Genomic DNA, 72,089 nt, shown 5'->3' on the forward strand with positions numbered 1-72,089 from the left:
AGTCGACCTTTCCAAGCTATGATGCACCTACGTATCCGCAACCTTGCAGTCGCTTTTTTGCGACGCCGATGACCACTGCGGGAGCAGTGCCTCCATCGCCGGCCATGAAAAGGAAAGAGATGGGAAAAGAAGGTTAGACAGAAGAGAAAGATAGAGAGAGAGGAGGGGGAGGTTCGTACAGTAGCTATGTTGGTGTTGCAATAGATGAGTTAGGGTTTCAAAGCTTAACTTTCACTAGTTGGTTCGGCGACGACTCTGTTTGGCGTAAAAGTTTTGGTAAAGTGATAATGAGTTGTCCAAATATTATTGATTGTTCACAATTTGTTTGACACATCAGCAATAGAAGCCCAACAAACGCCCAACAAACACTAAAACGACATCCTTTTATAAAAAGGTAATTTTGTAATTAAACATCTCCGGTGACCTTTTGTGCCGGAGACTATTAAATTGTACATTTTTAATAAATCAGGGGGTATTTTTTAGTTTAGGGGGGTTTTGTATTTTTTTGCTGAAAGTTCAAGGGGGTTAAATACACTTTACCCAGAAAAATATATAGTTCAGTCTCATTTCTCTTTCTTTCCTCTTATATATATATATATATATATATATATATGTACACACACACATATACAGTTATACACATAGTAGGGACGCAATCATACACATATATAACTCGCCACTGTTAAGACACTCTCTTAAACCACCTTTTGATTTGATACAAATATTTGTGGATATATATAGATCTGAAAATGCATATATATATCTATACACACACACACATATATATACACCCCTATATATATGTATATACAAAGACACTTATTTGCCATATTTGATTTTTGGGTATATGTTATTTGCCACTTTTGGTGATATAGGTTTTCAATTTTGGGTCAATCTCACCCTCTACTTCATTTAAAAAAGAAACTCATAATTTTTTTTGAAATAAAACAGCTAATCAGAAAATTAGTAATCACAACCAAATGTAATCTCAAATGCCACCTTCAATAGCCTAACATGACTTTGTTTTGCATCGCTTCCGTTCACGAGCTTGTAAGCCTTCAATGGTAGATACATAAATGTGATCCAGTAACATGCCTTTCTCCTTGATGAATAAATTAGAGAGAAGTTTTTTAAGTAGAGATAGAAATAGCAACTTTCGGTAATGATAATAGGTGGGTCATGTGATCCAAATGGAAGAAGGGTAATTTTGTCTGGGTGAAGACATAATTTCAGTTGAAATTAATGAATAATTTAGTCTTCTCACAATAAGAAGGTTAGTATTGTCCAATTTTTTTTTTTTTACCCCAAGTTGATGATTTTAGGTTCAACTCACAAATGGATGTTATGTGTAAGCCAATGAAATCACAAGGATAGTTGACCAATATATTATATCACATTATATTATATATATATATATATATGCATTCAATAGATGAAAACTTGAGGGGTGGTTTGTGTAATTTTCCTAAAAGGTTATTCTTATATGGTTAGGCTTGAATCTTTCTATGGCTGGGAGAGTGGTGATAATTAGAGCTGTTGTTGTCTCTATGGTGCATTACGGGGCTTCTGTATATTCTATTCCTATTGTTGTCACTAATATCATTGAGAGGAGGATGAAAATTTTCATTTGGAGTTATGTAATGACCCATATCCGGTGCATTCGAGTCATTATCTGTTACAGTTACAAATTCGGTTTCTATCCAAGTCCTCAAACTAAGCCAAAGGTAAAAGTTCTTTTTATTATTATTATTTTAATTAAGGGCAAACATGATGATTGCTCTTTGACTTCCAAGACCTCTCTATTTGATACTGAAAATGGAAGGTCAACTCCAAGTTCAATTTTATTTTCTCCATCCCAACCAAATGCTTCTGGATTTTACATCACAAACCGAAACGTCTTGGAAGACAATGTAGTCGTTTATGATCCAGTCCAATGCATATGTCAGTTCCCCAGCAAAAGTTTTCACTTTAGTTGCTGCATTGGCACTTGAATGATTCGCACCAATTCTAATATCCTCCAGAAGTTCATCAAGGCTTCTTTTCGAGACACTGTCATGGTCCAAGATGATCTTCAAGAAAAGTTGAAACCAATTAGAGGATTCTTCAGTTGTTCCATCTCATTTGGTTTTCCGGTTCCAAGTCTACGGAATCAACTTGTACTGGAACTACCATACCCGCGGATATATCCAAATCATCCTACTTGATGCACGACTTGTTGCTGAAGGAACACGCTAGCTTTCTCCATCTCAACAAAATCATCTATTAGGCTCATGTCCGAAACCCTAGTTTTGTTTTCAGGTATATTCTTGGCTTCCTCATGGCAGAAATGCTCCAATTCTCAAATTAAGGCAAAACTCTATGACCCAGAGCCAATAGTCTCAGCATCATTGCCCAAATCATAACCGGACGTAAGAGGGAGTTCATTTGAAATAGGACTACACCTAGCCAACTCCATAGATTGGTGATCCTTTGAAAGCTTCCTAAGTTGAGCCTCAAACCTGTGATAATTTGGAAGCTGTTCGAGCACATTTGATTATTGAAGAATGAAGTTTAGTTTCTTACCTTCCTAAAATTTCTTTGAGAATTTTGTTTTCTTCTTCCACGTCACACAGTCACTGTATCAAGAAACTGATCTTCTTCACTTCTTGTTGGGAATTTCAGGAGAGTTGTCTCGTGGCATCTCTAACAACCAAAACTCCAGTTATAGGATTCAACTTACTTCTCATCTCCATTTGATTTCTTCCCAGCATTTCACCTTCAATTTTATTTTCAACAAAGAAGTAGGACCTGGAAACCGTTTTCCTACAAGGAGACGTAATCTCTGACATTCTGACTCTAACTTGGTGTTTCCCGTGTGATGCATTGGCAGATTGACGATGAAATTCTACATCCTCATTTCCAATCTCCAGCTCCTTCTCAAGCATGTAAAACTTGTACATTAGAAAAGCATTTTGCTTTTCAACAGAATCTAGTCTGGTCATTAATGTATTGAACTTTGTAAGCCTTTTAGAGGTTTCTATATATTGTTCCTCTAATTTTCTCTGTGATTTCCAAATTCTCATGATGTCTTCATAACAACATCATGCACTCTTTGTTCCTGTTCTTCACGAACAGAACTTAACTGCTACATATATTCCTTCAATGCTGCATTTAAATGAGTTAACCTTTCATATTTGCAGCAGGTCTCTGCTGTGATGCTTCATCTAGTTCTTGTTATAGAGACACTATCTCCGACTCTGCCTTGTCCCGGCCTAAAAGAAGATTATTCATTGATGATACAGTCAAATGCTAAAAATCTTCGATATAAAAGTTTTTTTTTAAAAAATGAACTAAAAATAATTTGTTAGAAAAAAAAAAAAAAAAAAACCATAAACCAAGAAACAATCATGAAACACGCAAAAACAAGCACCATACACAAGACAAAAGATTTACGTGGTTTGGCTTTAAAGCAAGCCTATGTCTACGATGAAGATCCGGTAAAAGAATTCGTCATGCAAAAATAGGAGATTACAAGTTTCAGCCCCCCAAACCCTAGCTCTCTTTCTCACTCTATTTCCTGCGATTTTTAGTGTTCTCTCATCTTACACCCCAAACCCTAAGCGCCCTTGCATATAGGGCTACAATAGGGTCTAAACAGGATCCATGACCCGCAATAGAAAAAATGGGTCAATTAGGTCTCAACGCAGACCGGGACAAAACAAAATTTGGGCCACAACATCACAAAATTGATCACCAAAAAGATGAGATACAGAAACCAAGCACTTTGAGCATTATATAGCAAAAGAAAGATAACAGAAGATCACCTGCAATGGCTTATTTTGCCTTGTTTGACCGCCAGCTTAAACAAGAAGTGAATGAAAATTTTTGCTTAGTGTTATCCCGGCTAAATCATTCAATTGCAATTTTTTTTTCTGACATAAGAATCCAATGTTTTGTTACATATGAAATGTCGAACCTTTCCCGGACTTAGTACACTATTAGACCAAGAAAGACACGAGTAATAATGAACCTTCCATCATCTTTACCTCTGACATTGATTTTGGCCTTACAATTGGTGTTGGTTGAAGGCCTTGGATGAAAAGAGTCTTTTGCCTTTGATGTTGCCTTATCATATTGACCAGAGGCAAGTGAAAAGTAAGTTGACTTTCCATCACTTCTATTTTTTGTACTTATTTTTACTACATCAAAACCCAAATGCTTCGCATAGTTCATATAGCAATTACGAACTTCTTCCTCAGAATAAAAAATCATCCCTACCATATCCACTTCATCATCAACTAATGAAAATTTTGCAAATCTTGTTCATTCACTTCATCATTATTACCACTTTCCTCATTGCAAGGCATCTCGTATATGTCAAATGACAATTTAAGTTAAGAGTGAACACAATAAAGAGTAAGTGAAAATCTTAATATATGAAACACATCCAAACCAATATAAAGTAAAAGGTTAGCAAGGCCTCTAAAGAACCAATGTAGCAATACAACAAAGACAAGAGAGAGAATCCAATTCTTAACACTCTAAGAGAAAGCAGAGAGAGATTAGAATGGACAGATTATGGAGAGATTGCAGGTGACATGGTAGTGACCACTACCTTGGCAGAATAGCTTGACCGCCTTGACAAAAAATGAAGTTGGAGGAAATGTTAGACTATTTGAAAAAGACGGAGATGTTTCCAGTGCAACCATATAGTCAAAGACTCAAAGGCTAATATAGAAGTCAAAGACGCAAACGATTGTTGTAGAGATTCCATTGTCACAAATGCATGATCTTTCTTTCATGCTCGAGAACAATCTCTCAGTCCCCTCAAAGTTAGATGGTTTGTCTTTCATTTTTGCAAGAATCAGACCAATTCTAGTGTTACTGAGCTTCTATTACATAATGTTCATTACCATTCCGATTTCTAGTTCAAGTAGTTACACAATCTATTCTTTGATATCCTACACGTAGAGTATGATACCACTTAGCTGGATCATGAAGGAAATGTTGTGAAATTGGTGAGGAATGAGTGCTGGTGCATCGGAAACTTTTCTGATATACTATTAAAAATTCTCATTTTTTCTTGCTTAGCATGCGAAATTGGAATTAACATGTACTCCATGAATTAACGGTCTCTAGCAAGGAGACAATTGAACAATAGTGTAAAAGTTTATTGCAGTATTTGAAAGTCCAAAGACTATAAAATGGGAACTTAAAAAATCTTCTTAAAAACAAAGAATAGCATACTAAACATTGGAAGTTTAAATTATTTGTTTGAGAATTGTTGTATAGAAGTTGTAATATATGTAGAACATGACAAAATAATGGTGGAGAGCATAAAATCATGCCTGTGATTTAGAAAATAAGATCATGGCCTTTATAAATTAATATATATATACACACACACACATACATACTGACCGTTTCATAACAAACAGAAACTAAACTCAATACCTAACCCCATACTAAAGGTGCCAAAGCTTCTTCTAGTCATCAAGTAGATATACAATCAATATGACTATGATTTAATCCCACGCAAGAAAGAATCAATCAAACAAAAATCTCATTAAAACATCCCCGAGTCATACACCTTATTTGATTTCTTATCAACATATAAGAAAAGTCGCCAAAATGAATACAATATACAAAAACTAAAAAAATATATTGGAAAAAGATTGAATTCATACCTTCAATCAAATAGAGAACTTTGTTTATATTTTTTTCCCCTTTGATTTTTTACAAACCAGCACAAGACAAATACCCTGCTTTCACTTTTGATGATTTTGCAAAATCGAAGAGAGAGCCAGAAACGGAGAGAGGGGGAATCGTGCAACGAGAAGTGAGAAAAGGAAGAGGAAGAGGAATAAGAAGAAGAAGAAGAATAAGAAGAAGAGGGAGAGATGGGAAATCGAAGAGAGAGAGAGAGAGACAACTTAGAAACTCTCTTAACTTTAGGGTCCATTTGGCAACCACAGTTTGCTTTGTGTTTTTGTTTTTACCGAAACAGAAGTAATATTTATGTTTTAAAGTGTATTTAATACTATATAAAAGTTTATTTGGTAACATAAATTTGTTACAAGATTTTTAGAAGCAAAAATATGAAAGTATGTTTGGTAAAAGTGTTCAAGTTTGAAAATTTGAATGGTTAGTAAAAAATGTTATTTTAGAAGAAAAAAAAATTGAACAGTGCTTTGCTAGAGTGCAAAAGCAAACAAAAGCATTATTTTTAGCCTCAATTTTGGAAGCACTTTGCTACTATTCAAAAGCACAACAAATATTACCAAGCATGCTTCGTGCTTTTGCTTCGCTGCAGTACACTAGCAAAAGCAAAAAACACGAAGTAAAAATACTAAACAAACAGGCCCTTAAGTTTTCTAGTTTTTGCCTTGTGCTTGCAAATTTTTTTTTATTTATCAATTTAGGTTCGAGGATGTATCATTTGTTGAAAAAATTATGTATAATTTCCATCACTTCGTCCCAGTCAATTAAGTTGATATGCAATTAAATAAATATATGTATATATTTTTAATTACATATCAACTTGTGGTTGATTGGGAGCATATAAAAATTATCAATTTAAATGTCTAAAATATACACACATATTTTATATATATATATATATATATATATATTGTTTATGGCTACATTTGGTTTGCTGAAAAATAATAGTAGAAAGTGAAAAGTAAAAGAAAGTAAGGAAGGAAAGAATAATAATAATTTTATCATCTATTTGGTTAGCATAGTATGAAACTTATCATACAAGGCTAAGTTCATAAAACTCAAAATTTTCCTGTATTGTTTTGAGGAAATTTTTATGGAAAAATTATATGGTTATGAAAAGTATTTTTTTCTCAAAACTATTCCTTTATGCTAATTAAACTTGTAAAATGTTTAAAAAGTTTTAATTTCCTTTATTTTCTTGTTATTTCCATTTAAACTAAACTAGTTTTTATTGGACTCAAATTTATGTCATTGGAAGCTCTATTATTGCATGTCTAGATATATATGTATGTTTTAGATGCTAGAGAGTATTGCAATTGCGAGTGAGCCCGCTACTTACAAATTGTACTACAAGAGCATTCATCGATCAAAAAGCATTCCATAATTTTTTCCTAAAAATATTAAACATTTTTTTTAAAATAATAAATTAATAAAATAATAAATTATAATAAGTTTGCGATAGCGAAAAACTGTAGCTAGCCACATTAGCACAATTGCTGACTTAGTTAGCTATCCACGTATACATTGCCTTAACTTGCCCCAACCGTGTCCAATTAGAAAATAGAATATTCAATTTTCATGATACTTATAACCATATCTCACACGTGTCTGTCACAACACCCTAAGAAAAAAAATTGTGCTTCGACTGTATCACCTTAGTAAATAGCACCCATTTGGGATTAAAGGGGCTCCTAAAGATGATGAAATCTTTCAAACAATTGAAGATATTTTTTTAAAACAACGAAATGATTTAAAGCTCTAAATAATAAGGGCTTCTGGTACGGTGGTATCTCATATATCTCTTTCAAAGTGGAAGTGATGATTCGAGTCTCTAAAGAGGCAATTGGGTGTGTGAGTGATGTGTATTTCTTGCCAACAAAAAAAAAAAAAAAAAAAAAAAAAAAAAAACAAAAAAGAATTATATGGTTATGAAAAGCAATTTTTTCTCAAAACTATTCCTTTTTGCCAATTAAACTTGTAAAATGTTTAAAAAGTTTTAATCTTAATTTTCTTGTTACTTCCATTTAAACTAAACAAGTTTTAATTGGACTCAAATTTATGTCATTAGAAGCTCTATTATTGCATGTCTAGATATATATATATATATGTATGTATGTATGTATATATATATATATATATGTATGTATGTATGTTTTAGACGCTAGAGAGTATTGCAATTGCGAGTGAGCCTGCTACTTGCAAATTGTACTACAAAAAGCATTCATCCAGTCAAAAAACATTCCATATTTTTTTGCTAAAAATATTAAATATTTTTTTAAAATAATAAATTAATAAAATAATAAATAGTGATTGACTCATATAATAAGTTTGGGATAGCAAAAAACTGTAGCAAGCCACGTCAGCACAATTGCATACTTGGCTAGCAATCCACATATACATTGCCTTACCGTGCCCTAGTTGTGTTCAATTAAAAAATAGAATATTCAATTTTCAATATACTTCTAACGTGTCTGATATTGTCACAACACTCAAAGAAAAAAATTTGTGCTTCGATTGTATCACCTTAGTAAATAGCACCCATTTGGGATTAGAGGGCTCCTAAAGATGATGAAATCTTTCAAACAATTGAAGATATTTTTTTCAAACAACGAAATGATTTAAAGCTCTAAATAATAAGGGCTTTTGGTATAGTGGTATATTATCTATCTTTTCAAAGTGGATGTGATGATTTGACTTTCTAAAGAGGCAAATGGGTGTGTGAGTGACGTGTATTTCTTGTCAAAAAATAAAAATAAAAATTCAACCCTGAGTTGGAATTCTTCGAGCCCACCTCTAGAGAATTTTTCGAGTAATTGCCCAGAGTTGGAATTTCTTTGGGATCACCCTAGAAATTTTTTTAATAAATACTCAATGTGCCAATGAAAGTGGGACGAAAGTGTATGTGCTCTGAGGTGGATTATGCGGCGTTCTAAATTTCCCCGTACCACCGTTGTGGATGGGGAAAAAAATAAATTCCTAATTATATTTATTTATTTATTTATTTATTTTTGTAGTATAATTTAGCCAATAACAATTGTCTTTTTGAAATAAACGGGGTGGACTTGTGTATACAACAAAGTGCAACACAAATTTGTACTGAAAAGTAACCTCTTCCGCCAAAAGGTAAAAAGCCCACTCAATTCATGCCCTAATAATTCCAATGAAATGCAAATCCGTGACGTATTTTAGTTGACTGAAACCAATGCTCACAACTAGTCACAAGTCGAAAATCTACGAACTCCGACTGTGATCCGTCTCACTCTAACCCCTTTCGAAGAAGGCCAAATCGAAGCAAATCCGAGACAAAGTTCTGACCTCTCCAGCCCTCAATATCCACCATTAGATTCAAACCATCGCCGGCGATCCCCATGCTGCCCATCATCCAATCCTTCTCTTTCTTCGCCCTCGCCGTCCTCCTCATCGTCTTGCCGGCGTTCGCTTCTGATTCCGATCATAAGGTACAGTTCACTTGCTCTCCAAACCCTAATTTTAACTAGCTTTGTTGTTGCTATATAACATTTCAATTCGTAGATCGAGTTGTTCATTTCATAGTATTTACATTTTATATAGATCTATATATATGTGTAGATCTTGAATAAAGATACAGAAAATGATATTCAGATTATGAGGTTTTGGTATGTGTATTGTTTGAATTACATTGCTATCCCTTCAATTGCTATCCCATGGCCTGACTGTTGGTGGTCAAGTACTTTAAATATCGTTTCTTTGGGTTTATTTATGTGCAGTATGGTGTGCAATTTAAATTTCAAGTAGTTTTTGTTTATGTTGTCTCTCTCTCTGATTCTCTCTACCTACCTGTATATGTATGCATGTATGTAGATCCAATGCGTAATGCACATTAGGCATTTGAAATTGTAGTGAGGTCATGCAAATTGACTGTGTGGCACCGATGCTGTTAGTGCTAGCTCGAGGTGGGGTAGGCATGTATGACAAGATATTGTGATCTTCTGGGTAATGTCGTGACCTTAGTGGTTGAGTGGCAGCTGCATGGGCTTTTCTTGTTGAAACAAATTCTTGCTCATGGACGCACTACAATTACTTTAATAGAGATGCTGGGTAGATTCAGAGAATTTGAAAATAGTCCATTTGACTCTTCACTATAACTTCAACAGCACCAAGTTGACTTTTCTCTTATGAATTATCAATTTAAATTTTCTTCAATTGATTCACGCAGTGGTCAGGGGTTCTGTTTGGTTTGGGCTCCATGTTGGTTCTTTTTCTTGGGAGATCCTAACTGGCAGTCCATGCATGAGTATATTGTTTCATGTTCTGAATGCGACTTGGCAGATTGTAAGTGGACTTGCCCCCGTTTGTAAACTTGGAATTCCCAATCTGTACTCTCCAGCTTTCAATCCTTGGAATCTTTTATTCTTCATTGAATTTTCACTTTTCATGATTTATTAAGTGTTGAACTATCAATAGTCACAAATCGTGGGAGCCCATGCTCATGAATGCTGGTGGGTTGTTCCCTTTTGTGTTTCGTGGTGCATTTGGAAGGAGTGGAATAGAAGATCTTTCGATGGGAAGGAATCTTCCATTGGGACTTTGAAATTTGTTATCATTAGTTCTCTTTTTAGTTGGGTTATGGGGAGAAATTGTAAATCTATAGAGGAGATTATAGATTTTTTGGGTTCTATGGGTTCGTAGGACCATTTCTTTGGCTTCGGCCTTATACAGTGTTTGGGATGTGTTCCTCTTTTGAACGCTTTCTAATATAATCTTATTTATCAAAAAAAAAAAAAAAAAAAAAAAGATCTAATGTTCACTCTAGGACACATGAGAGATAGAGAGAGAAGAAGAGAGTTAAAAACAGAAGATAGAGAAGAAAAGAGTCATGCTATTAATAACCTAAGTGCTATTTGAATCTCACATAGTTAGGATTTGAGTTAGATATGCACATGACATGATTGTTGTGTGATTTAGTTGTTTGAGTAGCTGACCATGTATCCAGTACTCTTCAACCACACAATCTCATCTTATTGAAGATTGTTTCAACTTGAGGTTTAGCTTATTAGAATGAAAATTAGTTTGTGCCTTTTAATAAGGCTCTTATGAGGAAGTGGTTGTGCTATGTTCATTGGACTTGGGTACGTGTGTCGTGTATGGGTATGCATCCACATGTTGGACATTGAAAATCCCTGAAGAGGACACATGGACACTACTAAATATTCATCTTTATATTTTTATTTTATTTTCAAAAGTAAAATAATGTATTTAAGTAACATAGGGTTTAGTATAGGTATTTCACTTATTTTGAAGTAATAACATAATAAAATTGAATTATTGGATATGTTTTCTGGGTACATGTCCAACATAAAGTCCGACCATACCCATGACTGAGTAATGTGTGTTCAACACGGGTACTTCTTTCTATGGCTCCGATTTTCCCTGGAAGATGGTTTGGCGCTTAAAAGCTCCTCTTAGAGTTCATATCGGGATGCATTCCCCTGTCTATATTATTCTTACTTATAAATATATATATATTATCTCAAATAAATAAAAATTAATAAAACATAAACTCCCTCTGTCTCAAATTAAAAGTGCACTGGGAATATTACGAGTAATAAATAATTTTCTTATTTTTTTACTATTATATAATATACTATATTTTAAAACAATTTTAATTATTAATTATTAATTAGGTCATATGAGTGGGCTTGGGTGGCGGATCCTCATGGTAGATTCGGGGTTTTATCCTTTTACATGAGGTTGATGTGTGTGCAGGAGCCTCAGTTCCCTCGGAAGGCCATTTGGAAGTCCAAAGCCCCCCTTAAAGGAGGTTTTTTGGGTGGATAGTTGTTTCAGAGAGGATATTGACTATTGATAAATGTATTAAAAAAAAAAAAATTGACTATTGATAACCTTAGAAGGAGGCGTCATGTTATGGTTAATTGGTGTTGCATGTGGAAGAGAGATGAGGAGCTGGTGGACCATCTTCTCTTGCATTGTCCTAGTGGCTCGGCATGAATGGGGATTGATTTTTGCCTTGTTTGGTGTGTTGTTGGTTGCACTGCTTTCCACGAGGAGCTTGCCTAAAGTTTGGGATGAGTGGATAGTGGGAATGCTTGGAGGGCTGCCCCTCTATTATCTTTGGTGGGGTCTTTGGAGGTCACAGGTTCGAAACATGAAATAACATCTCCGCATGTGGAGGTATGGTTGCGTGCATCAAACCCTCTTGGCGGGGTCCTCATTTATTGGGCTAGCCATTACATATGGTCAATAGTGTATATTTGTGGAGGAGCTTATGTCTTTTGTTGATAGTATGAGGATATATCAGTTCTTTTGTTCTTTTCTTTGTAAGCGGGATGAGCTCCTCTTTTGAATGCTTTCTTTGTATATGTTGGGAATTATACCCTTGGCACAGCGGAAGCAAATCACAAGAAACACACACAATAGCACAATATTTTAAGTGTTTCGGCCGAACTTGACCTACGTCCATGGAGAGAAGAAATTTCACTATAATGAATGAAGAAGAGAATATACAACTGTAAAGAATGCCCACCCATTTATAGTCCCTCTACCCTCTTACACTCTCTTTTCTCCTCACTCGATCCTCTTCTTTTTCTCCTCTACCTTCTCCACACAACTCCCTCTCTATTTATAGAGAGTTCCTATCCCTAGCTTGGTGAACAAGTAATACAAATCCTTGTTAGGCAAGGAAAACAACTACTTGGGGCTCAAGTAGAATTACTTTGGGCCCAAGTTTAAGAACACATCCCTAAACCAATACAACTCAAGACCCAACCCATTCATAATATGAGACATACGTAACAATACATCCTTTACTTATATAAAAAAATACGTAACATAAGTCTATGTTATATATACTAATACAATTTATGTTATATATATTTAATATAAATTTATCCTAAATTACTTGTTAGATATTATATATTAATACAATTTACATTATATATTTTAAATATAAATTTTATCTTAAACAATAAGTAAAAATGTATTAGAAAGCATTCAAAAGAGGAATGCATCCCGAAGGCTACACAAAGGGCAAAAGCCAAGAGGGACCCTAAGGACCCAAAGAACCCAAAAAATCAACTAATTCCTCTATAGATTTACAATTTCTACCCATAACCCAGCAAAAAAGAGAGCTAACAATAAGAGATTTTAAAGCCCCAATAGAAGATTTCTCTCCATCAAAGGATCTTCCATTCCGTTCCTTCCATAGTCACCACCAAATGCATAAGGGTGCCACCCTCCAATAATTGCAAGCGTGGGATCCACAAGGCACCCTCTCCAAGCATCAATCAAGCATGTTGAAGACCGAGGCATGACCCACTGAACTATAATATATGTAATATGATAGATATATAATATGGTTTATATAATATCTTATACAATATATGTAATAAACACATTACGTTAAATATGTCATTAATATATAGAAAATAATATATAAAATATATAATAATTTATAATATGTAGTATGAGTAATATATTATGATTATATAAATATATATATTTCTTAATTATATAGCGCACATATATATCCTTTGATGGAGAGGAATCTTCACTTTGATGTAATTGATCATGAAATCTTTGCAAAATGGATTAACACACTTGTTCTTGAATTTCTTGATTAGTGATAACATGTTTTCGATACAAAATACCTCTCTATTAGGAAAAATGTTCCCAAGAACATTCCGGTAGAAATCAATAGATATCTCAATGGATGGACAAAGAATAGAGATGTGATTCATTGTCTTTAAGTGAAGAGGATTTTCTTGTGCTGTACTTCATTTTCTGGTAATCAAACTTCGAAGAATTGAAGACCCTGAAACTAAAAGCTTATGAAGGATGAGGGAGAAAATCAAATGGAAAGAAGCTAGAAATTGATTCATGAGGATATAAAAGAAGCATGTGGATACTCAATTGATGAAGTTTTTTTTAAAAGTTAGTTGGGTATATATCATGTTTGTGTGTGAATATACACACACATTTAATTATTTATATATGTTATAGAATTTTGAAAGGAAGAAGAAGAGAAAAAGAGCGAAATAAAATTGAGGGTATTTATGTTGTTTCACAGAATATACCAAGGATAATGATGTCCTTACATGCTTTACAAGTGGACAATTGTCATTTTAGAATTTTAAGTTAATGACATCAGTAAATACTGTTGTGACCATCATTGACCGTCAGGAGAAGAGGGAATCTATTACAAAATTACATCTGATAGGAGAGGTCAGTGTTATTTTTCACACTAGAAGGGAGGTCTCTGTAATTATGGCAAACCTCAGGGAAGGTAGGTGTTTATTTTTCCTTTAATTTTTTTTTATCAATTTTGTTCTTATGACACTAATTGCAAGTACAGCTCTTTCTTTCATTCCAGTGCATTGGATCTTATGTATTGGTCCTCATTCACATATTCTGGTAGCTACCTATACCTTTCTTTGACATCTGATATGTTTATCTTGCAGTATCAACCGGAAGACCCTGTTACCCTTTGGGTAAATAAGGTTGGGCCTTACAATAATCCACAAGAAACATACAATTATCATATCCTTCCGTTTTGTCATCCATCTGGTAATGCTGCTCACAAATGGGGAGGTCTTGGTGAGGTCCTGGGTGGAAATGAACTTATTGATAGCCAAATTGACATGAAGTTTGGAAGTATGTAATTTTTTTCTTGTCATTTCGTTTTTATGATTATTCTTGGTATGGTTATATGATAACAATCGCATATTGACTTCATTTGGCAGAAAATGTGGACAAAAGTACCATTTGTGACCTTGAACTTGATGAAGCAAAGGTGAAACAGTTCAAGGATGCTATTGAGAATAATTATTGGTTTGAGTTCTTCATTGGTATGTTGTTTGATTGAGCGCACTTTTATGATACTTGTAAAAAAAAAAAAAAGTTTTCCATTGGTATGTTGTGCTTCTCTTATATGCGCTAGTACCATGATGGTGGATGAATGAGCTACCATTCTTGATGAATGAATGGATTGCTATTGAAAAGTCAAAATTACACTACTTATTGATGTACATTGTATGCTGTAGAAAACCAGACATGCTTAAATTTCATGGGGACTTGAATTCTGTTTTTTTTCTGAAAGTTGATGTAGAATATGTTACAAGATAAAAGCATTATTCTGATTGAAAAGATTGAGAGAGATGCAACTATTTACATATATGCATACTGCACAAATTTGCTACTGACATCTATATTACTGCTGGAAAGTATGGTTGCATCTTTTAATAGCAAAAAGTAAATCGAGGATATATTCAATAAGATTACCACGCCATTATGTACCAAAAAAAAGAATATTCCCTCGTCAATTCATGTTTGTGCGTTGTAAATTATGCATAACTAAAAGACCATCATAGAGTTCTCCAAAATTAAGCATACCGAGTTGGTTATGGAAAGCTCTTAATCCAAGAACTGGTTAGCCTTGCATTACCATCTACCATATGATTATCTAACGCAAAATAGTAGCTTATATAAATAATTAAATATGTGCATACATAATTAAATAATTAATTATTACTACCCCCATAATGGCTGTCATACGATAGTATTCTCTCTCCCTCTCTCTCTCTACGTCTTTAGAGCCTAAAGATTATTTAGAGAATTTAGAATATAAATTAAATGATGATCTATGTGTAAGTACTTACTGGCATGACTTGCCTAATCATTTTATGTCTGAATAGAAGTTATAATTCTGGACACATTTGCATTAACTACAAATTTTATCGGTGTACTGAACTTAATATGCGTAGATGCTAGAAAAAAATGAAACAATGCAAGCATAATCAAGAGTATTAGGGTATTATATTGCATCGGTATTCCATCAAGTTTTGAACATGATTGAACTTGCAAGGGTTTAGTTTATTGTATGTTGACCTTTGGGAAATGGAGCTCTTTAACATGAAATAGAGGCTTTACATCTATATGCTGTATTCCTGTCAGCACGTTATTGGCCAATGAACACCAATAAGTTCCACTGTTATAGGCTTGGGTAATTTAATATTGTGGCCGTAATGGGTCTATTCTACATATAAATTGGGAAATATCAGTATGGAGCTGCTCTTTTGGTTGTATGCTTCTTTGTTGTCTTTAATGTTTTGTTTTGTTTATATAATTTTTTGGTGCTCTATTCTCCACCTTATTCTCCTTTCTGATCTGATCTTCCTTGGTTTCTGCTTTGCTGCACACAAATTCAGACGATCTGCCTTTATGGGGTATGCACACATTTATCTCTATCTTAATAATTTCAGTTTGTTCTTGTATATGATTTGGTAAATAATTTTTTAATGTATCAATGTTTATATCAATGTTTTAGGTTTTGTTGGTGAGCTGCATCCTGATAAAAACAGTGATAATAAGAAGCATGTGCTTTACACACATAAGAATATTATTGTTAAATACAACAAAGATCAAGTTAGTGGGCTCCAAACTCCTGTATGATTTTTCGATGAAACCCAACATGTTGATATATTTTAAATATTTTTTTCCTTTCAGATCATTCACGTTAATCTCACTCAAGAGAGCCCAAAACCATTGGAAGTGGGGAAAACATTGGACTTGACATATTCTGTCAAATGGATCTCAACCAATGTCACTTTTGCACGCCGTTTTGATGTTTACTTGGACTACCCTTTTTTTGAGCATCAGGTGAATATCGGTATATGTGGCATTTTCTCCTCAACGTGTACTCTTGATCCTGCCAATAATGGAAGAGTGGGCAGTGCATTTACGTGTTCATTTTTCTTTTTGTTTCTTTTTTCTTCATAGAACCTCTGCTGATTTGCAACATCACTATCTACACGGCTTTTATACTGTTGTCTTCATTGCAGCCAATGGCTTGTATACTGTTGTCTTCATTGCAGCCAAAATTTTTAGAGGATGCCTAATACTAGATGCTGCTTAAAGATACATTTGAATCCTCTATAAGAAATCCACTTTCTGAGTTGCATTTCTATTTTGCAGATCCATTGGTTCTCCATATTTAATTCGTTCATGATGGTTATCTTCCTCACTGGTCTGGTTTCAATGATATTGATGCGGACTCTTAGAAATGACTATGCAAAATATGCCCGGGAAGATGATGATCTGGAGACTCTGGTAATGCTCCCTAAAATTTAATGGATTATTTAAATGTATGTCAATTTTTTCATAATTCATATTGTAATTAGAAGTTATTAGATAGAGCTGCTTCAGGTTTTACATAGAAAATATTACTATTACTCTATTCAAAATCGCATGAGCAACCATTAGTCTTTACTAAGAGACATCCTGCTATCTGTATTTAGTCATTCGAAGGTCTCTTTTAATAGTTTATTGGTAATTAGTTTTATAATGAAAGCTGGCTGCCTTATTGATTGCCGCTCTACCACTGGACTTTTTGTCTTCCTTCCTTTGAAACTCTCTTATTTCCTGGAAGAGCAAAAAGCAGGACTGCAACAATTACTTATTTGTTGAGAAAATATCCATGGGAAGGGCTGATTTGAGGATGAGCCGATGAGGAATTAGCATACCGACTTGCTTCTGTCCGACCCATTATTAGTCCAAGGGAAACCTTATTTTAGGTTAGGTAGTGTTGTAATGAACGAGGTAATTCACAATTTCTAAATTGAAACTTTATTTAGAAATAGGAAAATATATAAAAAAATTATAAGTAGCAAAAAGAACTTTGTTCGGTTTTTTAGTCTTGAAAAATCACCTGGCATTCCTCTAGTTAACCTGTTGCTGGGTAGGGAGGTCCCTCTACTTCAGAACCTTTCTCCCAAAGCGCTCCCTGATTCGACTTTGTGCAGGCCATGGTGCGAATAAAAGCCCAAACCATTTTGGTATCTTTTTGAACAAAAATGGTGGTGTTCTTTGTCCATTGATCCAGACTTTCGATTTTTGGGGCCATTCCTGCTTCTCACATCTCTCTTGATCAGCTACTTAGACCGTGCCTATCAAGGTGACAAACCCATTCTCTGTACTATCAATAGGATCAATTATAACAAGTCACACACTTGTATTCTAGAAAAACAGAAACAAAGAAATTCGGTAATCGAACTACCAAAGTAAAATGGACTAGAAATCCGAGCTCTAAATGATTTATTTTGTATTTGAAACCTAGGACTTCAGAGTTCTTGTGGATCTAATTACAATAAAATTTGTTTGTTCTTGCATATCCCTTACCCCTTTTCCGAATTAATCCCGCAGATATATATAATTTAGAAGAATATGTGAGTGATTCATACACAACATCTCTTTCTTTTATGAATGGTTCTACCAATTGATACTTTACACAAATAATTGAAATTCAATTTCTTGATCTGTACCTTCAATTTTTGGAAACTTATAAAATTCTTCCATCAAGCCCTGATCAATGAACTTACAAAATCTTTCAAATTGTATCCGCTTAAACTCATCCATTTTTTGATTGCAGAATCATAAGAACTTTTAGCAATCCAAAATTTTACTACTATTTCTAGAAGTAAAATGTTGGTGACTATTTGATGATCTCTTTTACAGGAAAGAGATGTGAATGAAGAGTCGGGTTGGAAACTTGTTCATGGGGATGTTTTTCGGCCTTCTCGCAATTTAGTTATTCTCTCAGCTGTTGTTGGCACAGGTGCTCAGCTGGCATTGCTAGTTCTCCTCGTCATCTTGTTTGCAATTGTTGGAATGCTGTACATTGGGTATGTTGAGAACTAATTATAAAATATTTGGAACATTGCTGTTCTTTAGGCTGTTTATATTTATGCCTGGCTGTCTCGTTATAGTTGTGAACTGTTCTGTATGGATCGGGAAAATATAGTTTACCATTTTAAATGACTCTCTCTCTCTCTCTCTCTCTCTCTCTCCACAAGCATACACACTCACACACACTTCTATATTTGTTTTACTGGAGTATAGCTTCATAAATGCCATCTTTCCATCTTTCCTTGCCTTCTGTTCTGTAGTATTAACTATGTGTATATATATCATATTTCTCCATCTATACTATGGTCTATAATCTGTGTGTTGTCAGAAGCTAGTACATTGTATGTCATATCTTTCAATCCAAGTGTGTTTCGATCTGTTTTTGAGTTGTGTTTGCAGAACCCAACCTTTGATTGTCACTTGTAAATATATTTTCAAAGTATTTCCCATATATAAATTCCTCCTAGTTTCTGGCTTTAAATTATCGACTCTGATGCTGTTTATATGCTTCAGGAGAGGAGCAATTGTCACAACATTTATATTATGTTATGCTTTCACATCGTTCATTTCGGGTTATGTGAGTGGTGGGATGTACTCACGCCATGGGGGTATGTGCTATATTTATCAATTGGCTTATTTTCTTGATATTCTAAGGTTATTTTGGTTAGTGCATTTTGTGCTTGATTTTGATGTCTTAAAACATACTTTTTTTTTTTTCCTCCTCTCTATAAAACATACCGACTGTCATCAGATAAATTTTCTGAAATATTATTTGTCTGGCCACTTGTCAGGTAAATCCTGGATAAAATCGATGATCCTCACTGCCTCACTTTTTCCATTTATGTGCTTTGGGATTGGTTTCGTTTTGAACACAATTGCTATATTCTATGGGTCTCTAGCAGCCATTCCTTTTGGCACAATGGTGGTTGTATTTGTCATTTGGGGTTTCATCTCATTCCCTCTGGCACTTCTTGGTACTGTTTTTGGAAGAAACTGGAGTGGTGCGCCAAACAATCCATGCCGTGTGAAGACCATTCCTCGTCCAATCCCAGAGAAGAAATGGTATCTCACACCATCTGTAGTCTCAATGATGGGGGGATTGCTACCCTTTGGTAGCATATTCATAGAGATGTATTTTGTCTTCACATCCTTCTGGAATTACAAGGTAAATTTTGGAATCCTCACTTGTAAGTTCTTATTAGGGAACATAGAAAATATACTCATGGTGTCATTTTTGACAGTGAGATTAAAAGTTCTGAATATTGCAACATTTGGTCTTATTTTGGGTACTGAAATGAAAACGTCACATTGTCGTGGAGGATCTTAGGTCCTTTTTAGTAGTTTTAGGGAGCAATGAAGACTTGCCGTTGAATTTAATTATTTGATTCTGTTCTTTAAAGCGTTTGAAGGTGTAAGAAATCCTCTAGAAGTCAGTATAAAGCCAGAGTTGTCATAATACTTGATTGTACAATATAAACAATATTCTCTTAAAATCCTTACAATTTTCATGCGACTAGGACATAGATATGGGTTAGGCTGAGCCGCGGAGGACAACCACAGCAATCTGGTGGTTAATAGAAATGCCTGCAGCTGCGTCAAATTGTCTTTGGGTTGGGGTTGCCCAGTCCTTGCCTTTCTAATAGCTTTGATTCAACATTCTTGTAAACGAACATTTATATAGGAATTGTAGTTATGTATTAAAAATGTTCTAAATGGGAAGTTCACGAAGTTCACAAACCAGCTTTAAATTTTTGGTGACAAAAAGTCCATGGGAATATGTTTTGTTCATGGATCATGGTACTTTTATGAACCATCAGAAGCTAAATCTTTTTTTTTTTTTGGGTGACTTATAGGTGTACTATGTCTATGGCTTTATGCTCCTGGTTTTTCTGATTCTCATAATTGTTACGGTTTGCGTGACAATTGTTGGGACATATTTCTTGCTAAATGCCGAGAACTATCATTGGCAATGGACTTCATTCTTCTCTGCTGCCTCAACAGCTTTCTATGTGTACTTGTATTCAATATATTACTTCTCCGTGAAGACTAAGATGTCAGGCTTCTTCCAGACGAGCTTCTATTTTGGATACACTCTGATGTTTTGTCTTGGTTTAGGAATCCTCTGTGGTGAGTTTTTCTGCATTTATAAAGTTTTGTTTTTATTAGTGCGCTTCTGTCTCGCTGCTTTATCGAGTATGAAAGGTACCTATTTTTCTGCTGTTCTGAAACTTATCCCTTTGTCAAGTTTTTTGATGGAACACTGATCCCTCCTATGGATTTGGTATACGATTTTGTTATCACCTATATTACATGGACTTGAGTGCCCATGTTCTAGTATTGTGTGTCCAACATGGGTACATCACCTTACCTCTGAAGAGTTCATGTAACAAATTGTAAATCAGCAGTTGAACATGGTCAAAATTTTGAATTGGTCTGAAATCGGAGTAAGCTTGAAGTTTTGTGAATCTGTTGAAACTTGCTTCAATTAGGTTCTATATATGAAATTGGAACTTGCTTCAATTAGGTTCTATATATGAAAAAATATTTTCACGTTCTACTCTGTTTTGTGGTTGACCTCTACCTCAAATGCTCGTTGGCGTTTCTTCTCTTGAAGATTTGAGGGGCCCAATTCTCATAAATCCGGGATCTGGGAACTGCCTGCAAAGGCTTGTATTGGTGGAGTTTGCTGCCAGTACATGACCTGTGGTAATGTCTTTCTGGGTTGCCTATTTAACCTGAGACAGTTTTGTACCTGGAGTGCCTCAGTTTTTGACAAAAACAATAAGAAAATGTCATGCATTTAATTTTATTGACAGTATATTAACTTCAGTTGAATGTCTTTTTAAATGTGCAGGAGCTGTTGGATATTTGGGCTCTAATCTATTTGTGCGGAGGATCTACAGAAACATCAAGTGTGACTAGGGTCTTCCCGAGAAAGGCCATGATGGTGCTTTCTCAAGCTTTTGATGGTAGGAAATGAAAACTGGGAGGGGACCAAATGTTATTTACAGATGAAATGATATAATTTTGGTGATGGTATTCAACTGTTCTGTTTAGGACGAAGCCCCGAGATAATTTCTTTCTCCACCCCCGGGCTGCAATTGACAGCCTTCTTAATTTAGAACACACAGCATGAAATCAGACTCACTTTAGATGTAGTTATATTCCCCTTCTTTCCCCCTACACTGGATGTCCCATGTAATGGCTGCTGCTTAACTCTCTCTCTCTCTCTCTCTCTCTTATGTTTTTCTTTTCTTTTTTATTTATTTATTTTTCTCGACTCGATTATGGTATTTGTATTTGGTAGGAGAAGGTACTTCTTAAAGGGAGATTGAAGGAATGAATTTGTTGGGATTTAACATTTGCAAGCAACAATTGTTTCTATAACTCCCGAAAAACAAACAATTGTTTTTATCTTTACCTTGGCCATAAGCAAGTTGTGAATCTTCAAAGCACTAAAATTCCTCTCTCTCTCTCTATCTATATATATATATATATATCTATGTTTATATACACTAGTATAATTCACTTGCATCGATGCAAGTGATTGAATTAGCATTATTAAATAATGATTTTTGAAAATATTATGAACTTATATAAATGAGCATGCATTGTATAAATTTATAATTATAAATAATAGGGTTAAGTGCCCTCCTGAACTTTCTTCTCTTTGTCAAAAAAAAAAAAAAAAAAAAAAAAAACCCCGAATTATTAAAAAGACTTAATCCCCTAAACTTTTCTGTTTGTTGAAAAAAATTTCCAAAACCGTTAGTTTGCCTTTTGAAATCTTATAAGTTACAAGAAGGCACATGACACATGTGACCATGTAAAAAACAAAAATAACCTTATGACTATTAAATAAAAGAAAATAATTTTTTTTTTTTGATGGCTCAGGAACTCCACGCAGGGACCTACCGTGGGTACAAACCTGGAGGGTGGAGCCCTGCTCAATGACACCTCCGGTTGAGTCCAGAAACGCAGAGGTTAAGAGTCGAACCCGAGCGTGAAAGCCCAAGCTCCAGAAACGCGTAAGTTAAGAGTCGAACCCGAGCGTGAAAGCCCAAGCTCTAACCACCATTACTACGCCGGGGCAAAAGAAAATAATATTTGTGCGAATTATTTAGACAGATTTGTTAGGAGAAACACGTGGCTGTCCAGTTGTCAACTTTCCTTAATTTCTCTTTCCTCTCTCTTCTCTTTCTCTTTCTAACAAACCCATTTTTTCCGTATGGGTTGGGTCTGTGAGATCGGCGGCACAAGGACGTTGCTGCAGAGTCCGTCGAGCAACACGGTGAAGAGAACTTGGAGGACGGCAACCTCGGTGATGTGGTGATGGCAGTGAGCAGACAGTCGGCAGCGGGGCTGGAATGACCATGAGCAAAAGAAGACCCCACTGGCGACGATGGAGGAACGGCCTAACGGCGGCGACAGAGCGACTAGAGAAGTCGCTATTCCGGCGAAGGGAGGGATGACGGTGAGAAGGACGGCGAGGATGAAGACGGGCTCAGATGGAGCCAGTCGGTGGAGACAGTCTAGCGCAGATGGAGACGGTCGGTGGAGAGCTAGGAACTGCGGCCGGCGAGCAAGGTCTGATCCTCGGACTAGAGAGGATTCCGGTGGTAACAGGGACAGCGACGAGTGAAGTCACGATTCCGGCGATGGCTGTTAACTGCGGCTTCGGATGATGGCGACCAAAGAAGATTCCGGCGACTGTTCACTGTAGTTTGATGGTTTTGTTTTTGTTTTTGTTCAGAACTCCTGCATCAATACTGTACTTATATATATATATATATATATATATATAGTGATGGGTTAAAAAAAAAAAAAAAGCTGGAAACAAAAAATCGGTGGTGATGGATTTGCAATTCTTCGGATCAAGTTTTGGGTTTTGTTTGGTTGGTTGTGGTTTGTATGACGAAAATTGGTTTGATTCAGAAGGTGATTTTGGTGTGGTGATGGAAGGTTGTGGGTTGCCCTTGGTGATGATGAAGGTTTGGGTTTGCAGTCTTGCAGGTCACGCCGGACTCCTCAAGAAGGTGAAATCGACGTCGACTGAGGAGGGAAGAAGCAAAACAGATTTTTTTTTTTTTTTTGGTAAGTTGGATGCCAGGTGGACTACGATTCTGTCAAAGAAATCGGCCAAAATGATCGATCCCTCCATCTAAATTATATATACATATACGTCTCTCTTCCCTAAATCATCTTCCACAATCCCTCTTTCTCTAAGCAACTCCACCAATCGTCCATGGCCGCAACGATCTCTCTCCCCCCAAAAGATTCTTCTTTGCTCACAACACCCCCATCGTCCACGATCGCCACCACCCCCTCTCTCTCTAGGCCACCTCCCTTTTTTCTTTTCTTTTTTCACTCTGCGACGACAAGAACGACGAAGAGGTGGAAAATCATTAAAGAGAGATTTGCTTTTGTTGATGAGATCCGCAGACCTACGTCGCCGAAGATGTGGCAACGAGTGTTGAAGCCTTAGGGTTTTGCAAATTTCTGTGTTAGAAGGGGAATTGATTGCAAAAATAGCATGTAAGAAATTGCAAAGATTGTGGTCAGAGATCGCCATTGTGGATTGCTAAAATACGAGATTGATAAATTAGGGTCTTAATTGGCCTTAATGACAAATTGGGGGTGGAAATTACTCACTCTAACTCAAAATTTTTCAATTTGCGGGGCGAGTGTGAAAACCATTTCAATTTGTAGAGGTGAGTGTTGAAACCATTTTAATTTGTATTTCTACGGTGGTGCTTCATACTATGCTTTGATTGTAGTTTTGAATTTTATTTATAGGTTAAAAGTATAATTATAAAAAAATTATTGGATAAAAGTATAATTATAAAAAATTTCTTGTATAAAAGTATAATTATAAAAAAATTGTAGGTCAAAAGTAGATTTAAAAAAAATTATAGGTAAAAGTATAATTATTCAAAATTATTAGATTAAAAGTAGAATTATAAAAATTTATAGGCTAAAAGTATAATTATTAAAAATTTATAGGTTAAAAGTTGAATTATTCAAAATAAATTGACGAAAACTATAATTATTCAAAATTTATAGGTTAAAAGTATAATTATTCAAATTTTATAGGACAAAAGTATAATTATTCAAATTTTATAGGATAAAAGTATAATTATTCAAAATTTAATAATTATAATTTTACCTATAAATTTTTTTATAATTATACTTTTACCTATATAATTTTTTATGATTCTATTTTTACCTATAAAATTATGAGTAATTATACTTTTACAAATAAAATTTTTATAACTATACTTTTAGCTATAAAATTTTGAAAAATTATACTTTTAGCTATAAAATTTTGAATAATTCTATTTTTAACTATAATTTTTTATAATTATACTTTTACCTATAAATTTTTTTATAATTCTACTTTTACCTATAAAATTTTGGTTAATTATACTTTTAAATATAAAATTTTGAATAATTATACCATTATAAATAAAATTTATAATAATTCTACTTTTAAAATTTTAATAACTATAATTTTACCTAATTTTTTTTTTATAATTATACTTTTAAATATAAAATTTTGAATAATTATACCATTATAAATAAAATTTATAATAATTCTACTTTTAAAATTTTAATAACTATAATTTTACCTAATTTTTTTTTTATAATTATACTTTTTACCTATAATTTTTCAAAAAAAAAATTCTATTTTTACATATAAATTATGAGTAATTATAATTTTACATTTAAATTTTTTATAATTATAATTATACCTATAAAACTTTTTATAATTATACTTTTACCTCTAATATTTTTGATAATTCTATTTTACCTATTAAATTATGAGTAATTATACTTTTTACCGATAAAATTTTGAGTAATTATACTTTTAACAATAAAATTTTGAATAATTATACTTTTACCCATAAAATTTTGAATAATACTTTTACCTATAAATTTTTTTATAATTATACTTTTACCTACAGATTTTTTTATAATTATACTTTTACCTACAAATTTTTTTATAATTCTACTTTTACCTACAAAATTTTGAGTAATTATACTTTTAAACATAAAATTTTGAGTAATTTTACTTTTACCAACAAAATTTTGAATAATTGTGCTTTTACCTACAAAATAATGAGTAATTGTACTTTTTACCTTGTGTTATTATACTTTTATCTATAAAAGTTTAAATACTTGTACTTTTACCTATAAAATTTTGAATAATTATACTTTTACTTATAAAATTTTGAATAATTATACTTTTACCTATAAATTTTGAATAATTCAACTTTTACCTATAAATTTTTTATAATTCTTCTTTTACATACATAATTTTTTATAATTCTACTTTTACGTAGAAAATTTTGAGTAACTATACTTTTCCCTATAAAATTTTGAATAATTATACTTTTACCTTTAAATTTGTTTATAATTCTACTTTTACCTATAAAATTTTGAGTAACTATACTTTTACCTATAAAATTTTGAATAATTATACTTTTACCTATAAAAGTTTGAATAATTTTAATTTTACCTTTAAATTTTTTTATAATTCTACTTTTACCTATAAAATTTTGAATAATTATACTTTTTTTACCTATAAATTTTTTTATAATTCTACTTTTACGTATTATTTTTTTAATAAAATTATTCTTTTACCTATAAAATTTTGAGTAATTATATTTTTACCTATAAAATTTTGAATAATTATACTTTTACCTATAAGACTTTGGAGGATATTTTGGATCTTATCAATAATTCTTGATGCATTTGTAATTATTTAATTTAATTCAATTAAAATAAAAAATCTTCTTTTAAAATAAAGTAATTTGTGATTTAAGACTCATAACTCTCTACCTATATATAGTTTTTCCAAATTTCAAATCATATAATTAAAAAAGAATTCTTTTTTATTTTATTTTCTCTTTATATGAATTACTAATTTTCTCACTTTAGACTCCTAATTCCTCTCTCTATCAACTAAGAACTAAATAACTAATTCTTTGTTTTTTTTTTCCTCCAAAGAAAATAATTAATTCACAATCTCTTAAACAACATCAAGTCTATTTTTTCTCTCTCATCGTCACTCCTTCACCTTCACCCCCCTGACCATATGACAAAGTTTCAAACCATTTAATTTTATAAGAATTCTTTTATATATATGTCATTTTCTCACTCTATAAACTACTAATTTTCTCATTTTAGACTCCTAATTCCTCCACGGACTAAATAACTAATTCACAAACTCTTATACAACATCAACTCTATTTCTTTTTACTATTCATCACTCTTTTACAATTCATGCCTACACAAGTTCTCATTATCCTCTAATTTTATTTATTTATTAAAGAAAAACTCTTCTATTTTATTTATTTATGTCTATAACAATTTTTTCCCTTTTTTGAATTATTTATTTTATCAAAAAATGTATAAAAGAGTTTTCATTAAACACAAAATCTTCTATTTTATATATCAATCTATATCCATAAATATATTATTTTATTATAATAACATTATATTAAAATAATATAATATGAATTAAATATCTTTTTGAATTAAAAAACTATTGGTTTTGTTTTTTTTAACTATATCTATTAAAATTTCATTTTAAGTTTAATAATTTGGCTATTAAATTATATTATACCATAATAGGATTATAACATTAATTTGTTAAATATTGTTAAAAAAGCAAATTTATTAATTTATATAAGAATTTTAATTAAAATTATAAATTCACCTCTCACAAGTGCATTACACATGCACGTACAAAAATATATGCAAAGATGGATTAGAATTGTGACCATGTTACAGGTTATTGAGACCCTAAATTGAAACCCTAGAATTAAAATAAGCATCGACACTACAAATTAGAGCACTGATCTCAAATTTATATCACATATGCATCACCCTATTATTTTTTTATTAATGTGGGATATGCATATTTGATTGTCAATAGAAATCGAAGCATAGTCCGATTCAGTTCATACTGATTACTAATTTAACTGTTTTTTTGTGCACCCCTAATACCATCTACTAATTTTCTCACTTTTACCTACCTAATTTCTGAGTCTACTAACTATTAGTATGAACTAAATCACAAACTCTTTAACATAAACTCTATTTGTTTTCTCTCATTGTCACTCTTTTAAACTTCATGACTAAAACAAAATTATCTTATCCTCTAATTTTTTTATTTTTTTTAAAAAACTTTTCTATTTTTATTTATCTATGTCAGTAACAATTTTTTTCCATTTTTTGAATTAATATATTTTATCCAAAAAGGTGTAAAAGAGTTTTAATTAAACACACAATCTTGTATTTTATACCTATATTTATATCTACTAGGAAAAGGCACATGCGTGTTGAATATTTTTGTAGATAATGTGATAAAAATTTATAGAAAATAAAACAGCCAATTTGTGGTAGATTTTATAAAAATTATTTTATTTTTTTTAATTATATTTTCTTTTATTAAAAAAACTCATAATAAATAGATAAATAGGTAATATGTATTAGAATTTTATAAAAACTCTTTTAAAAACTCTTTTTATGTCAATTAATAAATATTTTTTATATTAATAATTCTTGTCTAATTAGATTTCAATAAATAAATAAATAGTTAATTTGTGTTAGAGTTTTATAGAAACTCTTTTAAAATATCTTTTTATATCAATTAATAAATAATTTTTTATATTAACAATAGTTGCCTAATTAGATTTCCTTTTATTAAAAAACTCAAAATAAATAGATAAATAAGTAATTTGTGGTAGAGTTTTTCTAGTCTAATTAGATTTTCTTTTATTAAAAAACTTATAATAAATAAATAAATAGGTAATTTGTGTTAGAGTTTAATAGAAACTCCTTTAAAAACTGTTTTTATATCAATTAATAAATATTTTTATATTAATAATTCTTCTCTAATTAGATTTCTTTTTATTAAAAAAACTCATAATAAATAGGTAAAGAGGTAATTTGTGTTAGAGTTTTAAAGAAACTCTTTTAAAACCTTTTTTTAGATCAATTAATAAATAATTTTTTATATTAATAATACTTGTCTAATTAGATTTCATTTTATTAAAAACTCTTAATAAATATATAAATAGGTAATTTTTGTTAGAATTTTATAGAAACTCTTTAAATATTATATCTTTGTCTAGTGTGATAGACTTTAATTGAAAATAAAATATGTAATTTGTGATAGAGTTTTATAAAAATTATTTTATTTTCTTTAAATATATCATTGTCTAATTAGATTTAATTTTATTAAGAAACTCATAATAAAAGTTAATTTGTGCTAGAGTTTTAGAAAAATTATTTTATTTTATATAATAATTAATAAATATTTTTTATATTAATAATTATTTTCTAATTAGATTTTCTATTATTAAAAAATTCACAATAATAAATAGATAAATAGGTTAATTTAAATTTTATTAGATAGATTTTAGAGTTTGATAGAGTTTTTTTTATTTTATTTTATAAAAACTCTTTTCATATCTATTAATAAATATTTTTTATATAAATAGATAATTAAATATTGAAACTCTTTGAACATTTAATAATAGTATTGATGAAAACTCTTTTTATATAAATTAATAAATATTTTTTTATATAAATAAATAAATACTAAAACACTTTAGATTTTCTTTTATTATTAAGAATTTTTTAATAATAAACACTTTAGCAGAGCTTTTGTATTTTACTCTGAAAAATAGATTTTTTTATTAACAAATTCATAATAATAAATAGATAAATAGGTTAATTTGAATTTTATTTGGTAGATTTTAGAGTTTTATAGAGTTTTTTTTTTATGAAAATTCTTTTCATATCATTTAATAAATATTTTTTATATAAATAAATAAATACTGAAACTTTAGATTTTCTTTTATTAAAAAATTCATTATAATAAATAGATAAATAGACTAATTTTAATTTCATTAGGTAGATTTTAGAGTTTTATAGAATATTTTTTATATTAATAATTTTTGTCTAATTAGATTTTTTTTTATTAAAAAATTCCTAATAATAAATAGATAAATAGGTTAAGTTAAATTTTATTATGTAGATTTTATATCAATTAATAAATAAATACTGAAACTCTTTTCACAAAGGCCGAGAAAGTAATACTACACTTTATTTTAGCCAAAAGACCAAGAAAGGTTAGCCAAAAGGCTGAAGAGGTGTGATTATTATTTCTTTAGCTCAATAGTTTTATAAGAAACTTTCATGTAATTCTTTTTACTTAAAATCAATGTGGGACTTTGTAAAATCACAAAATTTACATGTGGGGCTAGCTCTAATTTGTTGTCTCAGACTCTCAATATATATAAGATCTCTTGTGACGTGCCTATATAAAAAAGAAAAAATGCTTAACAACCATATATTGAAAAGTGAACTATTTTTTTTTTTTTTTTTATGCTTCTTTTAATTTTATTAACCTTAGACCTTGTTTAATTCTATAATGTAGCGGTTTATGATGCATGTGTTGATAATTTATTCAATTGATAGGTTTTTTTTTTTTTTTTTTTTTTTTTTTTAAAGAAAAAAAACTCTTTTCATATCATTTAATAAATATTTTTTTATATAAATAAATAAATATTGAAACTCCTTGCACGTTTAATAAAATTTGTGTATATAAATAAATATTGAAACTATTTGGCAGAGCTTCTATATTCTGTATTTTATATATAAATAAATAAATACTGAAACTTTTTGGCGGAGCTTCTGTAATTCTAGGTCTATGGCCTTCTGAATTTCTCTCTTTATATCAATTAATAAATATTTTATAATAAATAAATAAATAGATAATTTGTATTAAAGTTTAATATAAACTCTTTTAAAAACTCATTTTATATCAATTAATAAATATTTTTTTATTTTAATAATTCTAGTCTAATTAGATTTCTTTTTATTAAAAAACTCATAATAAATAGATAAATAGGTAATTTGTGTTAGCGTTTTATAAAAACTCTTTGAAAACCTCTTTTTATATTAATTAATAGATCATTTTCTATATTCATAATATTTGTCTAATTAGATTTAATTTTATGAAAAACTCATAATAAAAGCTAATTTGTGGTAGAGTCTTTTTTTAAAAAAGGTAATTTGTGATAGAGTTTTATAAAAATTATTTTATTTTCTTTAAATATATCCGTGTCTAATTTAATTTAATTTTATTAAGAAAATCGTAATAAAAGCTAATTTGTGGTAGCGTTTTAGAAAAATTAATTTATTTTACATATCAATTAATAAATATTTTTTATATAAATAATTATTGTTTAGTTAGATTTTCTTTTATTAAAAAATTCATAATAATAAATAGATTAATAGATTAATTTGAATTTTATTAGGTAAATTTTAGAGTTAGATAATTTGTGATAGATTTTATAGAAAATTTTTATTTCCTTTAAATATATTATTGTTTAATTATATTTTTTATTAAAAAAAAACTCATAATAAATAGATAAATAGGTAATGCGTGTTAGATTTTTATAGAAAATATTTTTAAAACTCTTTTTATATGAATTAATAAATATTTTTATATTTTAATAATTTTGTCAAATTAGATTAGCTGTTATTAAAAAAACTAATATTAAAAGATAATTTGAATTTATTATATTTTGTGTGAGTAGTAGTATATTGCAAAATTTAGTACTACATTTGATCTTAGTCAAAAGGCCAAGAAGGTGTGATTATTATTTCTTTAGCTCTATAGTTTTATAAGAGGCTTTCTTGTAATCATTTTTACTTAAAACCAATGTGGGACTTTGTAATTTGACTTAAACTCTTTTCATATTTTGTTAATTTGAATTAATTTTTATTTTATTGAGTAATTTTGAGTTTTATAGAATTTTTATCGTGGGATATAATAATTAATGAGAGCTCTTTATTGTGAATTAAACTCTTTTATATTAATTTTGAGTTTTATAAAATTTATATCAATTAATAAATAAATACTGAAACTCTTTACACAAAGGCCGAGAAAGTAGTACTACACTTGATCTTAGCCAAAAGACCAAGAAAGGTTAGCCAAAAAGTCGACCCAAAAAAATTAAGTACTACACTTGATCTTAGCCAAAAGGCCGAGAATGTGTGATTATTATTTCCTTAAATCTATAGTTTTATAAGAGGCTTTCATGTAAACCTTTTTACTTAAAACCAATATGGGACTTTATAATTTGAATTAAACTCTTTTTATATTTTGTTAATTTGAATTAATTTTAATTTTTTTAGGTAATTTTGAGTTTTATAGGATTTATATCAAATAAATAAATAAATATTTATTTTGTTAATTTGAATTAATTTTAATTTTATTAGGTAATTTTGAGTTTTATACAATTTATATCGTGGGATATAATAATTAATGAGAGCTCTTTTTTTGTCAATTAAACTCTTTTATATTTTGTTAATCTTAATTAATTTGAATTTTATTAGGTAATTTTGAGTTTTATAGAATTTATATCGTGGGATATAATAATTAATGAGAGCTCTTTTTTTGTGAATTAAACTCTTTTATATTTTGTTAATTTTAATTAATTTGAATTTTATTATGTAATTTTGAGTTTTATAAAATTTATATCAATTAATAAATAACTACTAAAACTCTTTGCACAAAGGCCGAGAAAGTAATGCTACACTTGATCTTAGCCAAAAGACCAAAAAAGGTTAGCCAAAAGACCGACCCAAAAAAATGTAATACTACACTTGATCTTAGCCAAAAGGCCGAGAAGGTGTGATTATTATTTCCTTAACTCTATAGTTTTATAAGAGGCTTTCATATAATCCTTTTTACTTAAAACCAATGTGGGACTTTGTAATTTGAATTAAACACTTTTTATATTTTGTTAATTTGAATTAATTTTAATTTTATTAGGTAATTTTGAGTTTTATAGAATTTTTATCGTGGGATATAATAATTAATGAGAGCTCTTTATTGTGAATTAAACTTTTTTATATTAATTTTGAGTTTTATAGAATTTATATCAATTAATAAATAAATACTGAAAGTATTTGCACAAAAGTCCAGAAAGTAGTACTACATTTGATCTTAGCCAAAAGACCAAGAAGGTTAGCCAACAGGCCGACCTAAAAAAATTTAGTGCTACACTTGATCTTAGCCAAAAGGCCGAAAAGGTGTGATTATTATTTCTTTAGCTCTATAGTTTTATAAGAGGCTTTCATTTAATCCTTTTTACTTAAAACCAATGTGGATTAATTTTAATTTTATTAGCTAATTTTGAGTTTTTATAGAATTTATATCAATTAATAAATAACTACTGAAATACTGAAACTTTTATAAGAGGCTTTCATCTAATCCTTTTTACTTAAATCCAATGTGGGACTTTGTAATTTGAATTAAACTCTTTTTATATTTTGTTAATTTGAATTAATTTTAATTTTATTAGGTAATTTTAAGTTTTATAGAATTTATATCAATTAATAAATAAATACTTATTTTATTAATTTTAATTTTATTAGGTAATTTTGAGTTTTATAGAATTTATATCGTGGGATATAATAATTAATGAGAACTCTTTATTGTGAATTAAACTCTTTTATATTTTGTTACTTTGAATTAATTTGAATTTTATTAGGTAATTTTTTGTTAATTTAAATTAATTTGAATTTTATTAGGTAATTTTGAGTTTTATAGAATTTATATCAATTATTAATAAATAAATACTGAAACCCTTTGCACAAAGGCCGAGAAAGTAGTACTATACTTGATTTTAGCCAAAAGGCCGACCCAAAAAAATTTAGTATTACACTTGATCTTAGCCAAAAGGCCGAGAAGGTGTGATTATTATTTCTTTAACTCTATAATTTTGTAGGAGGCTTTCATGTAATCATTTTTACTTAAAACCAATGTAGAACTTTGTAATTTGAATTAAACTCTTTTTTATATTATGTTAATTTGAATTAATTTTAATTTTATTAGGTAATTTTGAGTTTTATAGAATTTATATCAATTAATACTGAAACACTAAAACACTTTGCACATTTAATAATAGTATAGATATTCATATATATATATATATATATATATATATATATATATATCCAAAAAGGTATTAAAAGTCTTTTTGAATTTAAAAACTAATGGTTGTATATATATATATTTTTCCGCTTGTTTTTACTGTATGTATTAAAAGGTCATTTTGAATTTAATAATTTGGTTATTAAGTTATATTATAACATTTTAGGTTGATGATTATCAGATAACTTCTCACGGTTTGATTTCTGGTTTGCTTTAAACAATTTTTTTTTTCCCCTTGTCCCCACAGTAGAAGAATCAGTTCTCTCTCTCCACACATTCCAAATTCCTATTTTAATTATTATTTGGCATTGGAATTTGTTTGATAAAAATAACAATGAATTGGATTTAAAATTCTATAAATATATATATTAGGTTTTGAAAATGCGATGGACATGAGTAGCCTCAGGCGGATAGAATGCAGAAGAGATATTCGTTAATGATTGATGAAATGACAAGAACATTGACAGCAAAAAGAGTCCTAAGTTACCAAAGGTCTAGCGGTATCATTGTTTCCTCCCCAAAGATGGCGCAGCGCGGCCCGGAGGGGGGAATTGTTCGAATCTCTGTGGTGAAGGTAGGGTGTAATTGCTTGACTTCCAAAAAAAAAAAAGTGAGTGAGTTACAACTTATCATGTGTCCATTTAGAAAATTAGATTAATTTGCAAAACTCGGAGACCACTCAAAAAATTTAACATTGCATCCCTCAAAAAATTTATTAGTAGAGAACAACATCATCACATAAAATAATCAGATTAGTCCAAGAGTCGGAATATGTATCACTAACTCTAATTAAAAAGCACCAGAAAAAACCAGATTCATACCATTGTCTAGCCTATCTTTCGATTCATTCATGTATCAACTACCCAAATCATTAGTTCATAAGCTCCTTGAAAAGTTCGGTGTTGTTGGTAGCTAAATCAGAAATCTCCTGTCAGAAATGAAACATGATCTCATCCTAGATTGGGAATACTGTCAACTCACCCTGGAAAAATGGGGTATGTCATGTCTTCTGAAACAACTCGAAAAGAGTACTGACTTCGCCTACTTCTGTGTCATCCACATTGTCTTCTGGTATTCGGAAGGAATATTCGTATTGGGGTGGGTTGGAAGTCCCGAAGAGGGTCTCCGGTTGTTCAATTGATGTCTCATTTAGCTCGACTTGATCCAGTGACATTGCAGATGAGCACCGGGATACAGTATTGGAGGCAACTGTGATGATTTCGTCGTCCTCGTTGATTGTAAAATCAAGCGAGCATGTAGACCTTGTGGTAACTGAATGCAATGCATCGCGTTTGGACCTCTCCTTCACTCTCTTGCACCAACTATGCAGTGAATCCCGGACACTCTCAGCAATCAAGGCTTTCTTACATCGAGATCCCATCTGATATCATCAAGGTTTGAATTATTAACGTATTCCTTATACCTTAAAATCCATATCATAATGAATTATTAACATATATGTACAGAAAATATATATATATAATATTATCTAACATTTCCTCAACTTATTATTTGTTTAAATTTTTCACACGTTTAGGTTTAGATTTTACTTTCGATGTTAAAGCTAATAGGTAACAAACATTTTCTCCTCTCCATGAAATTGGGGTTACGATACTTCTGAAATTGAAATTTAATTTACCAATTGCAAATATATGATAGACAAGTACGTCAATTTTCATATATAATATTATTTAACATTTCTCCAACTTATTATTAATTTATTTCAATTTTTCACTTATGACAAAATCAGTTCTTCATTACACCCACTTGACAAGAATAGAATTTACTATAGTTGTTTAGCTTTCTCTATCGAAAAAAAACCAGAAGTAGCAGTGACTATACAAGACTTGATAAGAGAACAGACCATATAGAATAACAAACATATATCTTCTCCATATTAGATAATGAAAGAAAATTTTTTGGTTGGTTTTTTCCAGTATCTCAAATTGCATAATTAACTTATCCATTCCACTCCCAAATAATAAGTTAACAAATTAGGTTTCTATTAGTCAACACAGGCAAAATTTTATAACCCAAAGTTAGAAGCATTCAATCTTCACACCATCTGAATGATGTAACCCATAGTCATGCAATGGAAACGTTCACACAACCGTTAGTATAATGCAAAACTAGTATTTATACTGTATTCTAGAGATAATACTTATATAAGCTCATAATTATAGGATGAGTTGATACACCTTTGCTTCTAATTAATTTTCAGAATTTGATTTTATAAGTTAGTAAAATAATGCAACTGCAGTCATGGCAAGTGCATCAAACCGCACCACTTCATAGTAGTAGCACTCATTTACCACTATATATATATATATATATATATTTAGCACACCACTATATAGTAAATTACTTTATTTTGTTTGTACTCGCTTCTTTTTGTAATCATCAAGGTTTGAATTATTAACATATTCATACAAAAGCAAAAAGAAAATTATACCTTATGAATCTATATGATATTGAATTATTAACATGTGTATAGATAAAAATATATATATACCTTATGAATCTATATGACGATATCACATGCTTATAATGTTCTAGTACATTTGTCATAAGAGGGAAAAGGAAAATGAATAACACTCTCATGAGTATATTTGGGATAAAACAGTTTGAGGTATACCTTCAGAAGAATCCATAACAAAGATATACTTATATTCACTTAACCTAGAAAATAAGGCTATATTTGGTTTGTGGACAAGGACAAAAAAATTGTAAAAATCGATAATTGGTCGTTCGAAGGTCTTCTATTTCATTTTCTAATTTATCTTTGTTTTATTTCACTCTCTGGTTTCTAATTGTTGCTTTGTCATATATGATTATATTCAGGTACTTGAGATTCTGTAGTTAGGATTTTAGCTTTCCAGAACAACTTGAACTTCACTCAAAGGAATTCTCGGAAAAATAAAAACTAGTCTGTAGCCTGTGGAAAGCTATTGAGCAAGTGTTGGACTAACCTAGGATTAATAATGAATATCAAGAATAGGACTTCTAGGTTTTGCTTTGATGCTAAAGGTAATACGTACACAAAGCTCATTAGGGAACATGAGCTAACCACTAGTTAGAGGAAGCATGTGCGAGCTATGAATACCAAATCATGGAAAGTTAATCACCGGTTGAAGACATGCGGCATATGAAGAGATTGTTCTAGATGCAATGCATGCTTGTTTCATTGTGATGCATTTAAATTCAAAATACGAGGTAAATATACTCATTTGCTTCATAATTAAACTTCTTCCAAGTGTAATTGTGTAAACGAACCTGTGTAATAATTACATTCAGAGGTACTGTGCTGTAGCTACACCAGAATTGCACAAGAACCCTGCAAAAACAAAAAGAAAATTCAAAATATTGATTATCATATGAGAATAACACAATTTGTAAAGAGGAAGTATATTTTTTTACCAACAGATCTATCACAAATTTTATAAAACTATCACCTCAACTCAACGAGGCGTAGCCTTGCTATGAGAACTATATGTAAGGACCACTGATACCTTAAGAACTATGCATTCCGATTAAGCACATCCTTTTTTTTTTTTTTTTTTGATAAGTTGATTCGGCACGTTTTTAGATTTTCTATGATAGGGATTAAATCCATATCCCACCATGTGAACTTAACCATTTTTAATGTTTCAAGAACCAAATTTATCTTAGAGGGTCAAACACTGTTATACGAAAATAGACGTGTATCACAATGAAAGACCTAAAAATAACCAAAATACAACTTGAACAAGGACAATGATAATAAAGTTCATTCCAGTAACACAGAGGAAGTCCTGGCACAATTAAACAACAAATATTAATACCGGAATTTCAATGTTCAGCTTCTAAACCTTCCTGGCTCATTGGCAATTTCAAGTGGAGCCCAGAGTGGCGCATACTGGCTGAAAGTGTTTAATACATCAAAAGGACATTTCCAGTGTGGTCCCCATTAATTGAGAATGCTGAGAAGTGGGAGTTATAGATTGGATACAAATCTCTCATCTTTGGTATTATTTGCAAAAAACCAAGCTTAAACCAAAGTCTTTACACTTGGCAGCCCAGCTGGAGCAAGCAGTGACCCCTTTGTTCAAGGAATAAAATATTGAAGAAATCTACCAATAATAGCTTATCATTATCAGAACTGAGGTTCTCTCTCTAGACCTGTTAATGGATTAGATTTTGATTGAACTCCGATCTGAATCCAATCCGACAATTCAGATGAATTAGAACATTCAATCTGATAACTCATTTGCGATCCGAATATGTCATCCATTAGCTAAACAAACCGGATATGAATCATTATTGATTTGGTCCAATAAGAATCCGACTCAATATAATATAATATATAATATACTATAAATATAATATCTAACACTATAATAATATGTAATATTTACATATTATTAAAATATTTTTTATCATTATTTTCTTCTTAATCTATTTTTTTATAAGTATTTTCTTCTTAATCTTCTCTTTCCCATTTTTGTCTCTTTGTTTTTTTCTTCAACAAAAGTCAAATACCTAATTTTCTACTCTCTTTTTTCCTAATCATTTTTTTTTGTTTATAATTTTTTTTTTCTTCTTTTTTAAATCCTTTTGGGATCAGGTTTTCAGATATTAATAACAAATTGGATATGGATACAAACTAAACTAATACATCGGGTTATTGGATCAAACATGATCTAGTCCGAATCCAATCCGCCTCTCTCTCTCCTTCTTCACTGTGTTCTCTTCTATGTTAAATGAATTGACAATGCGAAGCACCTACAAGTCCCTAAGATCAAACGCCAAAGGTTTAACATCATAATACAAAGTTTCATGCAAAATATCTAGTAAACAAGCTTTTTGTTCCATGAATAAAAATCGAATATTGCTTTGCCGAAATATAAACCTACAAGAGTTTCAAGTACATGTATAAAAAACTTAAAACTGTTTCGAGCAAACAATGTTCATCATATAATCCATTCAATTCTAAGGAATGCCTTGCACCCAGTTTCCTGACAATAAAAGGGAATAAACAAAAAAAGTCACATCCTGTGAAGGAAAACAGGAAAAATGTACTCCGTACAAAGTTGCTAATGAAGTGCATCATCAAATTGGGCATGAAAATGAAGAGACTTTGCACAATACGGCACTGCCATAATTTTTTTAATAGTAGATTTATATCAAGGCAACTACCACCAAAAGGTGCAACTGGATGCAAAATTTAGCCTCCTGAAAAATGAAAACTAACCGCAACATGTAGTGCACAATAAGGGAATTTTACCAACTCCAATCTTATGCATAATTTAGTATAGTAAGATGAGAAGGATACACTCTATTAATACTATGGATCTTTCTTCTCCTTTTTTTAAAAAATAAAATAAAAATAAAAAAATACCATGTATCTCATTGCCTTGAATAAGAATTTCCTATCACCAATTTGATTAGATTATGACATTATGATGGATTTCATTCAAGTAGATGACATAATATTTTTGTATTAAAATAATAGTAAATCTAGAATTAATTCATTTTCGCTAGTTCTTTTCCCCCAACAAAGGGTTTATTTATTTAAATTTGATTTTGGAGTAAAAATAAAGAGGGATTGTGTTCAATTCATTAAGTGTGTTTGGTTGTATTTTGAAAATTATGTTGCACCCTTGTATATTATAAATATTTTTAATTACAACTCCATCATCCTCAATGGGTCAATAAAGAAAATGGCCCTTGTTGGATAATTTTATTATAGGAACCCTTAAATTACTCCATGTTCTTGACAGAATATTGATATGAGAATATCATAGGAGTGATTTTAGACCAACTCTAGATGGTTACGAAAGTAGGCAACCAGCATGGGGACATCCAACATGGATGACCCAAAATCCCTAACATGTCCTCTGGATTATTATACTCATCAGCATGTAAAAGATGGAGTAGATCAATAAAAATTTAGCAAGCAAAATTGTATAACAAATTCAACAATATTCTTTCAAATGATTTGCTAAATTTACTGACACTTCCTTGATGTCCACTACTAATCTTATACGAACTTCTTCAGTTTCATCCATGATCTAATGCAGTTGCAAGCCAAAATATAAATGACAAAATGCGAAAAATATTAATTAATGGACCTAAAAAGTATGCTCATCATGATAGATTATTCTTCCAAAACAGACAAATTAAAGGAATGCAAGATTCACAATCAAAGCACACTTCCTATAAAGTTGAAGGTTGGGATGATACACTTTAGGACTAATATAGAACTAAAAAAAGATTTAACCCTATAAAAAAAAAGTTCGCTTTCATTAATTTGAAAGAGCCAAAGGTAGATTTAACCCTATAAAATAAAAGTTCGCTTTCATTAATTTGAAAGAGCCAAAGGTTAGATATATATCCAATCTGCCCCTCCCAGCACTCAAGAACAAGTTGGTCAATGACCCTTTTTATTAACTAGTGTCAATATGTCCGAGTGGTTAAGGAGACAGACTTGAAATCTGTTGGGCTTCGCCCGCGTAGGTTCGAACCCTGCTGTTGACGGTTTATTATTATTATTATTTTTTTTTTTTTTACCAAAAACAAAGAAACAAGAAGTTAATTCCCTCCAACCCACTCAACACAATTTTACATTGTTCACCCAACTCTAGGACTACGTTCATGGAAAGAGAGATTTCCACTATTATGAATCAAGGAAGAGAATATACAACCACGTGTCAAGACCTCACCCACTCATCATCTCTTTTGAGGCTACATGTATACACTTAGGAATTACATATACCCTCCCCTTTCCTCACAACACTAACCCTTAAGCCCCTTAAATCTTTTCTCTCTTCTCTCTCTGTAAACCTCTCATACGGTCATACCCATCTCTATTTATAGAGTCTTCAAAACTCAATTCCTTGTTGGACAAGTATTCCCTAACTTACCTACAAGGAGTTACCATATCAGTCTTCAACTCTAAATAAAATAGCAGGTACAATTTCTTCCCCATATCTTCATCATTTTTCCCAAGTCTTCTGGCTTCCAAAACTGATTAGGAAACTGTTTCTCGCAGCTTCCCAATAACTCACTGCCGAAGTGGAACCGATTCCGTCCCATGGAACCTGTTACACTTTGGCAGTAGTCAAACCTAAATCTGCAACGTCACACGCAGAACTGGTTCCGCCCTACGGAACCAGTTGTAATATGCCAGTAGCCAATGTAGACACCTACAAATTTGAACCTCCCAAATTTTCCATGTAATCAACAAGTGATCAGACTATGTCTTCACGTGATCCACCATAGCTCCACCTCAACTAAAGATTTCTATACCTCAAATAAAGCACTATGATGAAATTGAGAAACACTCTAACATGATATCCAATCTGCCCCTCCCAGCACTCAAGAACAAGTTGGTCAACGACCCCTTTTATTAACAAGTGTCAATATGTCCGAGTGGTTAAGGAGACAAACTTGAAATCTGTTGGGCTTCGCCCGCGCAGGTTCGGCGGTTTTTTTTTTTATATTTTTTTTCTTACCAAAAACAAAGAAAAAGAAACCCTAACCAACATGAAGTTAATTCTCAAAATTCACATGAAGTATGAACAATGAACATGTCCAAAAGCATACATAATTGAGCTACAAGGCCACCTGTTTGCATGTTTTAATGAAAAAATTGGAGGCATCTTAAGAAGATGATTCAAGAACAACTAACCAAAAGTGACTTAATGCATGGAACATTCCAAATGCACCATTATAGTAGGTCAACGTTTGAATAAATGTGAACTCCGAACTCCATTCAGATCATGACGTTCGTAACTAATGTAGTGAGTGTGTCTACTTGCAAGAGTATGAATTTAAAAATAATAATAATATTTTTTCTTTTTTTCTTTTTTTTTCTCTCTTTCTCCAAATGGAACTATAGGAGTGCATTTATAAGAGAGAAACGTACCCAGAAGTCAACCGAATGACTATCATTACATGGTTTTTCATGAAACACGATCGCTGCTTGAATCCCCACTATACAACAGGGAAAAAAAATCATAACTCAATTATATGATTAATAATAAAGCATATGATAAACTGCAGTTTACAAGAAAGAAAGTGAAATTTCAAGTCAAAGCTCCTCAAGGGCCAGAAAGTATCAGTAATTTGATATTGTTGTCATATAGTGAACCAGCATCTAAAAATTGTGTAAGTTAATGGCGATGTGCAAAGCTGAAGTGAAGGCAAAAATTCTTAATTTGAAAATTTATCATTCATTAGGAACTCAATCAAAGTTATCCCACAAAATCACATCCTGTAAGCCATCAAAACTCACAACGATATATACTTTTATGAGATAAGTTAAGCACTGTCTATCAGCCGCCTTCTCAATGATAGGTGTGATAATAATATTCAATTTCATAGCTTCTCCATAAGTACATAATTTTACCTACACCACCCCACACCCCCAATAGATCAATTGAATTTCACAACATCTCTCTAACTACATAATTTTATCTACCACTACCTTATAAATCAGTTCACATTATATATAGAGTATTGCTTCACCTATATTGCTCTGGAGTCCGTTGAAAAAGAAGAATACAGGCCGTATCATTTGTACCTCTTCAATAAGGAGTGAATACAGGCATTTCATGTGTTATGCTCGATTAGTTGATAACCCTTCTAGGAGCTTAGAGTGCATGATTATATGTATAAGGAGCATAATTTCTTTTCTTTCTTTTTTTTGTTGGTACATGGATGGGGTTTGGGAAAGCATTCCTTAGTATGTATCTGTATCAAGCATCCATGTAATGCCACTGACAGATAAAACAATTAAATGTAAGCCAGCCTTCTCATCTCTTGCTACTCACTAGTTGTCTTCCCGTAATTTAAATTTTTTTCTGGGAAAGGACGTCTCATCAAATTGAAGCTAGTCTCTCCCATCTGTTGTTAGACATTTAGTACTTTCTGATAATTCTTTCTTTATTTCCCTCCCATAAGCATTAGTTCCTCAAGGTTCCCTTGGGCATTTCAAGTAAATCTGGTAAGAAAGCTACTAGTGCTTCATTCTCAACTTTGATGGATTTATGCTCATAGATGCTTATGAGACTCATAGATTTCTATGTTACGAACCATCGGCATTTTAAGCCCCTTATGTGATATATAAATTGTAGACCTACAAACTCTAAGATAGGGGGGAAAAACCACAGAGAGAGAGAGCTAGAGAGTATAAAAAGGATCTCCACTTACCAAGGACCATATAAATGTTGCCATCTCAAAGGAATTCTGCACATACAAGAAAAACAATCACTAAACCAAAGGAATAGTTATCTAATTCATCAATGAGAAAAAAATGTGCTACAAAATCATCACCTGAAATGATATAAATTGAATTAACCATAACAATATTTCTGGTTTTCCAAACCAAAAGAGATCATCACGTGGCTTCACTTGAGTTCCAATTGATGTCTCCTTTGGCTCCACAATCTCAAGTGCTAACAAGGAGACAACATGCTGGAGTTTTGTTCCGACCAACATGACAAGCTTTGACAGGTGGAATAATTAATATTAAAATTATTAGCCAAAAAAGAACATTCTAGTTTACAATAAAGACAACAAAAGTAGGAATGAACTTACAATGGCAGGGATAAAAGAAAGCCAGAAGTAAATATTAAGACCTGCGACACATTAGGCCAAAAGGTGTTATGAAGTTTGAACCCAAGAGAACCAGAGATTCATATTTACTTTCAGATAAAAAGCTCAAGTTACCATTAATATTTATGAAGATGCATAGTATGGCATAACCCCATAGTGGCCAACTGCAAAATAAATCAGTTGATCAATTCAAATAATTTAGAATTCCCACACTTTACATTGATCAACATTGGAAGCTGGCATGTCAGACATACTTGCATAACCTGATCTAGGTGGACTTCAATTGTTCAACACTGGAGCTCAATTGAATAAAGTCATTAACTATGCAAGGTGGCAAAAAAAGGATGACACATGGCACAAGGACCCCATGCACCTTCACCTTTATATAAGGGACCCCTCTCTCCAAATCAGCCATGCTAGAGAGACCCCAAAACCTATATATTTTTGGAAAATATATGTATTGTGTCGTTTCTGCTGGTGGGCCTTTTAGGAATTTTAAAATTCTTGTCCTGAGGTTTATACAAAAAGTTAGAGTAGATATGTCTTGAGGTAGAAACTTGGGCTCCTTCACAAATGATTATGAAGGATTCCTGGTTTTTGAATCATGAAATTTCATTTTAATGGGAAAGGTAGAACAATAAGCTTCCTTGTAAGAACATGTTACACTCAAAAAATGTTGGAAGATATATATTATTTCCCTTTATTTTAGGGATTTGATTGATTTCTCACCATGGTAAATTTAGAGCAAGATTGTAGGACAGATTAATTGCAGTAAATTAGGATAGATTGATTGCTTTAAATTAGGATCAGATTTGTAGGAATATTTTTTATTCTTTTCCTTGTATAGCTTTTCCTCTTTCCTATATATACTTGTACAAGATGTTAATGTTAATATACGAGGCAGAGAGAATTTCTACAAGGTATCAAACCAATAGTGCGAGAAAGAGAGAAAAGTTTCACGGGTCTAAGCCATTACCGCTGACCTATTCTCTTTGTCCTCCTATTCTTGTTCTCTTGGTGTGCAATTGTCTTGGACAACACCCTAAAGCCTAGATTCTAAACACCATACACATCGAAACATGTCTGTCGTTACCTCTAAATCTTCTGATTTTAGTACAGCACCGCCCATTCCTTCGATTGTGACAAATCAACTTGATAACATGAGTGTGCATATGACTTCTTACAAATTTGATGGGACGAATTATTTTGCCTGGTCCCAGTTTTTGAAGTTGTACATCACAAGAAAGGGAAAGTTGGGGTATTTGACTGGAGTGAAGAAACAATCGGCGGATACTAAACCTTCCTTCTCTACTTGGAGGAGAATGCCATGTTGATGTCATGGCTTCTTAACTCAATGACTCCGGACCTTCCTTCTCTACTTGGAGGAGAATGCCATGTTGATGTCATGGCTTCTTAACTCAATGACTCCGGATATTAGCACCAGTTTTCTACTTCCCACAGCTCATGCTATTTGGGAAGCCGTGGCTCAAACCTATTTTGATGGCAGTGATGCTTCTGAGATTGATGAACTGAGGCGCAGGGCAAATGAGACTCGACAGAAAGGGAAGAAATTGGTTATCTATTTTTCTGCTTTGCAGGTCATTTGGCAAGAGGTGGATTTTCTCCAGCCATGTGATATGGAGTATGTTGGGGATACAACAAAGCTAAAGAAGAGAATTGAAAATGAAAGGCTCTACGATTTCCTAGCCGGCCTCGACCCAGGGTTTGATCAAATCAGAGTACAGGTTTTAGGGCATGATCCTCTTCCTAATCTTCGCGGTGCACATGCCTATATTCGACGTGAGGAGCTCCGTCAGGCCACCATGCTTACAGGTGTCTCACAGGACAGTTCAGCCTTGGCCACTATGCAGACTCCAAACCTCTTTCTCGAGGAAACTTGAGAACAAAGAGGAGAACAAAGAGTCTTTGTTCTGTACACACTGTAATAAGGCAAGACATACTCGAGAGACTTGTTTTAAGGTTATCCAAACTGGTTCCGTAAGAAAGGTGGAAACAAGGGGGATAACTCAAATTCTAGAGCACTCTATACAACCTTTGACGTGCAGTCTGATGCACAATCTTCTTTTGCAGCCCAGGTAGATAAAATGATGCAAGAGTATGCTCAGAAGCTATCCTCAAAAGAGGCTTCATGTAACTCAGCCAAAAGCATATCTGGCAAAAGAATTTGAGATCAAAGACCTTGGGTCTTTACAATACTTTTTGGGTATTGAAGTTGCTAGGTCAAAGAAGGGAATCTTTGTTTCCCAACAAAAATATGTCTTAGACTTATTGGCTAAGACTGAAACGTTGGCTTGCAAACCTGTTGATACTCCAATTGAACAAAATCATAGGTTAGGTGAATGCATAAATGATACACCTATAGACAGAGATAGATACCAAAGGTTGGCTGGGAAGCTAATATATTTGGCACATAATCGCCTTGACATAGCCTATGCGGTGAGTGTAGTAAGTCAGTTCATGCATGCTCCTTATGAAACACACATGTTGGTTGTGCACAGGATTCTATTCTCAGGTATTTAAAATCAGCTCTTGGGAAAGGTCTGTTATTCTCCAACCATGGTCATCACGAAGTGGAAGGATACATAGATGCTGATTGGGCAGGATGTGTAATAGATAGAAGATCAACTTCAGGATACTGCACCTTTGTGGGAGGGAATCTAATCACATGTGTAGTAAGAAACAATCTGTTGTGGCCAGATCCGGTGCTTAAGCAAAATTTAGAACCATGGCTCATGGTATATGCGAGATGTTGTGGCTGAAGGCTTTGTTAAAGGAGTTGGGCTTTAATTCTAGGGATCGAATTAAGCTTTTCTGTGATCACAAAGCTACCATTAGCATTGCTCACAATCAAGTTCAGCATGATCGTACTAAACATGTTGAAGTGGATAGACACTTTATCAAGGAGAAGTTGATAGGTGGATTAATTTGCTCTCCGTTTGTGAAAACAGAACATCAGCTTGCAGATTTTTTGACAAAGGGAGTGTCAAGTACGACTTTCAATTTGGCACTTGACAAGCTGGGCATTCGAGACATCTATACTCCAGCTTGAGGAGGAGTGTTGGCAGATATATATTATTTCCCTTTATTTTAGGGATTTGATTGATTTCTCACCATGGTAAATTTAGAGCAAGATTGTAGGACAGATTAATTGCAGTAAATTAGGATAGATTGATTGCTTTAAATTAGGAACAGATTTGTAGGAATATTTTTTATTCTTTTCCTTGTATAGCTTTCCCTCTTTCCTATATATACTTGTACAAGATGTTAATGTTAAGATATGAAGCAGAATATTTTACAGAGAGAATTTCTACAAAAATTACATTAACTAATGGAAAACATATGAAATGACATTTGATCCAAATGTCAAACTCCATTAACCGATAAGATGACAACATAAACCACTAAAATTGACTGGACTATTGTTAGCCGAGATATGATAGGCTAGAATCATGGATAAAACTTACCATATTAGCTGAGATATGTTAGGCTAGAATTATGATATTTGACTTTATTTATGTATATGTCTAGGCATAGAATATGCAATGATTTTATTCAGTTTCTTTTCTTGTAATATTAACATGTGCTCTTTTTAGTATATAAATACCATAGCTGGGAATGAATGTTTAAATCGTCGTTCAAGCCTTTATACTTCTATTCTCTTTATCTTGTATTTCTTTTTGGTATCAGAGCTAGGGTGGTCCGACCGCCACGAGGGCATTGCAAATTCAGCACCACCCATTCAGGAATGGTCTGAGGAGACATTGTTGATTGTTTGTGGTCTAAGGAGACATTGGTGATTCTTCCATCTACATATTTTTAAATATGTGTATGAAGGGGAATGGTGTAACGAGGCATTGTTGATTATTTATGGTCTGCGGAGATATTGTTGATTCTTTCATCTACATATTTTAAACATGTGTATGAAGGGGAAATGTGGAATGGTGTGATGAGGCATTGTTGATTATTTATGGTCTGAGGAGATATTGTTGATTCTTTCATTTACATATTTTAAACATGTGTATGAAGAGGAATGGTCTGAGGAGACATTGTTGATTCTTCCGTCTACATATTTTAAACATGCGTATGAAGGGAAATAGTCTGAGGAGACAATAATGGTTGTTTATGGTCTAAGAAGACATAGTTGGTTGCTTATGGTCTGAGGAGAAATAGTTAATGGTTCATGGTCTAAGGAGACACCAGCTGAGTTATATTAGACGTATCCCCAGTTGGAGAAAACGCTATGGTTATGTCTTGGCTAGTCAATTTAATGCAGCCAAACATAGTCGTTGACTCTATATTTTTAAAGACCATATTTGAGGATGCATTATCTACGTTGGGCGTCTCAAATATCCATGCACCAACTTGATGGGGTGTGTTAGTCGATATATGATAGATTGATAGGTTAGAATCATGGATATAACTTACCATATTAGCCGAGATATGATAGGCTATCATGGGATTTGACTTTATTTAAGCATATGTGTAGGCAATGGGCATAAAATAGGCAATGATTTTATTAGTATCCTTCCTTGTAATAGTATGCTCTTTTTAGTATATAAATACCAAAGTTGTGAATGAGTGTTTAAAGCCTCATTCAAGCCTTTACATATTATAATCCTAATTCAAGCCTTTACACTTCTAGTCCTCCTATCTTGTATTTCTTCTAGTATGATGAACCAATTCAGATTAGCCACCATTACCTGATCCCCACAATGCCATAAAATTCATCTTCCATGCTCCGCACCATATATTTATGAAAATTATAAGAATGTGGCAGTTTGTGATTCTGCAAAATAGCGTCAAGATTAAATGCTACATTAAGACCTCAGCACAACAACGCAGCAGTCTACAGTAAAACATTAAACCGATGATATCAGTGATGAAGTAACATAATATGACTAACATATGCTGAAACTATGTACTATAATAGCATTAACACCACATCTATCCAGGATTCCATGTGCTACAGGCAAGAAAGAAAGATAACCAAGGAAGGAGAACATTCTAAGTAAATATGAAGAATGCTTCATAATTCCAACTATGTCAAATAATTTTTTCTGCATACATGAAAGTTACGGTAACAAAAGTATTCTTGAGTGATTAATTAGCTGTCAACTTCTTCTTTTTTTCATTTCTTTTCTTTTAAACTGCAAGAAATTAGACTACATTTTCTTTTTTTTAAGATAATTTACTCCATTATAAGAGGACAACTTGAACTCTTAAAGAAAAGGAATTGTGGCAACTGTGTGAGGGAATATCAATCCTCGTGGCTACTTAAGCATTTCTTTTACATTGATATGTATCAAATGCTGGTGCTGCCATAGCAATCTCAAATATTTTATTCTCCAGATTACCTTTTGGACACTTTAAAGTCGTTATAGATCCTGATGCTTGTGTCTATTTTTGCTGAAAAGGACTACTGTGACATCTAGACCTCTACTTTTTTCTTCCTCTTATATGCACAACTTATTCACCATATATCTTGGTTCTTATTATTGATAGTAAATAAGAATTGGTGACAAAGCATGTCAGTAGATAGGAAACACAAAAGAAGGTATTATGAATATTAGATACCCACGGTGATGAAACCTAATCGGAGAGCCAAGTAATCTGACTTCTGTATTGAACTCTTGAATTGTCGAAGAAAGCAAAGCTGCATCATTAGACCATAAAATTAAGTTTAGCATTCCACAATATAAACAGTAAATTAACTCAATAACAAAACAAACATCAATGGTGAACCCACCCAAGGCATCAGAAATTAAGCTACAGTCAAAACCATTGCATGTCTTTTTTTTTTTTTCTTGGGAGACCGGGGTGGGAGATGGTTGAACAAAAAGAACAGAATCAATACACCATGCAATAGAGAGAAAAGGAAGAAGATAATTCTTTTATGTCAATTAGTTCTTTTAAGAGCAAAGCAACCACATACTAAATGTGTTTGTTTAAATCAAAGCAAACTAATTAAACCAACCAAAGATAAGAAAAAAGCAAGACAAAATACTTTGTATGGTAAATCACTATTTTTTAAATCAAAGCATGGAAAGTGACTTTACTACGTCTCATTACGACAACCCCATCTAATGTGCTTTTCATTCAAAGTCAGCCCTACCTTTATCTTTGACCCTGTGCATTCGTTCAAGTCTCAAAGAGATGAAGACTTTCCAGAAGGCCATTACTAACATTAACAAAAAAAGGAGGGGGGCTAGCCCAATGCACGAGGCACCCGCCATTGCGGGCTTGGGAGATGTACACCGCATGAAAAGGCTGTTTCCGATTTCGAACCCATGACCGGAGCAACCTTACCTCCAGGTCACAATAGAGCAACCTTTCCGTTGCGTCAAAGCCCACCCTCAAGGTCATTACCAACATTGTTGATGTCAAATGTTGACACTGTGCTTCTTGAACTTAAACTCCTTTCATCATGAATTTTTCCACGAGAGGTTTTGACCACCTAGAATGCCAACACACCCAAAGAAACCATTGGCTTTGAGATAGGCTGGTGAAAGTTCCATGAACTCCACATTCTTCAGCCTGGTTTCCAGCAAAATGGGCATCCAAAACTTCCAAGCATTGGCCATAGATATCGTCGCATCATCTTCCAAGCATCACAACTTTTAAAACACAAAAATGTGTTTGAAGGTTATTCATGAAGCTTCAGATGGTTCAATTCAAATTACCCAAGCCTTTCAGGTTGCAATGATATGCAAAGGATATTTCAAAAGTTGAGAGTAGAAGAGCTTCTGTTTCATGTAACTTCCGTGGTGAACTTCGGAGATCTTTTAAAAACCAATATTCAGCTCACACTTCACACACGCCTACCCTCAGATCACTGAAAAGGCTTAATATTTTATCTTGAAAGGTGTAGAAAACTGAAACTAGTGAGTACTATAATATATTATGAGATACTGTATCATATGAGCTTTCAAGTGAAATTTTTATCACAGCCTCACTCAGCAAGTAAAACTTTAAGATAAAAAATCAATACTGCAACATCTAAGTGTCAGAAATAGCTCTCAGTAACTGTGGAAGGGCAAAAAACATATAAAATTGTCAGTCATTCTTTAGTCATTTGTGTTCTGTCCTTGCTTTGTTCCGAGGATGTATGCAATCGTGCTTCCACATAGGACACAAACCTTCTAAAATTCTTGAAATATATATAAAAAAAATTTAAAAAAAAGAGAGAAAGCACATCCATACAAGGTAGTTCAGATATTATATTCTAGGGTGCAAAAAACTTTCACATCTTTCATATTGATAAGCCTGTTCCTTTCATGCATTTCATGTTAAGCAATCCCATCAAAAGAAGAAAGCACAATAATACAAACAAAGAAAAAAGAGTCTCTTGTTACTATGTGGTATAAATATATCAGAAGCATGGACATTCACCATCCAAATGAGAATACGGCTCCTGCTCCATGGATGAGATGTGTGATGTAAAACAAAGGTGGATTGTCGCCTCATCACCTTGTTCATCTTTCCTATAAAAGAAAATAAAAAACAAACAAAGAGTTGCACACCACTTAGCCTACAATTACAAAATAACTGCATTCTATTCATTCAATTGGAAATGGAAGCTTCAGTTACAGGGAAACTAATAATATTTCTGACAGGACGTCGCATTTCGTTTGATGGATTTATCAATTTTAAAAGAAGACATGAATGCAACAAGTCAATTAATAGCCTGCAATGTTTTTGGTTTGCTCAAGAATACAGACCCAAAATAGTAGCAAAAGAAAGAATTAATACTGTGAGATATTCTGAAGTAAAATCAAGATTCAATATAACAACAAAAGACGGTGCTGCATGGAGAACAATGGTGTAACGACCCACTCCACCACATGGTATGATATTGTCCGCTTTGGGCCTGAGCCCTCACGGTTTTGCTCTTGGGCTTCACCCCAAAAGGCCTCATACCAATTGGAGATGATGCACTTACATATAAGCACTTCACCTTTCCTCTACCCAGGCGATGTGGGACTTGTGCACCCGTAGCTCGCCAGTGTGGTAGCCTGACAGTGTCTCTTGCACCCGCCCACGACACACCCGTCCACAAGGTCATCACAATCCACCCCCCTTGGAGGCCCGACGTCCTCGTCGGCACACTTCCGGCTGGGTCAGGCTCTGATACCATTTGTAACGACCCACTCCACCACATGGTATGATATTGTCCGCTTTGGGCCTGAGCCCTCACGGTTTTGCTCTTGGGCTTCACCCCAAAAGGCCTCATACCAATTGGAGATGATGCACTTACATATAAGCACTTCACCTTTCCTCTACCCAGGCGATGTGGGACTTGTGCACCCGTAGCTCGCCAGTGTGGTAGCCTGACAGTGTCTCTTGCACCCGCCCACGACACACCCGTCCACAAGGTCATCACAAATGGGCACCCAAGGTACCTCGTAGCTTCAATCTGACATATATCCATATAGTACATTCTTAATCTGAGTGTAAATTAAAATTACTTGTCATTCATCAGAAAAGGGAAAATACACTGGATAATAGTAGAAAAATCAAAAATAATTCCAGACAGTCTAATGCAAAGGCTGGAATCAACTAGCATGCTTGGTTTAATTGACTTTAAAATATATTCATGTTGGTTTCTATGTGACCCAGAGATCTAGTTTTCTTCAATTTATTCCATACCTTGCAAATTCCCATCAGGTACTAGGCTTGCTTGGTTTTCCCATTTCCTCCAGCTGTAAATCTACAAAAATCATACAATAGACAACCATATATACCCTTGCAAACTGAATTTATTTGACACATGAATAGAAACATTTCTGAAAACAAATTTGTGAATCCCATTTTGAGTGATGTCTAAGACCCAAAATAATTGGTGATATCCTAATTATCAAACTAAGAATCTCTTAAAATAATCCCGCAGATGGAGATGGAGACTGTACCTTAGTCATAGCTAACGCAACTGCAACACAACTATACAAAACATGAGTGATACCGAGAACAAACAAAAACTGGTGAAGCTGTTCAAGACCTTCTTTCGAAACAAAAGGTTCGCGCCCCTGCAATCAATCATTCGTCTTAAAAAAAGTAATTCAACCACAATACCACGCAAAGAAATAAGACCAAAGATGGAAGCTAATTACCTCATCACAATGATTAGATGAAGGATTGTTAATTCCTCTTGGAGGAATAACAGTCTCGTTTGGAGATGACAGAGATTTTATGAATGACATATTCTCTTCAATGCCATAATCATTCTCAGAACAAACATAGAACCGAGTACTGAAAAGAGATGAATTCACACAAATCTGAGAAATAGACCTTGCCCATTGCCCCAACAACAATGATATAAGCCCAAGCAACATTAGCTCTGCCAAAAAAAAAAAAAAAAATGTTATATCAACAATATGCCTACAAAGAGTTAAATCTCACTGTATACCACATCAGCTATAGAGGCAAAAGAACAAATTTCTCTTTTTTCCTTTTTATCTTTTTGCTTGGTGGAAGAGAACAAACTTATAATATACATAAACATATAGACAAATAAATCAATTCAAATCGCAATTCCCATTTTAATAATCCTACAAAATTGCTTCAATATGTATTTATGCCAATAGTCCTTAAATTCTCAATCATTCGATATATGTATATATGCCATCAAAATACAAAAACCCAAATCATTGCACACTCAAACATACACTTGAGCAATCGTTATACCACTCACTGACCTTCCTTAATCTTCTCCAAAGAAGCAAACAGAGCCTTCCTCCTAGTCCTCTTCAACCACTGTACAACAAACAACAAGAGTACAAAAGCAAAATAAATACAAGCAAGCTTCAATGAAACAAAACAAAACAATTGATGACTCTTTTGTTCACTAATTCAACAGCCCACCTTTCCGAATCGATAGATGGATCGTTCGACCAGAAGGCAGACGAAAACCATAACAGTAGTGACTGTTGCGACCGACCACGTTGGTGTATCGGCGAGAGACCTCCCCTCCCTTATCACAGCCCCCTCCATTTCTCACATCAACACCAACGACCCATGAACTTTCACAGAGGAACTTCCAACACTTTCTTCGAGAAAATCAGAGACTTTCTCGGGAAATATGAGAGAAAGTGTAAGATCCAGGAAATGGAGCGCTGTGCTGCTCTTGAAGCCAAACGTTGTCTTCTTGATAATAATATATATATATATATATATATATATATATGTGTGTGTGTGTGTGTGTGTGTAAATGTATATGTTATGACGATTGATTCTGGAATCTTCAACACCAAATCTGAGTGTTTGGTGAATTACGTCACTTCCATGAAAGCCAACTTCCAAATGCGTTGGAATTGCTGCCATCTCTCTCTCTTGCTTCCCCAAGTACCACCTCGCACATGGAGGCTCTCTCTCTCTCTCTCTCTCTCTCTCTCTCTCTCTCTCAATATTTTAGAAATTTTAAAAAGTTTACGAGCGAGAACTAAAACTGTAGTTTTTGTAGTATATTTTAAGTATTTCTTTTTGGTTTAAAAAACAGAAAAACTATATCACTTCGGTCTTTAGAAAGAAAAAAAAAATGTCTCTTTTTTATAACCGTATCAGTCTACTTTGTAAGTTTCACAATTCTTTATAAGTAACATTTTTTTATAAAACGAAATGAATGGTAATTAAAAAAAACAAGTACCATGAAAGAATCTTTTTCAAAAATAGAAAAAGTATTGTATTATATTCCTCTGTCTAAAACAATGCCTCTTTTGAGAGATTATAGGCATTGGCTTTGAGACAGAAAAGTAATCAAATGTTGTTGTTTTTTCTTTAATTTTTATTTCTTAATTATATTGGGCATCTTTCGTCAACCATAAAAATCTATTCAAATATGGAAGAATAAAAAGATAAATACTAGATTGGACAGCTAGTTAAGAAAAAAAAAAATAGTATAATAATTTTAAAGTGTTTAGATCTTCGATAAAGCCATAAAATTTAATCTTTTTTGGACTTGGCCATTTTGAAAAGCTACTTCTAGCTTTTTAAAAGTTATTTTTGACTTTTTAATGGGGTTTTTGGAGGAACTTTATGATTTTAAAATTCTAAGGCCTTTGAAGAAGTGAGTTCGCTGATTGGAATTCAAAATGAAAATAAAAAACAAACTCTTCGATCGTTTAGTAACGCTTTTACTTTCTTACTTTTACTTTCTTCAAAAATAAAATTAAACTTTTCATTCTTAAAATTAAAATATAAAGTAAAATTATGTTTACTAATTTTTTATATTTTTAAAACAAAAAATTAGAAAGTAAGTTTAATAATTATAATTTTAATTTTGCTATTAATTTGACAATCAATGTTATATTCTCTCTCTTTATATATATATATATATATACACACACATACATATACAGTGCACTCTCTCATTCCAGAAGGCAGATATGGAATTTTATTTTTTTCATTCCAATCTCTTTGTGGCTGGTGGCGGAATTGCAGCAGTGATTCTTCATATATATACATATACAGTGCACTCTCTCATTCCAGAAGGCAGATCTGGAATTTTATTATTTTCATCCCAATCTCTTTGTGGCTGGTGGCGGTCTATTCCGGTGTCAATTGCAGCAGTGTGTGTGTGTGTGTATATATACATCATCACTCTGCAAAACAAAATTTTCCAAAGAATCAGACCCAACACCCCAACTAAACACCAACTCAACCCCACTCATCCACAAACCCACCTCACCCAACCCCATCTCAGTCTCTCTCATCACCCTCCTCTTCGTCTCTCTCTCTCGCCTCACCCCACAAGACCCCTAAACCTGGTTCCTCACTTTCCCCACCACTCTCCGCCACCACTACTCCACCGATCGAACCATCAAGGTCCAGACCACCCCAAATCACCCCCCAATTGAAGTCTTCGCCATTCAAGATGGTCGTGGCAGGGGCTATGGTGATAGGTTTTGGCGTGTATGAGAGGGGAGAGATGGCCGTGGCAGGGGCTATGGTGGGACGTGGCGGCGGTGGGTGGAGGAGATGGGGAAGGAGATGGTTAGAACTTTTTTTTTTAAACAGTATTACAGTAGAGGGAGTAATTTTTGTAAACAGGGTAGAAAATAAGAAAGTAAGGACTTTCTCTTTTCTTTACAAATTTAGAAAGTACTTTTTTTAAAATAAAAAAGTGAAAATATTTTATTAAACAAGATTTTTACTTTTGATTCTCAATTTTAGAAATTGAAAGTAAAAAAAATTATTCCTCTTGCTAAACAGGCCTCAGCAAAGACATTTTTTTAAGTCATTTGAGGATAAGGAATAATTTTTAATTTTCAATCTCAATTTTGTAATTTATAATAGAAAAAATTATTTGCTACGCAGCCTCCTTCTCTCCGATCGACCACTACCTCATCGACTGTGGCTCAACTGAATCCATCACCGTTGACGTTGACAACTGCCGTTTCGCCGGTGACTCTTCGCAGCTCAAACGATCTCACACGGGGACTCGAACCCACTTCCGAATTTTGTCGGCCGTCCTTTGCTCGGCGGTCCATTGTATGCCAGTTTCGGCCTAAGTTCTTTCCTGTAATAAAAAAAGAGAATCGACATATATAGAGAAAGAGAGTAGGGGAGGGAAAAGAGAGAGAATCGACAAAGAAACAGAAAAATAATAAAAATATGAATCAAAAGGCATGAGGCTCAAAAAAACAAAAAAATAAAAAATAGCAAGGCTGCTGACACCTCACATGATTGATGGCGCTAGCATCCCTCGAAAAAAAATTGGCTCTTGATATCAAAAGTCCTTCATTATAAATTCCTTTGGAAAAGTGAATTTGATAAAAATAATTCAAAATTAAAAAATTGTTTGCTGAAGAATTTTATTAAAGTGTCACTTGAGAATTAAAAATATTTTTTATTTTTTTATTTTCAATTTACACTTCTACACAGGGTGCTCGTTCTAATTTGGAGCTTTAGGCGAAAAAAATAAAAGGTGGCCTTTCAACAATATAAATAAAAATAGTTATATATATATATATATAGACAAATTTATAATAACAAAAGTTAATAAAACTAAAAAAATTATTAAAGAAAAAAACCAAAAAAAACTAACTTAGAAAATCCAAATTTAATACTCCTACAAAATTTTCAATAGAATCAAAGTGCGTTCATATTGAGAGTATATAATGAGTATGGAGTTGAGAAGAAAAGACCACTGCAAACTTATATTGAGAGGGGGAGGAGAAGACTTGTTGAAAAAAAAAAATGATAAAAGATAATATATATATATATGAGAAGTTTTCGCCACTTTCCCAAAAAAAAACAACGTTAAATACATATTTAATATTTTAACTTACCCAGAAATTTTTTTTTTTAGTGCTGCTGTAAAAAAAACATGAATGTGAGAGAAAGAAAGAGGGAAAAAAAAATTAAAAATTATTTAATTATACAAATTTTTAGGCTCAATATTAAATTTCTATATTGGTTAGGATGTATAGGAAAACATGAATAAGGAGTAGAAAAGAAGAATAAAAAAGTCATATAAGATATAAATCTTTAGGTGCCAATATTAAATTTATGTATAAGTTAGAGTTCAACGGAACGAGTGAGGAGAGAGAATAAAAAAATAAAAATAAAATTTATTTTAGGATATAAATATTTGAAGCCTAATATAAAATCCCAAAGAAATTATTTTAGGATATAATATTTGAGAACTAATATAAAATGGAAATGAGGAGAAAAAAAAAAAAAAAAACTATTTTAGGATATAAATCTGGGCCAAATATAAAAATTTTGTATTTATTAGAGTTTAATAATATTAGAAAATAATTATAATATAACTTAATATAAAGAAATTTTAAATTTTTTAGGGTTTCTTATTGGCTGTGCCGGCCTTCTACACTGCACTTAATAAGAAGGGCCAATCAAGGGCATGTTTCTTTGGTGAAGACTCTCACGTCATCCCTCAACGCTCCAATTATACCATTCATTCTCCAGTTATACCATTCATTCTCCATTTATGTTATACCATATCTACCTTCTCTCTCTTATTTTATAATCTTCAATCAATTAGATAATTGATCCAAAATTATTTTGGGTTTCATTTATATGGTGGTGGTATTAGGCTGAACTGGAGATAAGTGACAACTAATAACCCATTGCCAATGAAGTTAGCCGGTGGTGGTGGTGGTGTAGAGTGATAAGTGGCGATATAAAGGTGGAGGATCGTTTGTGGCCAAGTTTTTTCTAACATTAGAAGCAATGGAGTTTTAGAGAGAAACGAGATAAGAGTAAGAACCGATAAAGAGGTAAAACAAGGATAAGATTGTATTTTACTTTCATTGTGCCTATCGTCGCCGGAAGTAAGTTTTAAAAGTAACTTTTAGTGGCTTTTACTAAACGAGCTTTAAAACAAGCAGATTTTGGTCAAAGTCCATTTCAAATTTTTGCCAAACAATTAAACTATTGGTGAAACAATCTTTGGGATTTACTTTCATTGTGCAAGAAGTACCTCTAAATAGGGCTAGGTTAATTCTACTCTTGCAATTTATTTCCATCAAATAATACCTTATTTGCCCTTTTGATTTAGTAATAAGCAATTTTTTTTTCACACGCATTCGTCTACTATTGTTCGCATCTTCCATACGCCTCTGTCTTTTCTCAACATCTCTTTTTACTACTTTTCTTAACATCTTTTTCAGTTATCTTCAACTCGATTTAGATGAATCTATTTACCCGGTTAGATAGATCAACCCTCCATTTTGACCTGTACAGATAAAAGAATCCATCTAACACCCTTACTGTCCATTCATCTAACCGGGTAGATGGGAGCTTCTACCCAGGTATATGGCATTCTAACTAGTTAGATGGGTTAGATATACCCATCTAACCGGTTAGATGGGAGAATCCCATCAAACTCACATATTTGTCCATTCATCTAACCAGTTAGATGATGCTCACGGTGAATTGGTTAACATGTTTGCTTCCCAAACATTCAAATGCAACCACAAAGCATCTAAACATATAAATAAAGCCCCATGGACATCATCAACCTCAAAACATTGCATTGAATCATCAAAATATCTTCATACATGCATCACTGATAGTCAAATTTATATTTAAACATTCATACATTTTTGACGTGATAAAATGTAATCGAAAGAATAGGATTACATGCCAAGGCCTTCGTGGCCACAAATACAACAGTTTCGCTTGAAACCGGTAAAAGAATAAAGTCATTACATGTTTTTGAAATTCAAAGGAATGCCTTTACAAAATGATTACAAAAGATATCATCAAGTTACATCTAAACTTGTAGGGGTACATCATCTATCACGTCCTTGTCATTTCCTGAAAATGTTAAATACAGGGTAAGCACAACGTGTAACGACCCTCACTCTAGCCAGACATAACATTATCCGTTTTTGGCTCCCTCGGACCACAGACTTCCCAGGAAGTCATCTATTCTGGTACTACTCCAGGTTAAGTACACTTAGTTCTGGAGTTTTGGTGGGTTCAAGACCATCACAACTTTAAAACATGTTGTGTCATAGAAGGGTGTTGAATCTACATGTAACACTTACCCCATTTACACCCAGGCGATGTGGGATTGTGCACTTGTAGCTCGCCCAGTGTGGTACCCTACTGTTGCCGCCTACACATGCTCACACACACCCGCCCACAAGGTCGCCACACAACGGCTTAGCATAGATAGCCTAAAATACATCTCTTGTAGTCTCGTGAATCACATACAAAGAATAGGATACAAGAAAAAAAGTTCATATAAATTGGGGAGAAAAACGACAATCAAGGATCAACATTAAACTTCCATGATTTTCAATAATGAGATGAACACCACGAATGCACTCTCACCATTTCCCCAAAACCATTTCCATCATAACTCAGCCCACACCGAAAATGTTAACACAACCCGACCCTAGGTAGTCATTTGGGGGCCTAGGTAGTTCAATTATACACGTCCAAGCCTTCTTGTGCCCCCTTCTACGTTGCCTAACCCTGGACCATATGGCGTCTCCATGGCATCGATCCGTTTTCATAAAAACTATTTCCAAATCTTTTTCATAATTTTCCAAAATCAAACTTTACAAATAGTTGGAAAACCATCAAGAAATCTTTTCCAACCCAAGCCCAACCAATGACCATGATATGCATTGTATACATCATTCATCATCATTTATAAGAATTTAAGATACATGAATCATCATCAATGAATATATCAATTCTCAAGAAAAACAATATATGATATCATCATGGCATTTCTCAAAGAAATCAACACATACATATCACTATTGATAGGGAAAAATAAGCCTAACCTATCTTGACCTAACGATAGAGGCAACTAAGTGTTAACCAGCTGCCAAATCTTTTCTACTTCCGAAAGATAATATTTCGTTATCAAGGATAACGATTTCCATTGGATAAATTCCATGGGATAATGACAAATTTTATCAAGGATAAGATTTCCATGTGATAAGTTCCATAGGATAAGGATTATGATATTCCCTTATCAAGAATAAGGGAAGTGACGATAAATAGGAAGACGACTCGGGAATAAGGTACGAGAAAAAACTCCTAAACAGAATATTACATAATTATTATGTGATACGATTACAGGTACTAACTTGATTGTCGGAGGGTCCTGGGCTGGCACCCCACCGGTGCCATTCGGGGTGACGTCCCTTTGTTTTGCAGGTAAACGTTGTCGTTTTGAGTCGCGAGGATTTTCGCCTCAACAGCTGGCGCCGTCTGTGGGAATCGATTAGTTCTCTGAATAAATAACAATCCTGACGCGACTTGGCTCGGATGGTAAGACGAAAGTTTCCGATCATGGAAACCATCCCAAAGTCGTCAGTTGACAACGGGTTTCCATGTTCTTATATAAAGACATGTCTCTACATCATGATTACCCGTCTATCATATTGGAGACAAAACGGTGGGTTGCGTGATGCCACCCAGTGTCAGATGACGATAATCAAAATTTAGCACGTCGACCCAGGCAGTCCAGTCTGGTGTTTTCCATCTAGCGATGCTTGGTCCCCTCACTACTGAGGTTTGGTCGTCTAAAACCAAACTCTATCTTATACCTGGCATCAGCCAACTACCAAGGCCTGATTATTGAAAACTAAGGCTTGGTCCTTCTGCGCCTACATAAGTGAGTTGGTCTCCACCCCTCAAGAGGATCATTACCAATAAGGGGGTTTCTACCTACTAGTAAAGCCTCTACTACTGAGGATGTCTCTAGCAACGGAGTCTCATTACTCCGTCTGTTCGTACAATCAGGGTGGCCTTCTACACCCAAGAATGTATCGAGGCCTTCAGGTCCAAGGAGGTCTAATGTCCCTCCAAATCCCATGAGGTTTATATTTCCAAGGAGGTTCCTAAGTGAAGGGCGATCATTGGACCCAACGAGGTACTGGCCACCAGACCATCATCTGTCAGCCGTTGGGTACCACGCCCCCATCACGCCAATCGCTGGACACCAAGCTTCCACCTACCAGACGACAGTCGTCACCTCTCTTCCTTTGCAGGAATTGCCTATCGACTTCAGATTATGTATAATTTTTTATTGATAATCCAGGGCAAGTTAATTTTTAGTAATCATTTCTAACACAATTTAATGTTTTTAGACAACTGTAAATTGTTATAGTACCAGGCCCCCTGTCCGCTATATAAACGTCTATAGAATGGGTAATCACCCAAGATCCCACCATCGGGGGCAGAATAGTGGATCACACAATATCAATCGCCAATCTACATATGATGACAAGGTTTAGAAGATTGATGTACCAACCTTGGTACATCGAGCTAGTCGGGTTTCTAGTCTCTCTCCTTTAGTGACCCCTCGGGGGCACTAGTCGTCCAGAACGAGAGGCCAATAACACATTTTTCCCTTATTACAAGGACAAGAAGTCGACTACTCTTTCTACACAGAAGGGTGAAATAATTAAAGTTTCCTTTATTTACTAGAAAGACGAGACGACTACCTCTAGTAATAAAGGGGTCATCCTCCTTCAGACTGCACCTCTTTCCCCATAAAGGAACGAAGGGTCAATTTCATCTTCTTCCCTCGGTAAAGAGACGACGGGTTAACTACTCCCTTATTAAAGGGAAAGCTCACAACGCTCGAGCAAATCCACTTCCCTTATTAAAAGGGGCAAGAAAGTAATCATCAAACATACTTAGCTCAGTAGTACTTGGCATTCCTGACGCTTGACAAAAATCTAATTCCCTTACTAAAGGGATACAAGGGATGATAATGAGTGTTCTGTATTAAAAGGACCCGGGCTGAATGAATCCCGTAATTAATATTCCCGTACTATAAGGGATAGTAAATAAATGTCCTGTACTACAAGGACCCGGGCTGAATGAATCCTATAATTAATATCCCCGTACTCTAAGAGATAGTAAATAAATGTCCTATACCTACAAGGAGCCCGGCTAAATGAATCCAGTAATTAATATCCCCGTACTATAAGGGATAACAAATAAATGTCATGTACTACAAGGACCCGGGCTGAATGAATCCCGTAATTAATATCCCCGTACTATAATGGATAGTAAATAAACGTCCAGTACTACAAGGACCCGGGCTGAATGATTCCCGTAATCAATATCCCCTTACTATGAGGTATAGTAAATAAAAATTCATTACTAAAGGGATGAGCTGAGTAAAGCTCGTAAGATTTAATTCCCTAATTAAAGGAGTGACGACCTGAGTGAAGCTCGTACAATTTATTCCCTTGCCAAGGGAAGAGTACCCAAGGGTACCAAAAATAGTACCCAGGGGCAGAGTACTAAAGGGTACTAAAAATAATACCCAACCTAGGGGCAGAGTACCCAAGAGTACCAAAAATAGTACCCAGGGGCAGAGTACCCAAGGGTACTAAAAATAGTACCCAACCTAGGGACAGAGTACCCAACCGAGGGGCAGAGTACCCAAGGGTACCAAAAATAGTACCCAGGGGGAGATTACCCAAGGGTACCCAAAAATAGTACCCAGGGAAAGAGTATCCAAGGGTACTAAAAATAGTACCCAAGGGAAGAGTACCCAATGATACTAAAAATAGTACCCAAGAGAAGATTATCCAAAGGTACCATAAATAATACCCAAGGGTACCAAAAATAGTATCCAAGAAAAGAGTATTCAAGGGTACTAAAAATAGTACCCAAGGAAAGTTTACCCGAGGGAAGATTACCCAAGGAAATAGTACCCAAGGGAACATTACCCGATGGCAGAGTACCCAAGGGTAAGAAAATATATATATATATATATATATATATATATATATATATATATTACTGTTCATGTGAACAGTACCCGCGGGTACTGTTCCTAGGGCAAGGAAAAAAAAAAAAAGTAGTTACTGTTCATGGGAACAGTACCCGCGAGTACTATTCCCAGGGCAAGGGGGGGAAAAAAAAAGGTAGTTACTGTTCCTGTGAACAGTACTCGCGGGTACTGTTCCCTAGGGAACAGTGCCGCGGGCAAAAATAAAAAAATAAAAAAAAATATTACATTCCCAAAGCTAGACGAGCAAGCTTGGGAATGAGGGGCAACTGATAGGAAAAAATAAACTTAACCTATCTTGACCTAACGATAGAAGCAACTAAGTATTGACCAGCCGCCAAATCTCTTCTACTTCCGAAAAATAATATTTCGTTATCAAGGATAACGATTTCCATTGGATAAATTCAATGGGATAATGACAAATCTTATCAAGGATAAGATTTCCATGTGATAAATTTCATGGGATAAGGATTATGATATTCCTTTATCAAGAATAAGGGAAGTGACGATAAATAGGAAGATGACTCGAGAATAAGGTACGAGAAAAAACTCCTAAACAGAATATTACATAATTATTATGTGATACGATTACAGGTACTAACTTGATCGTTGGAAGGTCCTGGGCTGGCACCCTACCGGTGCCATTCGGGTGACGTCCCTTTGTTTTGCAGGTAAACGCCGTCGTTCTGAATTGCGAGGATTTTTGCATCAACAACTATCATCATAATAACAAGCTTTTGCTCAAATTAAACACATATTCACATATACATATAACATGAACTCATGTGAAGCAAAACAAAATCTCAAGAATTTTATCAAACAAAACACATATTTCACATAAGCATGCTTTCCAAAAAATCATATAGAGAAAACTTACAAAAAACCTAAGACTTTGTGATTTAGACTTCCCTACCTTAAATGAAGAAATCAAGCTCAAGGTCCAAATATGAAATCCCACCAAAGTGATGCAAGATTGGAGTCAAAATGTTCCCCTTTCGAAGCTCTATCACTTCTATAACTATGGCTTTGATCAATTTCCACCCATGTGTGTTAGATCTTAGAGAGAAAAGTGTGGAAGAAAAGAAAAAGAAGAATGGTGAAGAGAGAGTGAGACTGTCGAGAAAGAGGGAGAGAGGTGTGTGGTCTCCCCCTCCCCCTCCCCCTCCTAAGTCGGTCTCCCATTGACTTGGCAATGTACCAAAATGACCTTCCTTTCCACCACAAACTACATACATATGTGTGATACCCCTCGGATCCGAGACACGGGTTGATCAGGCCCAGGCCCAAACCCGAGGGAATATCAAACAATTAAAGTATTTTAAAGCGAACACATATGACAAAATGAAATAATAAAGATGGAATAAAACTAAAAGAAACATTAATTATAAAATCCTCCATGTATAACTGAAAATTGAAACTCCAATCCTCCAAAACTTCAAGGTTACAACTCGGGAATCCACTGATGGACCCCTAACCAAAAGTTCAACTGAAACTGAAAACTGAAAATAGATAATGCTAGAAATATCGAGAGAAGTCCTACGTAATCAGATGAAGGTGAGACTGTCCTCGACAAGCACGATCAAGCTCTAAGGCTGGAACCGTTCTGTACCTGAAAAGAATAATAAATGAGTGGGTCAGACCCACGAGCAAGTTCTAATCTAACTGCAATCCATACAGTGACCCGATACGCAGATACACTGTAGACACCTCACAATATCTATCTAGTCCATACGTATAAATATATCCACACTAAGGGACATTCACCAGTCTATAATAGGGGTCTCAACCTGAATAGAAGGCAACATGCGAATACGCACCCAAAGGTGGGCATGAGTACCTAGACCTAACAGGGTACACCTCAACCTATTATAACCAGCTACGCATCCACTGCATATACGCACCCTAACCAACGAGTCTAAGACTCAAGCTCAACTCGTGGTACCATAACCATATATATAAAGTCCGTCCAAATCCAGGGTATGCAGTTCAACTATTTATTAAACTGTCATACAATAAACCAACTAGTTAGTCATTCAACTTATTCAGTTGATATGACTTAACTACCATCCGTTAATCCAGGAAGTCATCCAACTTGTTTACAGCTGATCTGACTTAGTCACAATTAGGATTCGATATCTTTCAATCCATTCCATTAATCCATTAGGTTAGGTTTATGCGTTTTGAGCTAAACCGTCCCTAGTATGTCACCGTCCCATACCGGTACATACCATCCTCCATATCCATGTAAATTACAACATATATAACAGTTCAATAATTTACAGACCAAAAACTACCATCCAAACAATTGCAGAAAAATATTTAAAGCTTCAGCAATTTAAATCCAAGCATTTAACCATATAGTTGCAGGAGACGATTTAACCAATCAACAACTAACATCCAGAGCATGCATAGACCAAATTTAATATGTCAGGGACTCCATCATGCATGTGAATAGGTTAAATAATCCTATCATTAACCAATAAATTGCTAAAACAATTCAGAAGATTGTTTAAATATTTCAGCAGTTTAAATCCAAGCATTAACCATATAGTTGCAGTAAACAATTTAATAATTCAGCAACTAGCCTCCTAAGCATGCATAGATCAAAATTAATAATTAAATGACCTTATCATGCACTTGAATGCATTTTAAAACAAGTTTTATAAACACACTATGTTCCATCAAAATTGCTAAATTTTAATTCAACAATTAATTCAACTTCCATTTGTTAAGTGCCTTAATTTTTACACTGTTTGTCCCGACAACTTAGAATTAAACTTTACTCAATTTAGGGTTTTAATAACACTCAAAATTCATTCCTTGATCCCTCTGTAAAGTTCCAAATTCATTCAAACAGTCTCCATGCTCCAACAGTGAACATAGTATGTAGAAAATTAAAAAAAATCGTAAAATAAATCAAAAATAACAAGGGAGCCTGCTCCAGAATTTGGAGCAGGCTCTTTTCCAGCCTAGAGCCGGCTCTAGGACTCCCTAGAGCCGGCTCCACTTTGTTGTGGGAGCCGGCTCCCACTTCTATGGAGCCGGCTCTCACCTCCTTTGAGAGCCTTCGTCCCCGGTGCGTCGTTTCAGCTCTTGTGCTCCTTCTCCGGCTTATTCCTAACCCTCTGTTAGTTTTTAAAACCAAAGTTAGGTGTCATATTAATACCCAGTAGCATCCCAATGGCTTGATAACAACAATTAAAAACAATTACAGAGACTAAATTTGCTACCGAACTAACCTGCGTTAGGAACAAAACTGAAATTATAATTCTATTCCAACCTCTCTGTTTCTCTTCACAAACTGATCTTAGGAGTCTTATAACATCCCATTAACATCCCTAGGGTTTGTTTACAGAAGATAGAGGCAAGAATCATAACCAAAACTCAACAGATTTTTAATATGCTTTAATGAACAGAACAGGAAGCAACAATACACGAACTATAAACAGATTTGGATTCAATGCAAACAAACCATCAACAAGCATACATTGAACACATAAGTTTTATTTACTAATTAGTTAATCCCTAGAGACTATCTAGGTGCACAGAACACGAGCCAAAGGGAAGGAGAAAGAGAAGAACTTGCCTGTGATTTCAATTATGAAATCCCTGTGTCGTCTCTAAGTTTTCCTGCAATTCTGAACGCCGCCAAGCTTCCTATAACTCTGTCTCTAATCCTTACTCAACCTCCTTGGTCCTCTCTGTACAAATCCTCTTAAGCCTCACTCTATTTTCCCACAACTACTCTCTGTTTCTCTCTCTCTGTATCTCACGGTCTCTGTTGTTTTTACAGAAATTACGTTTAATTATTCTCAAACCCTAAACCACCGTGACACACATACTTATAGGCTTAGTGATTAAACCCTAATCCATGTAACCTTAAAGCCAGAGCCCATCTCGGCCCATAAACCGACCTAAGATAAATACCTACGTCGGCCACCTATGTAATTGCAACCCTAAATTTAACTGTAACTTAAAACAGAATTAAATGAAAAAAAATAATAAATTGAATTAAATCCACTTAACTAATTAATTCCAATTAAATAACCCAATTAAATAATTAAAAACACTTAAACAATAAAATGCCAATTAAAGAATAAAAGATAACTTAATTTAATTTAAAACACATGACACATAGGTAAACAATTACATCAAAACAATAAATAAAAATAATTAATCCAAACAATCATGCAAAAATACAATAAAAATAATAAATAAATGCCGAAACTATCCTTTTAAAATTAGGGGTATTACAATATGTCACATAAAAATCTTCATCCACTAACCATCCTCACACACACACATATATATAACACCTCAATGTCCTCAAATAAATAAATAAATGGGTTAATTACAACGACACCCCATGAGGTTTACCATATTGACAACCATATACAACTTAGTCGTTTTTTAGACAAAGACACCCCTCAAGTTTGTAAACATGAACAATGATACCCCAAACATGATGAAAATACATGTTTACCCTTTGACCATGTAAAATGACCAAATTACCCTCGATCAAAAAATTCCTTCTTCCAAATTTTTCATCTTCCCATTCCTGTAAGCCTTTCTTCCCCACCGTCCATCAAAGCCGCCACAGCCCACAGCCAAGGTCATCACCGTCCCGCTATCACCCTCATCCGAGCCATCCACAACCGCAATCTATTACCCTCCTTGAGTCACATATGGTCTATTTGATTATTAGAAACAAAGCTCCAATATTTCAGTTGGTGTAATGTAGATTATTGAGTCAATTTAAAGATAGATGGAGTTAGAGTTTGGGTGAAAAAAAAATTGCAGAAAAGATAACAGGGGTGGTGCGTAGTGTGTGAAGATGATGGTGGATGGGTAGATTGATCATTTGGCAGTTAAAAAATCTTCAGCCATGCCAAGGTGGGGATATCTAACTCTTTGTTTCTTCTTTTTTTTCTCCTCTTTGAATGTCCAAACACTAGAAACAATATCAAACTGAATATGAAAATAAACTTTTGCAATTTGAAACTTATAGAACACCTGGATTAATAAAAGGATGATACAGAGCTTGAATTTTTGCTACAAAATATTATAATAGTATAATATTTGATTGAAATGGTCAAAGCGATATAAAATCTACTCCGACGCGCTCTCTCTCAGAATCCTGTCAAAATCCCACCTTTCCCGACGACAGGCTCAAGAACCACAACATCATTGATTCAGTCCCGGTGAAGTCGAATGGGAAGCTCAAGACCCAAAACGACGTCGATTCGATCTCGGCGAAGTTAGACTGTTATATTAAGGATGCAGACGTTTTGATTAAGAGTGGGGTCCTCCACGATAAGGTCGTTCTGAGGTCGTCTTTGACGACGAGGGAGCTTGCACGAGTCAAGGATCGGAATTTGATAACTCGGTTTCGTATTGAGTCGAATATCGAAGAACTCAGTGATGGTGCTTCACGGGATCGTTCCGATGCTCATTGATAGAACTCCATCTTTTCCGGCGTATTCCATTCTTGCCGTTGTTTGCTTAGAGCATAGAGAGGTTAGAGAGAGAGAGAGTACAGGGTTTGAGAGAGCTCGCTGCCATCATCCGCAAGCTCACAGCCGAAGCCACAACCAGCATATCGCCGTCACAACTAGCCCATCTCCACGTCGGGGTTCATAAGCCCATCGCCGTTCCGAGCCAAACCAGCCCGTCGCCCACGGCCCAACTGTCTGCCGTCCCCATCTCCCCACCATCCGAGCAGGCTGCCATCAAAACCAAGCTTGCAGCCACCTCCACCAAAACTGATCTTCTTCTTCACGGCCGACTCCTCCACGGTCGTCGCTTTCTCCACAGCCGCAAGCCACCTTCGCCATCATCCACGGCCGAGTCCACCGCGCTGCCATCTCGTCGTGAACCAGACCATCACGGCTGAGTCCTCCCCACAACCCATCGCCGGCACCACCATGCCCGAACCAGCCCGTCCTCACCGACAGCTATGGAGCACATTTTTTTGTCAATTATTTTATTCATATAAGGCTGTGATTGGTCAAAAGGGACGGAAAGAGAAACGACAGAGAGAGAAATGAGATGAGAGGGTAGTTTGGTCATTTTAGGTGAGGATTAAAATATATCTTAGGGCATATTAGACATTTCATATCACTTAAGGCTGTGTTTGGCTCCGTTTTTTTAAAATGGAGTGTCATTGTTCAAGTTTGCAAACTTAAGGGATGTCTTTGTTTAAAAAGTGGCTAAGTTGTATATGCCTCTCAATATAGCAAACTTCAGGGGGTGTCGTTATAATTAATCCTAAATAAATACATGCAACAAAATAACCGGGTCTCACATGGCGCACAAAATGAGGTATAGAAAAATAAATAAAATAAAATACCAAAAAATTCAAAAATATCTGAGACACCATACACTGGACCATAAGGCCATAAGCGATCGAAACAGTTTCCATTTACAAATGTGTGCATATATATATGTATATATATATAAAGTGCAAAAATAAATTAATAAAATCTTGAATTATGTCTGAATTTGCAAATATCTCATTGAAGTATATTTTGTGCATAATATCGATCTCTTGAACCATCACATTTCGTTGCAAAATATCTAAATGTCTAGACTATTTTTCATTAAATGGCCATAATGTATTTTCTTATTGAATTACACTTAATCTATTTTTAAATAATTTAAATAATTTCTTTATTTTCATGAATATATTGCATGAAAAAGGAAGATATTATTTGTTTAAGTGATTCATTAATTTTTTATGAATATAAAGGTTTTTTTTCTTATGGTAAAAAAGTTTAAATTGAGTATAATATAAGTTTTAGTATTAATAATAAAGTTTTAATAATAAATTAAACATTTTATAAAATGATAATTACAAATCTATTTTTTTTTTCCATTTTATGATAAATCGATTACTAATAATAAAATTAAGGTAAATAGTATAATTAATAATTAGACAAGACAAAGTATAATAAAAATAATTTAATAATAAATGACAAATTTAATGAGAAATTGTAAAATAGTCTTTGTAATGAATTTGTCTCTATTTGCAACAAATCAATAGTTCAGAAATGCATTAGGTAGTTGAGAGGTTATTTGGGAAACCACAATAGTTCAAAATGATTTTTTACACTTTACACCCTGGACATACATATAAATAAAGTAACTTGGTTGATTATGTTGAATTCTTGACACTCAAACCCTCTCAGCTGAATTCTTGGAATTGGAATTTGGAGGATGATTCTTCACCTCCGAAGCCTTGCCAGACCATTAATCAAACATGTCGTGGGCAGCGGCAGCGACACATCCTTATGGCATGATCATTGGCTCCCTTTAGGTCCTCTTGACCAGAGGATTGATGGGGAGGTTTCTCGCGCCATCCAATAGTGCTTGAAATCCAGAAAGTCATGTTACGACTGAATTTCAGTGAGCTGTTGTTTTGTATGGCTACGGTGTGGAGATTACCTCAAACCTTCAGAGATATTTGTCAATGGTGTGACTAGGGAGCTTCTTCCTATCATCAGAGATTGTAGTGATTCTACTCAGTGGATTCTGCCTACTTCGGCCAGATTTAAGCTTGGCGACACGTACAGAGCTCTCATTCCTCCATCGCCGGTGGTTACCTGGTCCGATGTCATATGGTTCTCCCACCATGTGCTGAGACACTCCTTTATTGCTTGGATTGCTTTCAGCAACAGGCTCTATACCCCTGTTTTTGAACTACACTAGTTCTTTGCTCTTGACTGTTCACCAACCGTTTTTTTTTGGTTTTAAATTTCTGTTGACCAACTGTCTTGGGTTGTTTTGGGCTTTTGAGTTCTGGTCCTTTCTGTTGGACTGGGCCTCTCTGTTTTGTACAGTTTTGTTTTGTATGAATGAATTGATTTACAAAAAAAAAAAAAAAGGGAATGTAAAGGTGTAAATCGATTGATGCACCAATTGAAGGAAAAACACAAATTAGGAGTGCTTAAGAATTTATATATTGGCGATAACAACCTGGAAGGTACTGTTACACATACTATCTTCTTCTTCTTATTTTATTTTATTTTATTTTTTATTATTATTATTTTTAATCAATTCATACAACCATATTTGCTTAAGAAAATATGATTGTATGAATACAATTTTTTTCCCCTTCTTGATTGTATGAAAATTATAATATATGATTACTAATTAAAGAATTGGTATTGCTGGTAATTGTTATGAATAATGCGATTATTTTATTTTATTTTTTTTATCAATTCATACAATCATATTTGCTTAAGAAAATATGATTGTATGAATAAATTTTTTTTACAACATAAATTTTTAGATTTCAATTCTAATGACCATGAGAAACACTAGTAACTCCCTGAATCTTTGCTAGTTGAGGAAGAAAGTATGAACCAAACACACAATCAAATCGAATTCCAACCATTAAAACAACATTGTTCATGTGTTTACATCTACGATGGAGATCTAGCGAAAGTTTTCATTATATGAAAAATAGGAGATTATAAGTTTCAACCTCTCACTATTGCACTCCAAATCCTAAACGCTCTTATATATCCGAAACAAGAAATTACTAATTAGGTCAATGACCCACAATAAAAAAGGGTCAAGGTTGTTACGACCCGACATCGAATTCAGGCCACAAGGCCCACAACATCAAATTATGTAGTGCTTATAGTACGTGTTGGCACCAAAACTTGGCAGCCACTTCAGCAGCGACGTGGACCAATGGGAAGCCGATAAGGGTTGAGCATGTCCAAGAATGGTCGGCCAATGGAGAAATAGTAGGAGAAGATTTAGGAGGATATCTATATATATTCAGCCACCTCACCAAAAGGGTTGTTACTAAATAACCGAGATTTGTGTTAATTTTAAAAGGAAATTTCGTCAGAAATAGAACATTGGGAGAGGTTGGCTGAGGTGATATAATTAAGTTCCTAAAAAATAGGGATTTAGTTATAAGAAAGGAAATTGAATCCTTATGGAAATGAAATTCAAAAAGAAAGGGGCAGCCACGTGAGTGTATGGGTCAAGGCTATAAATGGTTTTCCAGCCATTTAAAGGAATATTTCAGTCAAAGCTTGAAGAAAGAAGTTGCTAAAAATCAGCAACTTACTAGCAATCTTCCAGCAGCTTTCTGCCGACTTCTTAGCAATTAATATTTTCTTCAACAAAGGTATTTTATTTGAAGTAAGACGAAACAAGAGGAGAAAAGATGTGAAAGACTACTGGAATACGACTTATTTTCAGCAACAAAGTGAAGCAAATCAAGGAAAAGAGAGATTTCAGTAAAGACTTTCCCATTGAAACTGGAGCATCGATATTGAAGGCGAGGAATGTTGGGCCGTAGCTCGGTTTGAATTTCAAAAGAAAAAAAAATGATTGAAGCAAAAGAGATTTTCTAGCAATTAATTAGGAGAATAGGTTGAGATAGAACTTCTATAAATAGAAGTATTGTATTCCATTCCAATCTGTCCAGCACCACCACAAAACATGCATTTCAACTAAAAATGTTTTCAATTGACATTACGTCATTTTTTCCTATCAATTTCTTTATTTCAATTTAATGGCAATTGATTAGATCATTGTCAACTATTTCAATTCAGCCATTTACTTTCTTTCAATTTCAATTATGCCAATTTTAATTACGCAATTTTAGTTAGGCTTTCAATTCAATGGCAATTGATTAAATTCTTGCCATTGAATCGTAGTGACAATTGATTAAATTCTTGTCATTACTTGGCTGATGGCAATTGATTAAATTCTTGCTATCACGTTTCAGTGGCGATCGATTAAATTCTTGCCATTGTGTTTGGCTGATGGCGATTGATTAAGTTCTCGCCATCACGTTCGGCCGGCGATCGATTA

The 72,089-nt window shown here is 33.5% G+C and overlaps 2 protein-coding genes, 1 non-coding gene and 2 pseudogenes across 3 annotated transcripts; 2 read left to right on the plus strand and 3 right to left on the minus strand.

Moving 5' to 3' along the window:
• Positions 1-8,827: 8,827 nt before the first annotated feature.
• LOC132300469 (transmembrane 9 superfamily member 1-like) lies at positions 8,828-21,753 on the plus strand. The gene is made up of 12 exons (XM_059797553.1): positions 8,828-9,158; positions 14,157-14,349; positions 14,439-14,543; positions 15,903-15,920; positions 16,022-16,119; positions 16,201-16,353; positions 16,669-16,803; positions 18,208-18,374; positions 18,892-18,986; positions 19,170-19,543; positions 20,232-20,505; positions 21,233-21,753. Exons 1-12 carry the CDS (start codon positions 9,069-9,071, stop codon positions 21,298-21,300), a joined length of 1,770 nt encoding a protein of 589 aa, XP_059653536.1. The 5' UTR covers positions 8,828-9,068; the 3' UTR covers positions 21,301-21,753.
• A 9,547-nt stretch (positions 21,754-31,300) lies between these two features.
• On the minus strand, positions 31,301-31,457 carry LOC132301821 (U2 spliceosomal RNA; annotated as a pseudogene).
• A 565-nt stretch (positions 31,458-32,022) lies between these two features.
• Positions 32,023-32,097, minus strand: LOC132301820 (U2 spliceosomal RNA; annotated as a pseudogene).
• A 1,731-nt stretch (positions 32,098-33,828) lies between these two features.
• On the minus strand, positions 33,829-53,005 carry LOC132298790 (MLO-like protein 4). Its single transcript, XM_059795147.1, has 15 exons — positions 52,877-53,005; positions 52,711-52,768; positions 52,126-52,352; positions 51,925-52,041; positions 51,665-51,725; positions 50,408-50,499; positions 48,597-48,671; positions 47,719-47,804; positions 43,112-43,161; positions 42,980-43,020; positions 42,716-42,886; positions 42,593-42,628; positions 41,307-41,374; positions 36,674-36,734; positions 33,829-34,781 (listed from the first exon to the last, which is right to left on the minus strand). Exons 1-15 carry the CDS (start codon positions 53,003-53,005, stop codon positions 34,401-34,403), a joined length of 1,653 nt encoding a protein of 550 aa, XP_059651130.1. The 3' UTR covers positions 33,829-34,400.
• TRNAS-UGA (transfer RNA serine (anticodon UGA)) lies at positions 39,835-39,916 on the plus strand. Its single transcript has one exon. It is a non-coding gene; the product is annotated as a tRNA-Ser (tRNA).
• Positions 53,006-72,089: the final 19,084 nt, after the last annotated feature.

The sequence above is a fragment of the Cornus florida genome, unplaced genomic scaffold, assembly GCF_030987335.1.
Source record: "Cornus florida cultivar Cherokee Brave unplaced genomic scaffold, ASM3098733v1 CherokeeBrave_3.0.0_Hap2_Chr03, whole genome shotgun sequence".
NCBI lineage: Eukaryota > Viridiplantae > Streptophyta > Magnoliopsida > Cornales > Cornaceae > Cornus > Cornus florida.

Bases quoted from the DNA above. Each gene is read 5' to 3' on its own strand.
- LOC132300469 (XM_059797553.1), top strand. From the start codon at position 9,069: ATGCTGCCCATCATCCAATCCTTCTCTTTCTTCGCCCTCGCCGTCCTC. The intron at 14,350-14,438 runs GTATGTAATTTT...TTCATTTGGCAG, and splicing joins AATTGACATGAAGTTTGGAA to AAAATGTGGACAAAAGTACC. The intron at 18,375-18,891 runs GTATGTTGAGAA...TATATGCTTCAG, and splicing joins GTTGGAATGCTGTACATTGG to GAGAGGAGCAATTGTCACAA.
- LOC132298790 (XM_059795147.1), bottom strand. From the start codon at position 53,005: ATGGAGGGGGCTGTGATAAGGGAGGGGAGGTCTCTCGCCGATACACCA. The intron at 52,042-52,125 runs GTAATTAGCTTC...GATTGATTGCAG, and splicing joins CATCTAATCATTGTGATGAG to GGGCGCGAACCTTTTGTTTC. The intron at 42,887-42,979 runs GTAAGTTCATTC...CACCTGTCAAAG, and splicing joins TTTCTTTTATCCCTGCCATT to CTTGTCATGTTGGTCGGAAC.